Source organism: Tauraco erythrolophus, chromosome 17 (assembly GCF_009769465.1).
Source record: "Tauraco erythrolophus isolate bTauEry1 chromosome 17, bTauEry1.pri, whole genome shotgun sequence".
Lineage (NCBI taxonomy): Eukaryota > Metazoa > Chordata > Aves > Musophagiformes > Musophagidae > Tauraco > Tauraco erythrolophus.
The window spans coordinates 12268043-12328990 of NC_141481.1; the positions used below are offsets into that span (position 1 = coordinate 12268043).

At 61.7% G+C, this 60948-nt stretch overlaps 2 protein-coding genes across 4 annotated transcripts; one reads left to right on the forward strand and one right to left on the reverse strand.

Annotated features, from left to right (window-relative positions):
- The first annotated feature begins 40227 nt into the window (after positions 1-40227).
- RAI1 (retinoic acid induced 1) lies at positions 40228-47891 on the forward strand. The gene is made up of 4 exons (XM_086622492.1): positions 40228-45828; positions 47002-47095; positions 47387-47469; positions 47877-47891. The coding sequence occupies exons 1-4, from the start codon at positions 40228-40230 to the stop codon at positions 47889-47891; spliced, it is 5793 nt and encodes a 1930-aa protein (XP_086478618.1).
- A 3266-nt stretch (positions 47892-51157) lies between these two features.
- On the reverse strand, positions 51158-60497 carry SREBF1 (sterol regulatory element binding transcription factor 1). Of its 3 annotated transcripts, none has more exons than XM_086622015.1 (19): positions 60392-60497; positions 56978-57364; positions 56643-56812; positions 56428-56568; positions 56131-56349; positions 55930-56044; positions 55627-55838; positions 54988-55192; positions 54295-54479; positions 53756-54017; positions 53491-53657; positions 53253-53409; positions 53059-53185; positions 52873-52985; positions 52647-52779; positions 52279-52441; positions 51827-52012; positions 51630-51741; positions 51158-51381 (listed from the first exon to the last, which is right to left on the reverse strand). In XM_086622015.1, exons 1-19 carry the CDS (start codon positions 60495-60497, stop codon positions 51158-51160), a joined length of 3384 nt encoding a protein of 1127 aa, XP_086478141.1. The 3 variants fall into 3 exon arrangements, with proteins under 3 accessions (XP_086478141.1, XP_086478140.1, XP_086478139.1); XM_086622014.1 differs by having other exon boundaries at positions 52873-52982; positions 53059-53167; positions 53241-53409; XM_086622013.1 differs by having other exon boundaries at positions 53059-53167; positions 53241-53409.
- Between the last annotated feature and the right edge of the window lie 451 nt (positions 60498-60948).

The window sequence follows — 60948 nt, forward strand, 5'->3', positions numbered from 1 at the left end:
AGGGGATCTCTGAATGCAACCAACCGCACAGGATGGAGTAAAACAGGTCGGGTCTATTTACCTGAGCCCTTCTGCAAGGTGGTGTGATTGTTCCATTGGGAAGGGACCTGGACTTTGGAGAAGCAGGATGCTTGGACACCCAGACCCTGCTTTTGCAGCCGTTGCCTGCCCTGAGCTGCTGGGAACACCGTCCCCACTGCCCTGAAAAAGCGTCGGTTTGCTGTCTCTGATTTTGGATCCGCTGCGGACAGGAACAGCTGACCTGGTGCCATCACTGTGCTGGCAGGAGAGAGGAGGTGAGGCAGGGTAGCAGGTTTAGCTCATGCCGAGTGCCATCACGGTGCAGCACCCTTGATGTGGCTGTCGATGCCAGGAGCCCAGCCAGGGCGCAGACCCTGCTGCCGGGCACCTGCTGTCCTGGAAAGAGGAGATGGGGCCCGAATCGCTGGCGATGCAGCGAAGCATCCCCAAGCGATGGCTCAGACACGTGCACGGTGGTGGCCCAGGGTACTGTTTGCTTTGCCCCATGGCTTGGAGAGCGAAGTTATTCCCCGGGGACCCGTGTGCTGGCCACCCCATCTCCCTGCCATCCCCATCCCAGAAGCTCTGGCATCTCACGGTGGGGCTCTGGGCACGTGGCATGAAATCTTTTCACCTCGCTTTCCCCTGTGCAAAAAGGGGAGAAAAATCAGCGTGCGAGCTCTGCCGGGGAGCGGGGAGGGGATGGATTCACCTTGCTGAGAGGCGAGGGGAGTCGCTGGGGAAGAGGTGGTGGAATAAGCGCAGGGCGGATCAATCCTCAGTGACTTCGTTGTCGCTGATCACCGGTGTAAAAGCACCCAGGGAGTTGGGGTGCTTTGGGGTGACGTTGCGCGGAGGCAGCGCTGTCCGGCAGCCGGGTCTCTCCTCTCTCTGCTTCCCAAACACCTCCCGCAGCGGGCTCTGTGAATCAGCATTTCTGCAGTGGAAACGAGACAGCGGGGAAATGCGGGAGGCTGGTGGGACGCGGGGAGCCTGGCGGGGAGGAGGATGGGGGGGACCTCGTTAAAAAGGGGCAGCCTGTGAGTTGGGGGTGGTCTCGTGCCGGGGATCTGCAATCTGCTGCCTCTCGGTTTTCGCCCGTCACCGCCGTGCACCCCTCGTGCGCGGCGGCGAGGTAAACAGGCGCTGCGAGCCGTGCCTCTCCATCTCGCCCGTCCCCTCCCCGCCGCCGGCGACGAGGGGATGTGACAAGCTGACACCGGGAGAAAGCATGAAAGCGATGTGATCCGCTGCGGCTCCTGAGCCGAGAACCTGGGGAGATCCAGTTACAGCGACGGGGTTAGAACAAAAGAGATTTGCCTCCGGGATCAATTCTTCTCCATTTTCCGGGCTGCGCACGTGCGTGTGCGTGCACGCGCGTAACAGCCGCCGTCTCCGGCGGTTAGTGCCGCCGGCTCTGCAGCACAAGCAGCCCTGCCGAGCACCAGCCGGGCCCATCTCCGAAGGGCTCCGATGCTCCAAAATGCTTCTTTTTCCCAAAACAGGAGAGCAGGATGATCCCATGGGACGGGCCTAGAAATAGCAAGGCCAGGCCAGGCTCAGCAGTGCTTGAAAGCCAGGAGCAAAGCCAGGCGGTTGGTGGTTGCCGGAGCTCCAGCCTTTCCTTGGCCAAGGGCTGAGCTCCGGGTCTGGGGCCGAGAGCGCTTGTGGTCCCCGTGGTCCCCACGGATCGCTCCCTGCTCCCCAGGTGTTTCGAGGTGACACCTCGTCCCCTCCATCACAAGGCTGGCCAGCGAGCAAAAACCAAACTCCTTAAAAACCTGTTCTGCGACATAACGGCTGCGCCAGCACCGCGTTAACCGAGATGTCTTTACCCCGCCGCCGTGGCCAGGCTGGGGCCACAGCGAGCGTTTCGCACGTGCTGCAAGACCAGCTCAAGGAATTAGTGGGATCTCACACCCTGGGATGCTTATCTCTTGTGTTGGGGGTGATTTGGCTTATTTGGGGGGTTGTTTTTTTTGGCGTATTGCCTTCTCCCAAACGCCACTGGGGATGAGACGTGGAGTGCACAGATGTGCATCCTGAGCGTACCGCAACGAGGTTCCTGATTTAAGGACTGTGATTAACCTCTTTCCGACAGTTGCTAACCAGGTGCAGAATTTTAACGGGAAGAGGAGAAGGCTCGGTGAAAACAGCCAGCTTTCCTCTGTCACCTGGAAATGCACGCGGATGCCATTTTCTGCCTGGAAATCAGAGAGGGTTTTGGATTTATGAAGGGCACAGGGACACCCTGTTTGTATCAGCACTGCCTTGTCGCTGCTCTTCGGAGCCTGTCTCCTCCTTTTTGACTTGGGATCCTGCAAACAAGGCATCGACGCGGCGTGCATCCAGCGCAGGGCATGCCAGTGTGTGGGATGACGAGCGGCGGAGCGTGCCTGCTCGGGGCTGTGCGTTCAGGGGTGCTGATGAGAAACGAGGTAGAAAATCACTCTGGATTTCCTACCCTTCGTCCCATCAATCCGAGCTGGAAAAGCACCGTCCCTCACATAGCGTGTGAAACCACGGCCTCTCCCAGGTGTTCCTGCGTGGGAGACGTGCGGGAGCCATGATCTGCACCCGTGGGCGTGCATGTGGATTTGGCCAGTCCAGGTTTCTGTGGGATGTTGCAACCGTATCCTGGGCTGCATCCAAAGCAGTGTGGCCAGCAGGTCAAGGGAGGGGATTCTGCCCCTCTGCTCTGCTCTCGTGAGGCCCCCCCCCCAGTGCTGTGTTCAGCTCTGGGGTCCCCAACATCAAAAAGACATGGAGCTGTTGGAGTGGGTCCAGACGAGGCCACGAAGATGATCCAAGGGCTGGAGCACCTCTGCTCTGGAAACAGGCTGAGGGAGTTGGGGCTGTTCATCCTGGAGAAGAGAAGGCTCCGGGGAGACCTTCCAGCAGCTTTCCAGTGCCTAAAGGGGCTACAAGAAAGCTGGAGAGGGGCTTTGGACAAGGGCATGTAGTGATAGGACACGGGGCAATGGCTTTAAACTGAAAGAGGGCAGATTTAGATTAGATCTAAGGAAGAAATTTTTCACTCTGAGGATGGTGAGGCACTGGCACATGTTGCCCAGAGAAGTTGTGGCTGCCCCATCCCTGGAAGTGTTCAAGGCCAGGTTGGATGAGGCTTTGGGCAACCTGGCGTAGTGGACGGTGTCCCTGCCCATGGCGGGGGTTGGAAGTAGGTGATCTTTAAAGTCCCTTCCAACCCAAACCATTCTATGATTCTACATTGCTCTTTGGAAAGCCAGATATCAGGAGGAGAAAAGTGGTTTTCCATGATCAGGCATGAAAAGGAGGAGCCATTATGGCTTGTGTTTTGCTATCAAGGCTTAAACCATGAGCTGCCAAACTTGCACATTTTCAGGAGATCCGGCATCTTGGGGCTTGGGGCTCCTCTGCCCAGGACCATCACCAGCCTCCCAGGTCTGGTTTTCATGTGTGACACTCCGAGTGCCGTATCTCACCCATTCCCCCAAATACCACTCTGACATCGCAGTGAATTTTAGATCGACTTCGAAGTTACCCAGAGTGCTGTGGTGCGTGTGTGTGTGTGGGCATCTGCACCTCGTTTTTTGGAGCTGCAAAGGAGCCAGACTCTAGCTGGATGCTTTTAGGACCCCCCCTCGTCGTACCTCCTCCCCTTTCCATCTCCGCATCTCTTAACCGCAGCCAAATCCCTGGATTTTCCCCCAAAGAGGAGGCTGCAGGCTGTGTTTCATGCTGGGGCGTCCCCAGGCAGAGAGCAGTGGCCGTTGCGCTCCAAACACTTTGCAGAGTCAAGAGCTGTCGTGTCCCTTGGGGGAACAGCAGGGAGGGAGCGGAGTGGGGGACGGGGAAAGAGGGGAACCCCCAAAGTGGTCGAGTAAAGGGACTTGGGAAATGCGAGGAGACAGAAAAATTTATTAAAAACAATTAATAGCTGCTACAACCAAGGATTTAAACTGAAGCCAAAGCCTTAGGGAGGGAGGAAATGAAGTGGCTTACGATTGTTATTTTATTGCTTAATATTTTTTTTTTTTTTTAAATATGATATGCGAAATGCAAATAAGCGTTCTTACTGAGCAGGAGAGGGAGGGGATGGAAGACATGCCGGGAAAAGTGAGTGGGATCTAGGTTTTGCATCGTTCGCTGAATTACTGGCAGGTCTTTTGTAACATCTGTTAAAAATAAACAAACATTCATTTCCATTTCTCGCTGCCTGAGATGGCTTCTGCAAAAAAATTTCAACCTGTCCAGGAATTTGTCTTGAAAGTTGCCCTCCCTCTCCTCACGCCTCCTCTTCTCCAGGGAGATTTCCTTCCTGGACTTCCCAGGGGCTCCATTAGCCCCACATTAAAGCCTTTTTACTTTGCTCTAAAACTCTCCATCGAAGTAAAAGGAATTCTAATAAACCACTGGGAAGACTCTGCTATTCACTCTTTCCATGGAAACACAGCGCTGCCTCGGAGCAGAGCTCCTCTCGACAGAGCCTGGGTCACGGCAGGAGGAGACCAAGGAGGGATGGAGAGATGGTTTCCATTATAAGAGACCTTTTGAGAGAAATAATCGCTGCTCTCCCACCAAGGAAAGCCTTCGGGATGACGGGGGCCTCGGCACGCCATGGAGCGGGGCCGTATTCGGAGCGGGTGATGGTACCAAGTGGTGATGTGCTGGGCGCCGAGAAACTCATTAAAACATCTGATTAGCGGAAACTAAGGCACCCGGGACCGATTCCTCTCCCGTTATGGGAGGGATGAGTCCAGGAGGATGGATGGAGCCGGTTCTGTGGGCAGGGGCTACGTCGGGCACTTGGGGCTGGGAACGGGGCGTATGGCGATGGCCGGGGTCGCGGGAGGACATTGGTGCCTCCTCGCTTGGGCTGTGCCACACCGCACCGGCCAAACGTCACACCAGGCAAATATGTTTTCCAAGGCCAAAAGAAGCCCGTTTGCTGTGGGAGGGGGTTTCTGGCTGTTCCCTGGGTCCCAGGTGGGAACTGGTCTGAGGAGGTCAGTGCGGCAGCCCCTCTGCCGAAAGTGACCCCGAGAGAATTAATTTCGAGCCTCCTCGCAGGCACAATTGTCCCGAGCGTCGCCGCTCTGACACTGCGCTGCAAAATGAAGGATTTATTTATTTCTTTTTTTTTTTTTTAAGCACAAGGAAGCTCGTTAGAAATAGCCCGAAGGGCAAAGTTAGGAAATGAAAATCCATCGGATGCGCTCGGAGCCGGTGCATGGAGCTTGATGGGAATTGAGGCAGGGCTGCCTGCTCCCTGCTTACTCCCTGCCTGCTCCCTGCCCGCTCCCTGCCCGGTAGGAGCCGCGAGCACGGAGCGTGTGGCACCGGGTGTAGGTGTTGCCCCAGCCAGGGGACGAGAGCAGTAGATCCATTGGGATCGTCGGGAGTGGGTTGGGGGAAACTCAGCCAGCAAGAGCGATGAGAGGAAGAGGAATGAAGAAGAAGCAGCTCAGAGCATCCCACGTAGGTGCTGGGGAGGTCCCGGGGACCCCTGGCTGGCAGCGCATGGCAGGGCCAAGCGGAAGGGGAGACTGGTGAGGAAAAGCTCATTTTTCCCAGCACGAAGGAGGAGGAAGCCTTATCTTTATAGGTCGCAGTGGCGAGACACTGACGGAGCTGGAGCGTCTTTGTTTTAGCAGCTCCAGAAATGACATCGCAATGAGTCATTATTTTTTTAGCCCCCTCCCCGGGGCGGGAGGTGGGGGGGTTGCTTCCAGGGAAGCCTCTGACTTTGATCAGCAAGGTGAGCCCTGCTTTCCCGGCGGGGAAGGTGGGAAGAGGCTTTTCGCTGCCAGTGGTGCTGGATTTGCGGGAGCTGGGGGTGAGATCTGCGCCGCAGAGGCAGCCGGTGAACGCCGGCGATGGGCACGGGGCCGCATCCACACCCGTGGCCAGGCTCTGTGCCACGCACGGGGATGCTCCAGAGCTGGATTTCATCAAGAGGATGGAAACTTTCCCATCTGCACAACTGTGCAGCACCGTCCTCTATGAGCTTGGAGGCTTTAACAAGTGAAGTTAATTGCTGTGAGAGGTAATGGTTTCCCACCCAGCCTGAGGTAGACGCAGCCATGTCACGCAAATGGAGGTGACGTGGGTGCCAGCACCTCAGAAGTGCCAAGAAGCCAGGAAATCAACCTTTGTGAACCCGTAAATCATAGTCTCAGAACTATAAAGCTGCCGGAAAAATCACGGTGTTTAATAAACAAAGCATTTGGTGGTGATTTGATTTGCATATGGGGCTCTCAGGGGCTTGTGGTTTCAACCTTTTTCCTCACCAGGGTGAGGTCAGGGTTTAAGGAGAGCAGGGCCGAGGTTCTCCTGAAATCACAGGACTCCAGGAGGTGGGGATTTCAAACATACCAGCACTGAGAAATGACCCAGATGGACCAGATCACTGAATTTATGGGACTGTAGTGTAAAAATAACAAATTCTTTAGTCTTCTCTCAATCCCGGAGGAGAAGCTGGGGGTGATGTCCATTGGGTATATCCCTCCTTGGCTTTACTAGGGCGGCAGTCACAGCCCGTGGTGGCAAACAGTGGACGAGCTCTTCCCTGCAAAGAACGGGATGGGATCGGTGGTTATGGGGGATGAATACCGAGTCCCTGGGGAGCCGTGAGGTCCCGGCTCAGTTTACTGTCCTGCAGAGAGGCACGTGTGAAGTTGGAGGTGGCCGGGAGCGTGCTGTGGTGTGTTAGCTGTGCATGGCCAGGCTGGGGCTGGGCTGGAGATGAGGATGAAGATGAAGATGGGGAGAAAGGGGATGGAGAAGATGAGAGCGAGCGGTCTGCTTTGGCAGATGCTGGGTCGCCTTACGAGGTTTGGTCTGTTTTGCAGCTCAGTGCCTGCTATCTCGAGTAATTAACAGGGAAAAGAGAGGGCCTGGTTATCCATCCTTCAAGAGCAAGGGGTTGAATTGAAAGGCAGCACCTTGGAAGTGGATCAAATAGCTCTCCAGCCCCCCGCGTACGGCTCGGAAACTTGCTGCCGTGCTGCGTTATCAAGGTGAACAGCTTTAGTTCAATTAAAGAGAGGCTCGGAGCGGAGTCGCGGGAGGAGGCAGGGCTGGGCGTTCGCACCCTTCGGGCAGGAGCTGGCACGCACGGAGCTGCACGGCAGCCACCCCGGCCAGCCTGCACGGGCACCGCTGGCGGCAAGACGCAGGTGTCCCCGCTGCACCAGGGCCACCAAAGCCCTCCCTGGGCTTCCCTTCGTGAGGGGACCAGCTCCCCCTCTTCGCCTCTGCGCCGGATTTTATTTCCCCCTTGGAAGAAGCGGTGTGCAGGGAAGGATCGCTCTTTGTTACCGTCTCCCTTTCCCCCCGCTCCTCCTAAAATAACCCTTCCAAAAGCAATGGCTCCCAGTGACAAGCTACCGTCAGCTCACCGTGCGCCTAAATCCCCGCAGACACGCGGCGCTGCCAGCCCCGCGCGCCTGTATTTTTCCTGCCGGTTGCTGCCTGGGCTGCAGCTGGCTACGGCACGCAGAAAGCTGCAGGTGTGATTTGTTCATTTGCCTCCACCCCCCCGGCGCTGCCTCCCTCTTCGTTTCCTTCCCCGCTGCCGTTCGAGCCCACCTTGCTCATCCCACCCAACTCATCACGCGCGGCGAGACCCGCGTCCCACCCTGCCACCGACTCCGGCATCTCCGCGGTGCAGCACTGGCGGAGGGCTGGGAGCGCTGGGGCTGGCGTGTGTGTGTGCACGGAGGGGAGGGGGATTAATCTGATCCTACGAGGTTGGAAGAGGGGGGAAAAAATAAATAATCAAAACTAGAAAGAAGGCAGCAGCCTCCTCCTTTTCCCTCTCCCCTGCTCCAGAGGATTAAGCCTACAAAAAAAAAAAAAAAAAAAGGGAAAAAAAAAATGTCTGCAGCTTTCTGTTGACCCTGCATGATGGCATTTTTGCGCTCTGTGTGCTGCCTCTGCTGATTGCTATTCCTGGCACAAACACACACACACGCACACGCACACACACGCAGCCCCAGCACAGCTCACACGGCCACGGCGAGCCCACTCCAAAAATAAAAACCTCCAAAAAAACCCAAAACCTCCCCTTCAAAAAAAAAAAACCCAAAAAACCCCAAACCAAAAAACCAAAATCCCCAACAAGCAAACCCAAACCAAACAGCCACCTCTGCCCCTCGGCATCCCTGGCCACCCAGGTCTTGGCCAAGGAGAGCCAGCGGCACCCGCTTGCCGCTCGCCTTCTCCTCCATCCCACTTCTCACCTCGTCCCCAGCTTCACCGAGCACTTTCTGCCGGAGCCGCCCGCAGCCAGAGCCCTCCACCACTCCTACCGCTGGCATTACATTTTCAGGCTGGATGCTATAGGGCCGTTTCTAATTACCTTATATCCCCTAGTGGTCTATGAATAATGGTTAGTGAAGGAGCTCAGAAGGGCTGCTGAGAAGGGAAGCGAAAAAAAAAAAAAAAGAAAAAAAAAAAGGGGGAGAATTGTGCTATTTCTCACATTTTTTTTTCTAAGGATCTAATCTGGCTACTGTGCTCTGGAAGAGGAGGAGAGCGAGTCAGCAGGAGAGAGAGGAGAGAGCGAGGACCATCGCAGGTATTGTTGCAAGCTACATCTTTGTGCTTTTCCCCCCCCCTCCTTTTTTTTTCTGGCTTTTTTTTTTTTTTCCTTGAAGCCGCAGCAGAATCGGAGGCGGGAGGTGGGGGGGGGTGGTGTGTGTGTGTGTGCGGACGGCGCTTTTTCCGGATTTATTTTTCTCTTGTGCAACTCGTGTGCTGCTGCGATTGAACGGATGCGCGGTGCCGGAATCGTGGAGTTTGGGGAGGGGGGGGTGGATGTACATGTGTGTGTGTCTGTGTCTGTGTGTCCTGTTTGCAGCAGCAGTGGAGGAAAAGGCAGGGGAGTGGGGGGGGGGGGGCGGTTGTTTTGCTTTTCTGGAAGTAATAAAGAAATTTGCAACCGGTCCAAAAATCCTCCTGACTTGCCGATTGATGGGTGTCTGAACAAAGATCCAGCTGAGACTTGGAATATTTTGTGTGTGTGTGTGTTAAGGGATGATGGATTCATTTCGCTTGTCCTGTCTCCTACTTTTCCAAAGTTAAAATAATAACGGGTGGAGGGAAATCTCTCCCTCTGCGGAGGGAAATCTTCCAGGGGAGGCTTATTTAATTTAGGAGTTAACGACGTGCATGGTTTTATACTTATAAAAGTTGCGGCGGTGCCACGGTCGGGCGCCTGGCGATCCTTGCCGTTGTCTGCACGTGAGAACGCTGACTTGATGGATTTTCTTTCTTTTATTCGGTGGCTGGCGGGGCAGGGGAGAAAAAAAAAAATAAATAAAAAAAAAAAATGGATCTAGCAGATAACCCGAGGAGTCGCGGGGTTTGCACATCTGGCTGCGCCTTCGGAAAACCCCTCGGCGGGACTTTCACCTCCCGCTCCTTTTCTCCCACGGCAAAATTTGGTGTGTCCCCCCCCCCAATCCTCTGTTGACGTTAATAAACAAACAAACCGGGGAATAACGGAGGAGCCCGGTGAGGGGGCTCGAAGGCTGCTACCCAGGTTAGGGGGGGGGGTCCCCCCATGCTTTTGTTTTAAATAACGGAACGGCGATGATTGAAAACATATGAATAGGATGCAGTGCGGAGCGGGTGTGTTACGGAGGGGGGGGGGTGGGAAGAGCTGGAAAACTGCTTATCCGACAGAAGTGGAGCTTGAATGAGTGTGGCGAGATGAAAGGCGAGGGGTCCGTCCCTCGTCCCTTCCCGGGCTGCGGCGGGGGGGTGATTCCCAAAGGCAGAGGAATGATCTTGGGGTGGGGAAACTCGTTGAGGTGGGGGGGAAACCCGAACCCTGGAGTCGAGTATGTGATTATATCCCATCCAACTTTGCCGGCTGCAGCGTTAACAGAGCTAATTGTGCTGGAAAAGGATAAAATCAGAGGAAAATACGCCTGTGCGTGGAGCGGGGGGGGGATGCGTGGGGAGCAGAAGCGGATCCCGATACCCCGTCAGCCCCCGAAAAGCGCCGCTGAGGTGGGTGATGTGCAGGCGGTATCCAAAGGCAGTCAGATTGGGTTTATTTGGGCGGAAATGGAGATCAAGTGATTGCCCCCAGGGAGGGCTGTGATCCCCCCGGGAATGGCTCCGAAACCGCGCCGGTGCTGCCCTTCGCTGCCTGCCCTTCGCTGCCTGCCCTGCCTGGCCTCGCTTTTGTGTTTGTTTGCTTCCAAGGAGGGGGAGAAGGGAGCTGGGGAGAGCTTGGGGGGGTGTGAAGGCGGGGAGAAGCCGTGAGGGCGGAGAGCCGATTTAAATTGGACTTAATGGATTCCCAGGGCAGCTCTTTTAGATGAAAGTCAAAATAAGAGCCAAAGTGAATCTCAGCAGACCTGTCTGTTGCATTAGAGATGCAGCCTTCCTCTCCCTCCCTCCCTTTTTTCTTTAAAAGAGAGGGGGAAAAAAGTGTTATCCGTACAGAAGCCGGCGTGGAGTTTCTCGTTCCTATAATGAGAGCTCTAATTGAAGAACTTGGAGCCTCTTGGGAGAGTCTTTACTGATCGCTGCTTTTGTTATTCATGCCGCGCTCTGTTTTCTTGGGGTTTTTTTTGGGGGGGGCTGGCGCAAGTCTGGCTGTGCTGGGGTTGAGCTGCAATGCTGTGTCCCCCTAAGCCGGTTCCATGGGCTCCCGGCAGGTAAGACCCCCTGGTCCTCCTGGGGGGGCTGTGCCAGGCTCCCCTGGGGATGCTGGGTGGCTGGCGCTGGCTTTGCCGTGCTCGAGGAGGAGATGTGGGGCTAAACCCCGCTGGGAGCTGGCGAGGTGGGACGCTGCAGTCTGGCTCCTGGTGGCCCTGGTCCTCACCGGACCCCCTGGGTTGTGGGATGGATCCTGCCTGGCGGTGAGCGTGCAAAGCAGGGCTTGTGCTGCCTGCAATAGCAGCTGCAGGGTGTCGTGGGGTGCCACGGGGTGCCATGGGATGCCACGAGCCCACTTGGTGCAGAGGGCACAGTGCAGCCCTGTTGCCCCAGCTCTCGTGACCCATGGGGGTCCGGGGTGACCCACAGGGGTCCAGGGTGGCTCTCTGCAGCCAGAGTGTCACCCAGAGGGGATAGGTGTTGTGCCAAAGCCCCACAGATCCTCTGTCCGCCCAGGGTGCGGAGTGGGACACGGCCACCACCCTGGCAGGACCTGTGCCAGGCAGGAGGGGTGAGGTTCCCCCCTCTCTTGCCTTTTCCATTGTCCAGTGATTTGGGACGGGGTCAGGCAAAGGGGACACCTCCCCAGGGGGGTCTTGTCACCCTCGCTTCTCTTCCCTGGCACGCTTGGGTGGTCAGTGTCTCTGTGATCATGGGCAGGTGGTAGCTGTCCCCAGACCCCACATCCCCATGTGGTCCCACGGCGATGCCGCGCGGGGCAGCGGGGATGGTTTGGTGCAGCCAAAAGCTTCTGTGGGGCAGGTCCCTGTTGCCCCCGTGTCCCTCTCCCAGCCCTGGACACCTTTTGCAGATACTTGAGAGCTCTATGTGAATGAGAACAAGAGCCACAAGCCCTGGGGATGCTCTGGGTGGCATTTGGTGGCTGCAGGGCTGAGTCTGGCCGGGCAAGAGGATGTGGCGGCAGGACAGGGCTCTGCCAGCCCATCAGCTTAGCGCGGAGGCAAAGCAGTTAACCTGGACATCTGATCTCCCCGAGAATTGTGTATTGACCCTGACAGCGATGCATCGGGAGCGACAGACTCTCCATCATCGATCCCTCTCCTCCCATCACCAGGTGTCAACACCGACGGTCGTGGAGCTGGCTTTAATTTCAGACCTGCTGGGTCTAGCGTGTAACACTTAGCCGTGGTCCCAAGGTGCCGCTGGGCTTTGCAAACACCTCTGCGGGCAGGTTACCATCGCCGTTTTGTGGCAGGGATGGCACTTGCTGGGGGTGTCCAGCTGAGCCGGGGATGGAGCTCGTGGAGGACCTAGGAACCCTGGCTGCCAGGGCCATCGGGCAAGGTGGCTTCCCAAGGTGGCATCGCAGCCTTTGGTGGAGGATCCAGGGGGGCACCAGGAGCTCGATGCACCTAAGCTGGAGAGTCCTGGTCCTTCTGCAGCCTTTGCCGCGTGGTATCGTCTGGCCAGGATGCCTCTTGCTCTCTCCACCTCTGAAACAGCCGCAGCCAAATCCTCTGGGGACACAGTCACGTGCGTGTGCCACCCCACGGAGACCTGGTGGGGAGGGAGATGTTTTTCTTGGGTGCCTCAATTTTGGACAGGATGAAGACGTTGGCTGGCAAACCGCCTCTCCTCCTTCCCAGCATCTTGAGATTTCCGAGACGCGCGCAGCTGAGCCGAGACTGGAAAAGCTGCTTGTGGTTCAAGAGCATCTCCTCAAGAGAAGAGAGAGGAAGGCTTTTCAGTCCTCCCTTTCTTTTGGAGCTAACCGAGCTCTCCTCGCCAGTGCAGGGGCTCTTCCCACTCCCCCCTAGAAGGGAACGTTAAAAGCCGGGGGCAGCGGATATCTTGACACCCCGTCAATCCAAGCCTTTTCCAGCGGTGGTCTCCGAAGGCTGGCGCTCTGCTGCACAGAAGAAAACAAGTGAGAAGAGAGGGGGGAGGCGAGAACGAGCCTTTGCAGCCGACGATCGATAATTGTGGTGTCAGTCACTGCTGAGGAAGTTCCCGCATCCCCAGTGTCGCAGGCAAAGGGGTTGGAGCAGGGAGAAGGGGAGGCTGCGAGCTGGGCTCTGCCCCGTGCAGCATCGGGCCCGGGGCACGGAGTGATGATGGAGGGCGAGAGCCCAGCCCCGAGCAGGAGCCTCCCGCTGCGTTACTCACCACTTGATGTAGCTTGAACCTTTCAACTCCCTCCCCTTGGGGATGGAGCAGGCTGGGCAGGAGGTGTCGATGGAAAACACTCTGCTTTCTTCGGTTTGAGAAGGGTTGGGGTTTTTTCCCCTCTTCTTCTTTTTTTCCCTTCTCCACCCCACTCTATGTGCATTTTGGGCTCTGATATTTTCTGAAAAATATAAAAGAAACCCCCCAAAAAACCCAACCCAGCTCCCTCCTCGTGCGTGTCTCCGTCTTAGCAAAAGCCAAGGCAAAAGATCAAGGAATTCTTCCTTTTGTGCAGCTTTCAAGACCAAAGATGCACCGGTGAAAAGGGGAGGCTCAGAGTACCAGGCACACACAAGTGCTAAAGGAGAGGCTTCCCTTTTGTCTCCAAGGCGATCAGCCGGCGAAGGGATCCACAAATTAATTAAAAATTGCTCTGTCTTGATTGAGTTATTCCTGCTCGCATCCCACCTGCCTATCAAAAGACTGGAAATGGCAGGAGGAAATTCCTATTTCTTTCCCAAACAGCTCAGACACGTACTACGGACCGTCTTGCTTCTCTTTTATCCCAGGCAGCAAAGGAAATAAAAAAAGGAAAGGGCTGGCGCGGTATCCGAAGGGATCTCTCCCGGAGGATGCGTCCCTCTCCCGTGCTAACAAATGCTGCGGTATTTGGACAATTCGGAAGAAAAATGAACAGATTTACATGTCACGAATGGGCCAAATTGTGGTTGTAACTCCGTGAAGTTGATGGAGATCTGCTGGAGATTCATTTGGCCCAAGGTCTGGCGCTCGCTCCGCGGGGAATAGGCTGGATCTCTGCCGCGGTTGAAACAAGAGGTTTTCAAATGGGTTTGTTGTGGCTGCGCTATGCCCAAGCGGTAGAGCCGAGCGAAAATCCCAACTGGTTGTATCCCTTGTGCCAAAGCGCCGTAAATACGCCTCGATCCATCAAGTCGTGCGCGATCTCTATGGCGTTTACCACCGAGAACGTTTTACGGGGGTAGATTTATATGCGGGGGCTGTGCTCAAGTCTCCCCGTGTGCTTTGCTAAGAGGTTTGAACTCCATCCCAGCGTCCTGATGCGGGGAAGCCTCTCTCCCCTCCCGTTTACGGGATTTCCACCCAAACCAAGCCTACACTGGGACCAAGCTCAGAGCCTGAACCCAAGCAAGGCTGGATCCACGTTACCGGCTCGGCTTGTGCCCGTGCAGGGCTCGGGCTCTGTTCTGGCTTGGGGGGGCATCCTCAGGCAGTGCCTCCAAGCTGGATTCGGGGGGCTGGTTTGCTGCTTTGCAGTCAGACCTTGCTTCCTCTGCTTTATTGTTGTCTCTGCTCTTAGTCACCGCTTGATGCCTCACCAGGGGACACCGCTCCTGGCATTTATGGCAGCCACTAAAACTGGCTTGTGCTCCGGTGAGGAGGGATGCTGAGCATCGGGGAGGTTCTGGCCAGCTCTGTTATGGTCCTTGATGTCGTGTGGGGTGTGCAGGGGAGCTGCAGGGCAGGTCGGTCACTGGATGGATTCCCTGTGCTGGGGACACACATCCAGCTCCCATCTGGCTTGTGCCGGGAGCAGTGCTGGAAAGGAGCGGTGCTGGAAAGGACCAGCACCGGCCACCTTCTCAGGTGGAGACGTCCGGCATGTAAACAAAAATGAGATGCTCAATAAAGTAGGGAAGAATAATTAAAAATGTTCATGGCTGCTGGCTCGCAAAGGCGTGGGCACTCAGCGAACCAGCGAGGCATGGCCACATCCCCCCCCAGACACCACGTCCTTCAGCGTGGCTGTCGCTGGGTGAACCCCCGCACCGCCTCGTCCTGTAATAGCGTGTCCTTCACCATGCCTGTCGCTGTATGATCTATAGAACAGGGCTGGCCTGCTCGTACCATGCCGGCGACTGGATTCTCCGGAGGAGACTCTAGTCCTATCATAGCATGTCCTTCACCGTGACTGCTGCTGCGCAAGAGGCGCGGCGGCGCGGGGCTCTAATACCTTGTAATTCACTGTGACTGCTGTGGCAGGACCTGCACCGCGCTGGGCTGCCGCAGCCCTTCAGACCCTTTGGCTTTTGCATCTGTTTGCCGGCTTCTGAGCAAGGGCTAGGTGGGAGGGGACGCGTGGTGGGGGGACCTTGGAGGTCCCCCGGGCTCCTGGCGAGCGCGAGAAGGGTGCTGAGCATCCCTGGGGCATGGGCCCATCCTGCCTTCTGGGTGGTTTGCAGGCTGAGGTCCCCGTGGGGAGGGGATGCTGGGGGCCAGGCCCTGCCTGGGCAGGGGAGAAATCCCCATCTGAATGCACGAGGGTGAGGAACGACCCTTAGGTGCAGGAAAGCGTCGTCCTCTGGGTGATTATCGGGCAACATAATAAATGTCAGAAGCCCGGCATGCACAAAGAAGGGGACGTTTGGCTACCAAGTGTGTTTATTCCAGGAGCTGATTTACTTTGAAGACTTAAAGGGTTCCCCGATGCTTCCCTCTTTGCTGCTTAACCCTGTTCCTTTGCCAGTTAAATAGAAATGCAGCCGCCATCAATAAAGCCCTTCTGGAGGCTCCACCGTGGACATTTGCCGTGCCATTCTCCTCCCTGAGTGCTCCCGTACTTAGGTGCCACGCCGGACATCGCTCCCTTTCCCACTGATCTGGTTTAGCTCCTCCGTGGGCAGAAGGTGGCTGTACCCGTTGGCTTTTGCAGCCAGGATAAAGCGAGGGTCCCCACGAGGGGTGAGGGTTTGCCAGCCAGGTGATGGAGATCCCCAGCGCTCACCGCTTCCCCTCCATGCGCAGAGGAGCCGGGAGCCGCGGTGCCATGGCCGGGCACGGCACGGGGTGCGGGCAACCATGGCTCAGCCAGGAACCGGATTCAGGGCTGGTGCTTTGTGGTGCTGGGTTTTCTTTGCAGGGGAGGCGATGCAAAGCCGTGCTGGGAGGCTGGAGCCTGTAGGAAGAGCGAGGATGAAGGAGAATATCCTTGGAGGGCTCCTGGGCTGGGAGAAGGGTGAATTCAGCGGCGAGACGGACAAGGGGGCATATTTTTGGAGCCGGCGCCTCCCTGCAGCACGATGCTCAGCAACGAGTGCCGGAGGAGCCGTCAGCCTGCCGACGGGAGCCCGCGCTCCAGTTTTCCGAAAGACGGGGGTTGACATCTCCCGTTTCGCTCCTGTGCAGATTGGGAGCGATGCCGCTTCTGCTGCTTGGACTGGGGAAGGAGGAATTTGACCTGGTGCCTTTTCTTCCTCCCACTTCCCCCAGCAGCCTGGGCTACGTATCTGCAAAGAGCTGTGAGAAGAGCAGAGATCATTAGCTGGAAGGATCAGATGAGATAGTTTCTTAAAAGGATTGTCTGATTTCTCTATTGATCAGTCTGATTTAAAAGGGGGAGTTGGGTCAGGGGGCATAAATTATCATTGAAGGAGGGGTGAAGGCCTCAAAGGCTGCGCTGCACTTAGCTGCAGTGCCGAGGAATGTGTCTCCCAGTAGGGATGCACACAGCCGAGCGCCGTGGCTGCCGGCCAAGTTGGGTCTCCTTTACGCTGAACTGGGAACCGAGTCAAGGGAAGTGCATTTAAACTTGGTTAAAGAGCCTCTCTCCGCCAAACTGGTTTCTGCGGCCCTCGCCAGTATTGCAAGGTGGGAGGGGGAATGTTTGGAGTCATAGCGGGAAGAGGTGCAACGTATGGTCCCGCTTGTAGTTTGGGGTGCAGCAGGTCCGGGGAGCTGTGGGGTCCTGCTGTCTGCCAGCGACCTCCCTCCCTGGGGAGAGGATGCTCTCGCCCCGCAGGGACTCGCGACCTCTCCCTGGCTTTCCCCCGGCTCCCTGTGTGGTCTCCGGCGAGATGTTGAACCACGGGAGGTTTCTGCCTCCCTGGCTATAAAATGAAGCTAATCTGCAACCTGAGGTTGCTGCTTTCCCCGTTCTTGTGATCGCTGCCCAGGGCTCCCGCGTCTCCTGCCGCCGGAGTCACGGGACTCGCAGCCTTCGTTGCAGCACCCCCAGCCCCCCGGCTTATGGGAAGAGGAACGGAAAAATATTTAGAGAAAATAAGATGCCGTCCCCGTCGATTGCAGAGGGATCTGGGCCAGGGGAAGCACCATCAGCTGCATAGATCCTTGTGGCACCCGCACAGCTCCCTGGGCAGCCGGGGCTGTAGGAGGGTAATTACTGTTCACTGAAGGTAACGGCTCCGGTAGCACACGGTGGCACGAGCCGATCACCATGGGGTCGCTGGGCAGCAGCATGTTTGTATCTGTCGGGGTGCAGGGAGCCTCCATTTCCCCAGTGAGTCTTGTTGTTGCCGCATTCTGCTCCTGGAGCTCTGTCTTGGCCCTCACCACCCAAATGTGGCATCTCCCTGAGCCGAGCTCGGCACAAGGCGGTTGGTGTTTCTTGCTGTTTTGGTGCCCGGTGTGGGTTTTGGCTGGAGCCGGAGGGGCTTGAGCCTGGGGTATTGTGAGTGGGTGGGAACCGCAGCGCTGCAGGGTGCATGAAACCCAAGGCCAGCCCTGTGTGTCGTGCTCCTCCTTTCCTCATCCTCATCCTCATCCTCATCCTCATCCATCTTCATCCTCATCCTCATGACGGTGGAGCCTCCTGTGCCCGAGTCCATCTCTGCCTTCTCCTGGGGTTTGCATCTCACACCTCTAGCTGCGCTGACTGGGAGCGTACCATGGGGGTCTGTGACAGGGTCGTGCCACCCTGGCGGGGCAGGATTTGGAGCCAGGATGGGCTGGCTGGCGAGGAGAAGCTGCAGGAGCAGTCGTGGGATGCTGCAGCGTCCTCCGAAGGGGGTTTGCACCCTTTCCAGCCCCGATGGGATTTGTTCCCCTTTTTTTCTGGCTGTGCTAAAATAAAACGAGGCAAGAAATGTGGTTTCTGGGGCACCATCAGGGTGAATACAAGCAGAGACGTTCCCGAGGGCTGTGGGGAGGCCCGCAGTGCCCTGGCGAGCGCTGGGCTGCGGCATTTGCCCGGAGCAGCGCCATGGGGGAGACTGACACAGCTGCACCGCTGGCGTCCCCAAGCCGGGGATGTGTCCCAAAGGTGGGCTGTGAGCATCCACCCAGCCTTCCCCAGCACTGCCCCACGCACCAGCAGTGCCACTGGTGTGGCCGAGGCTGCTGCCCACCCTGGTGCTGCCCGTCCTCTCGCTCCTGCCAGTCCGCGTGTGCCATTCCCTGCATGGGGGCTGTCGGTGACGGTGGCACCGCAGTTTCCTGCAGCGTGCGGCTCGGGGCTGCGAGGAGGCGAGCCAAGTTGTGACGGTGGGTCAGCTCTGCCAGGCCAAAAACAGGGGGCTGGGACACCAGCTGGGGGCATGGCACGGTGCGGGCAGTGTCAGGTGGAGGGTTCAGACCCGACACAAGGTCGAGCCAGGGCGGCGGGGGCTCGCGGCCGCCCCACTCCTGCCAAGGAAGTGAGCGTCTCTTCCAAGCATCTGCACGGCGTTGGCCTCCCGGCATGGCTGCGGTGGTGGCCACTGGCGAGCGGCGGCTGAACCGGCGTTCTCCTGGAAATGTCAGTGGAATGCCAGCCCGCCGGTGAGCGCCAGGCCGCAGCGGGAGGCAGCAACTCGACTCGCTGGCATCGGCTACCATTTTAGAGGAAATGTGGAGCGGCGGGTAATTATTTCTCTTTCTTAATTGAAATTTCAGCCTCAGTGGTTTGCGAGAGCGGGCGGGAGCAGGAGCACAGGCGAGCGTGACGGCAGCACCGGGCTCGTCGCGGGCCGAGGGGGAGCGCGAGGACGCCGAGCCCACGGGGTGGCAAAGCATCTCACGGCTCCCGTGGGATCTGGCACCACCGGGAAGGGATTCCCACAGCCTGTGGCACGGCCCGCTCCCGGTTGCGAAACAAAAGCGACCTCAAAACCGCAGCGATTTTAATTTTTTTTTTAAGGGCAGAGGATGCTTTATTGTTTCTTTATCCCTCTATTTCTGTTTTGCTTCGGATGGAGGGCCAATTAAATGAAATTACGCGCTGCAGTCTGGCACCCCGCGCCGGCTCGGAGCAATCAGGTGTAACGCAGCATGGCTGATGAGAGCCAATCAAGATGTATAAATGAGGTGTTGACATTCAAACAGCAGGTACCCGCGCCGCCCAGCCGCAGCCGCGCTCGCGGCCTGGCGAGCCCGCGCCACCGATCCAGGCGTGGGGCTGTGACATGCGGCAGCAGGGCTGGTGCCCAACGGGGCAGCCGGGATCTGCTCCGGCTCCAAAGCGTTTCGTACTAAGCACGATGGCAGGGACATGCCAAGCAGCCCCGTGTCGCGGGCAGCAGGCATGAGGGCGGGTGGTGGGCATCGCCACTGGGGTCTCTTTGCTGGCAGCCCCCCTGCCCGGTGCTGATGCATCAGTGCGTCCCGTGGTCGAGGAGGTGCGGCAGTTGCCAAGCCCTCAGCGCCACTCTGGGGTGGGCAGTGAAGCAAAATGCTGTTGCTGTGGGGAAACTGAGGCACGGGGCAGCTCTTCTGGCTCTCAGGCTTCCCATAGCTTCCAGGTGCCCCCAGCGGGAGGTGGGGACCGGGGAGCCGGTGGTGACACAGCGGCGTGGCACAGATGGAAGGAGCTCGGAGGCCATCCGGGGAGGAGAAAGCAGCTCCACGGCGAAGAACCTCATCAGCGTTTCCTGTCTCACGGTGGAGAAATCGCATGTGGCGAGAGGCTCTAAAAATAGGCTCGGCAAACTTTTAACCACATTTGCAGATGTTAAAGGTAAAGCCAGAGCAAACCCGGGGGAGAAAACATCCCCGACCGTACCTCCCTGCCATTAACCCCCAGTGCTGCGGGCCTGGGCTCGGAGCCGGCACGGCTACGGGAGAGCCAGATCGGAGGGCAGCAACGCCCGGATGGGCAACGGGGCTGAGCCGTCGTCTCGCCGCACCGCTCTCCTCCGCGTCCCCGTGAAGCGTGCCGGGGAGGACATTAGGAGCAGGAGCACGTAGCGGCAGGCTCTGTCTAACAGTGCTGCCGCCTGACCCTGATTTGTAGCAGGGCTGAGCGGGGAGGTTTGCTGTAGCGTTACAGCTCTTCCTGTGGTAATAGCCGGCCAGGCGTCACCGGCACGGCGCTGCCGGCGGCACGGGGAGGCCACGGCCGCTGGGGCGGATGGGGTGGAAAGGAGAAGCTGCCGTAGCGGGGTCGCAGCACACTTGCTCGTGATAAGAGGGAGGGGGCACGTGGGGACGCGCGCTCCCGTGGCGCAAGCGGTGTTGCTGCTGGGTTTGCTTCTTCTCGCGGTGGCGGTGCTGGTGCCCAGCACGGTGGTGGGGAGATGGCTGGATGCTGACTGTCCCTGTCCGCACCAGCCCTGTGACCCCGTGTCTGGCGGCTTGTCCCGCAGGATGCAGCGGGTGTGTGTTGGCGGTGCTGCCGTCCCACCGGCGGCGCTGCCATCCCGTCGCCACCGGCCGCTGTGTCACATCGCCAGGGCTGGAGTCATCTGGGGACAGTGGCCAGGGGTGCCAGGTCCTCTTCTAACCAAGGTATCAACTCCCTGATGGCACCCATGGGACTTTTTTTCACCTCCCCAGTCTCCATCAGGACATGGGCGCCAGCCCTGTGCCTGCCACCGCGGTGGTCACGGCAAGGTCCCTGTGCGCCGTCCCTGGGTCATGGTGATGTCTGCGTGGGGACGGACACATCCCACTGCTGTTCATCACCAAGGACTTGCAGAGGCAAAACTGACCCTGGCAATGGAAGTACGAAACCCGGAGGGCCAAGCCGGGCCCTGGCATCGCGGCCCTTTTCCAAGGCATTCTGCCCACAAAAGATGGAAGAGGCTGCGCTGCCCACGAGCGTCACTCCCCAGTGCTGCGGTCCCCTGCGCCGGCCCTGCAAGCCCGAGTGGGAGCGAGCAAGAAATCTTTAGCCTCACAGACCTGGAATATTGACTCAGACCTTGGGAGAGATGGAAGAGCCAGAGAGAGGGAATGATTAAAGGAAAATGAGACTCCTTGGGTTATGGGAGCTACCTGCTGGCTGGTGTCTGCAGCTCGCAGGCCCTTGGCACCTCTCGCACGGGGCTTGGTGCCAGTGCGTGGGAGGGCGGCACGACTTTCTCTTTGGGACAGCGTCCCCGGGAGGTTTTTAACAGTTGCTGTTTGTGCGACGGCGAGGGGAATCCATCGCTTTCTGTCCACCATCGCCTGGCTTCGCTTCTCCTGCCTGCAACTGCGACATCCTCCCAGCTGGGTTCGGCGTGATGGTTAGAATCCTCATCAGCCTTTACCTGTGACCCTGGAGGGGAAAAACTGCCCCTCTTGAGTTTATTTAGCTAAAAAAAAACAAAAACAAAAACAAAAACAGCCCTTAAACAGGCACAAGCTATACAGGGCCTTGCGGCCGGATGGCTGAGTGCTGGGAGCAGCGCCGGTCCCCAAGGGCTCAGTGGGCGAGAGCTGGCCGCGCCGGGATCGGTGTTTTGGCAAAAGGCATCACCTTGCCAGTAGGAATAATAACCAGGACGGGGAGGGGGCCAGGGCAGGCAGACAAGCAAATCCGTTTTATCAGACGCCGCATATTTTGTGAAAGCACATTTCAGCTCTTCAGCCTTGGAAAGCTTTTCATACCCTTTAATTTTCTAATAAAAAGGAATTACGTTTGCTGAAAAGCCAGTAACAAGATTCACTGTCATTGTCTTTTGTACAGACCATAATTCCTGGCTTGGGCTCCTGCCTGCAGCCCCGTTGTGTGGTCCTAGGTGTGGGTCTGGCACACGGGCAGGAGGACATGGCGGGTCACGGCTGTGCCGGCAGCGGGCAGAGGAGATCTTTGCCGGCAGGAGCTCGTGGCAGGCGTCCGGGGATGCCGGGGATGAAGGCAGGCACCGCGTCCAGCTGCAGCCGCAGCAATGCCTCTTGGTGCCACACGCTGAACATGGCAGTGTCGAGGTGCACTGAGGTGGTTCCCACTGGCTCTGGGGCACCCAGACCCGCAGGGCCCTTCCCTAGCCCCTGCCGTGCCAGGAGGGCATTTCGTGACCCCCGTAGGATGGGGATAGGGGAGCGGTGCTTGCTGCACCCCACAGGCAACAGGAGCTGGATCGGGCCCTGCTGCTGCGCCTTCCCCTGCACCATCCTGCCCAGTTTGACACTGGTGAGGCAGTGGGGGTTCCCCATTCCCAGCAGCCTGACGGCAGCAGGAAGAACTGCAAGTCCTCCTGCTGTCCCACCCATTGCGTTCCCCATGGCAGGGTTTTACTCCCATGGGAAACTGGCTTTGTCCTGATGGGGAATCAGCACAGCACCATCCAGCACTGATCCTTCCTTTGGGCATAGTGAATCTATGCCACAGGGGGATGAGTCTTCCTCGCGTGCTGCTTGGATCAGACGGGGTAAGGCTGGAGCAGGGACCCAGTATCACCCAGCTGGGAAATTCTGGCACCTCCCAAGGGTCTGGATGTGCCAGAGTGTATGCTCCCCTCTGCACCTCGCGCTGGCTCCTCTCCGCGGGCACCAGCTCCCATGCAACGGCCCTTCCAGGACATCCCGCCCTGGCAGCGGCTGGCTGTGTTTGGTGCAGGATGTCTGTCCTGGTCCTGTCCCCCACGGGACGGGTGGTGGCGAAGGGTGAGCACTGGCACAGGATTGCTTCCCAATGGCTTCACCTTGGCGAGGGGACGCGGCTAGTGTGGCACGTGGGACGGCCCTTGAACCAAAAACTAGGGAATTTAGTTGCTCGGTCATTGGCCTTGTAAGGGCGAGCTCGAGAGCGGTGTGAGGCTGGTGGCTGGAGGGCACCTTTCCTGGGCTTTGGTGCGGATGGGGCAGGTTGTGGTTATACATCTGTTGGAGCAACTGGGCGTCTCTGCAGGCGACCGAGGACAGTGAGCCAGTGTCCCCCGGATCCACACCGGCACCACGGACCCGGTTGGTGAAGAGGGATGGCTGGGAAGCCGGTGCTTCCCGGTCACTCCCTGACCTCCTGGGTGTCCCTCCTGCAGGGTGTGGGATCCGGCACGCAACCTGAGGCTGCGACACCGAGATCCACCATCTCCTCCCAGCTCCCCGCAAGCCCCCGGCATATCCTGGCGGTGCTCGCGGCATCGGGAGCCCTTCACAGGCTCATTTGCCCCCCGCTTTCCTCCGGGAGCGCGTCTCTCTCCGAGAGCTCGAGCCGCAGCTCTGCCTTTGCCGCGCAGGATCCCGGCCAGCTGCCACGTGGCGCCGGAGCCACGATGCCGCAGCCGCCGGCGCTCCGTCTCCCTCCGAGTTGCTCATTTGAAGTTTCAGCTCGCCGGCTGTTTTCGCGCAGGGGGGACACAAAACCAGCCCACAAACACCAATAAATATCTTCTACATCCTCCCCCCACTCCAATTCTTGTTTTCATTCTCACTTCCCAGCTGGTTTTGGGGGGGAAACGGGTTTTCAAAGCTTTCCGTAAACGCGTGTAACAATAGGAAGCGTTGCCTTTTAGCCTGCGGCCGGCACAGTTTTAAATGAGGTCCCAGGTAGTCATGGTTACCTCTCCTCTTTGGTAAGAGATGACTTTTATTTCCTGCCTTTTGTATTTGCACATCTCAGATATACATTCTCCAAAACCGTAATTGGTATTCACGGATAGACGGGGACGCAGGAGCGAGCTGCCGCGAGAGGGGAAGAGCCAGATGGACGCAGGGGGTGTCAAGGTCTCCAAGCCCCCAGACATCAGGAAATCTTAATTTCAAGTCATTTTTCCTCCCCTGGCAAGGGTGGGGAGGCAGAACTGCCTCTCTGCAGCCTCAGGGCTTGTCCTCATCCCACCTCCCCTCCCAGAATCCTGGTTAGCCTGGATGCTGCGCCGGGATTCGGGATTCACCCCACCAGCAAGCAGCGGTCCTGGCAAGTCTCTCCTTGTGGAAGAGCTCCCCAGCATCCCGCATCCCTTCCCGAGCATCCCTCGGTCATGCCAAGCCGGGAGCAGGGCAGAGGGGCTGTGTCCTGTGCCCCCACTCACCCCAAACAGCATCCTGACCTCACGGGCTGGAGGGGACCAGCCCTGCACCCATTGATTTTTGGAGGTGAGGAGGGAAAACAGCTGGACGGGGCCGTACGCTCGCAGCGGGCACGGCCCGGGGAGCGGGCGCGGGAGGCAGAAGCGCTCGGCGATGATTGATGAAAGATCATAGCCTCATTCCACAGGATCATTGCTCAGAGTGTGGGCAAAGCTGCGCGTCCCAGGGGGACCATCGCCGGGCTGCGTGCGAGCCGGCGTTTCAGGGCAGAGGGGATGGAAAGCCACATATTTTATGCCTCTTTTTTTTTTTCTTTTTTTCTTCTTTCTCTCTCTCTCAAGCACCAGGAAAACAAAAACCCAAGCTGTCTAATCAGAGACAAGCAGATTCCACCCACTTCCTTGGAAAACTTGCATTTGTTAGGAAATCATCTAGCTGCATTTACAGCAAGCAGAGTGCCCCAGCGGTAGCTCGTGCCTTTCTGGCAGGATGATAACCAGCGCTGAACAATTATTGCGCTGGAGCGGGAGCAGCAGACATATTGGCTTTTCTCAGCCAGCAGGAAAGAATTTGCAAAACTAAGCAGGCGACTGGAGCAGCTCGGATTTGCAGCGCTGGATTGCGCCGTGCCGGGGATTCGCAGCTCGCCAGATTTGCTGGTGGCAGCATATCGGGGACTCGCACACCGCATGCACCTGGGCTCCTATTTACATTTATTTATTTTTTTTATTGTTTTTTGTTTTAGCGAGGGAAGGTTTTGTTGCTTGGAAAATGCCTCCAGTTGCCAGCTCCCCCCACAGACACTCAGCCCCACCACATATACGCCAGGGCCGGTGGGGAGAAGTTGTTTGCTTCTTTATTTTTTTTTTCCCCCTTATAATGAGAAAAATATGTTCTTGTCAAGGAGGTTGTCCTTAAAAAATACGGTGCTGGGAAGAAAGGCGGCCGGCTCTGTGACATTTACCTCTACGGGTAAATTTACGTTTACCTCTGTGATTGATGTGCAGCACCCGGGAGCCAGCCCTGTGCCCACAGCATCGCCAGGAGGAGCAGGATCAGTCCTGGGCTTCCCAGGGGAAACCCTCCCCAAACCCCAACTAAGGGCAAAGCTCCTTCGCTCGGTTTTAACTCCGGGCGGGGATGTATGGGATTGCTGGAGTGACTCCCATCCCGCAGAGGTTTTTGGTCCTTCCTCAGGCAAAGCTCCCCCTGATTGCAGGTCCCACATCCACCCTCGGCTGCTGCGCGGGCTGGGCATGGGGGAAGCAAAGAAATCACTTCTTTACAGCCTTGTCGGGTTGGGAGCCGGGGTCTGGCCCCATTTGCCGCTGCCCGCTCACAGCAATCCCCTTCCCAGCTGGAGCATTTCCAAACGGGATGCTCCGATGTAGAAAAGCGTCACAGCAGGGTTTCGGCGCGGATTCGCACCCCACTCCCACGGTGGGTGCTGCCTGGCAAGGACGGCGGGACAGAACCTGGCCCGGGATCTCCTACCTGGCCCCGCTCTGGATGCAAACTGCACATCAGTTGCAACAGCAGCTGATGGAGACTCCAGTATATTAGCAGCATTAATTAAGTTACAAAAATTATGCATGTTATCAGTTATGAGACGACCTTTCATAAACTCAGTTATTAAAGCAATAAAGCATGACCCGCTGGTCCTAACCAGTTTAATGGCTGGCTAAGAGTGCGGTTTTTCACATAATACTTTTAGCAGGTCATTAGCTGAGCAATAAGATAACACGGAGAGCCTCAGTGATGCGCGCGAATGGCAGACGCGCCGCTCCATGGGGGGGATGTGGGGCTGGGGGTCACCCGTCCTCCCGCGCCGCTTGCGCTGGTATGGCTGGTCTCGGCATACAGATGGTGCTGGTCTTGGCGTACGGATGGTGGTGGTCTTGGCGTACGGATGGTGCTGGTCTCGGCATACAGATGGTGCTGGTCTTGGCGTACGGATGGTGCTGGTCTTGGCGTACAGATGGTGCTGGTCTTGGCGTACGGATGGTGCTGGTCTTGGCGTACGGATGGTGCTGGTCTCAGCATATGGACGGTGCTGGTCTCTCCAAGCTGAAACCCCGATTTGGGGGTGCATAGGTTGGTCCCTGCATCCCTGCAGTGCCCACCGCAGCACCCGTGGGGACACGTCACACATCCAGGACCATCAGGACGAAGCCACCAAGCCCTGGCTGCTACGTCCTGCTCCCTCCACGCGCCGTTGCTGTCGCCGAGCGCATCCCAGCCGGGTGCTGATACCCTCCCTACCCGCAGCCGTGCCGTGGTACCAGCACCCCCAGCACCCCTGGAGCGCCTTTCCCTGTCCCCACCAGCCGTTTCCAAGCACTGACCCTCTCCATAAACAAAGGAGAGGGAGAGGGAGGGTGGCTGGCATGTTAATATACTCTCCCCCCCTCTTTTCCTCCCTTCATCCCTCTGGGAAAGGCCTTTGCAGATATAAGCAAACCTTGATTAAAAGCTGCCTGACAGGCAACGGCAGCAGCAAGCAGCAGGCAAGGAAGCTCTCCAAGTCCAAAGGGAGCTGCTTCTGCTGCTGCCGCTGCTGCCTCCATTCTCAGATGTCCCTGATCCTTTAATCAATCACAGCCGCGGAAGAGAAGAGCAAACACCCGTGCCGGGGCAGAGGTATGTGCCTGCATTCGTTCCAGCCGCAGCCGAGGCAGCGGGGTGGCCGCACGCCTTCGCTGGGAGACCCGGAGCCATCCACCAGCCTGGAGCTGCCCTTTCATCTCCCAGAGACAGCGGAGGCTGTGTCCCCCCTGCTCCCTCCGACGTCCCCACAGGACCCGGAACAGAGGATGGGACCCCATGGGGTGCAGGCAGAGAGATGGGTGCGGGCAGAGGGATGGGTGCGGGCAGCAGGATGGGTGCAGGCAGCAGGATGGGTGCGGGCAGCTTCTTGCCCATGTCTGCCCCATCCCCACGTGCTCCGGTGCAAAATGCGTCCCCAGGGGTGAGGATGCTGCCAGCTCCCATCCCATGGGCTGTGCTGCGCCGGCATGAGTGCCAGGGTAGCAGCGAGGGGGAAAAATGGGGTGTTTGTGGATGGGTACCCCACCAGGGAGCTGCTGGGATGAGGGTGGCTGTGGGGCACAAGTCTGGGTGTTGCATCAAACACGGGGCTGGCCAAAACCCAGCCGTCCTTCGACAGCAAACCGCAGCCGGGCACGTGGTGCTGCGCCCATGGCTTCCGGCTCGGCAGCCCCAGGGATGATCCAGGTGGGGAGCAGAGCCCGTCCTGGGCTGCACAGGGTGGGCAAGGGGTCTGCTCTTACCCCGAACCACTGGCGTGTGGAGAAACATCCACCCCCGGGATGATTTGTCACCAAGTCCTGCGTGTCACCACAGGGCTCGTTCCTCAGCGAGGCTGGAGATGGGGGCGGAGGGAAGGGAAGGGAAAAACGCGTCGTTTCCATAAAACCTGGCAAAATCCTCCCTTTCCTGCCGTGCTTCCCTTGGTCGCGTGCGGCGGCGGGGGCTCTGCCCGCGCGAGGCCGGCAGGGGCAGGCAGGGACCGCGATTTCCGCGCTTTTTTTTTTTTTTGCCGTCGCTTATTTTTAGCGCCGCGTCTTAATATATTGTGACAGTGCCCTGGGACGTTGTGCGCCTCCGGTCGTATGAGAAGGTGTCTGGGGCAGAGCCGCTTGGCACCGTGAACAAGTTTCAGCCAATCGCCGGCACGGCGTTGGCTAACGAGGCACCCGCCGCTAACGGGGGTCCCCGGGGTGGGGACTGGGAGAGTGGCAGGGCTGAACCGGTGTGCCGAATTTGTCAGGGTTCTGCGGGGAGGGACTTGGTCTTGGGGGAGTCCCGGGTTTTATTCTGGTTTTTAATAAGGCGGTTCTGGTGATGCCAGGCTCATCGGTGGCAGCGGCTGAGCCTGTGCCTGGCGGGAGCGGTGTCTTCGGTCGGGGCCGTGGCAGAGAGCGGGTGCCCGCACACACAGGACATCGAGGGTTCGGTGTTTCGAGCAGGGACCTCATGGGTATCGGCGGATGCCAGAGCTGCACTGACCTCAATCTCCTTTCCTCGAGCTGCTTTTTGGGAAGAGTCAGATGGTTTCCACACCAAGATGTGCCTCACGGTTGCGTTTTTGGACATCCAAGTGGTTTTTATGGCAAGGCAGAGAGGCAGCTGGCAGAGGCGCAGGGACATTGGGATCTTGCTGGGACCACGGTGGGATCCCACTGAGCCGGAGGTCACTGACACCGGCTCAGTCGTGGGTGCAAATCTGACGGTGAGCCGGGGAGAACCGGGCGCATCGCGGCGCTGGTTTTGGCACTGCCAGTCCCTGAGCCCATTAGTAACGGATCTTTGTGGAATAACCCTCCTCGTTAAGGCGAGTTACCCCGTGCCTCAAAGCTCCTTGATAGAGAAATTCCACTCGGCTCCGGCCAGGCCGTGCGTGTGTAAACGGGGCCACGCACAAGATTGAGATATCACGGGGCAGCTCAGCCCGGGACCCCTGGGAATCCCCAATCCTGGGGGGCAGCAGGGGGCTGTGGAGGGGCTGGAGGGTGCCAGCGGTGGGGGACGTGCCACAGCCACGTCCAGGGATCTGGCAGCCCCTGTGGGTCTTGGCAGGAGCCACGGAGGGACCAGGATGTCTCCGAGTGTCGGGGGCTCCAGCGTCCCAGCTCCAGCCCCACGTCCTCCCGACAGCATCGCGATGCGGCTCCTGCCCTCTGCACCGCGGCACCTCTCTTGGTTTTGGGGCAGCAGAGGGGAACCCCCTCTCATCCATCCTTCCGTCCCCAAGTTTATCAAGATGTTGCTGCGTGCCCAGTGCTGGTAGCGGAGGTGTGGGGGTCGCCCTCTGCTCCCTGCCTCATGCCCGACCTGAAGCCACACTGAGCTGGGATTAAATCCTCCTGATCACACACGTCTGGGGGGTTGAGATGCTCCACGCACATATTTGGGATGTTGGGATGCTCCAGGATTTGGGAGAAGCTGTAACAAGGTGCTGAAGCCATCCTGAGCTTTGGAGCCCATCAAGGGACATTGAGGGACACCAGGAGAAATTGAGGGGCACCAAGGGCCACCAAAGGACACCCAGGGACACTGAAGGACACCGAGAGACACCGAGGTCCCTCACCCAACACCGATGCCTGTGCTGGCTGCTCCTTTCCAGGAAGGAGAGCTCGGTCCCAGAGTGAACACCGCAGCACCAGCACTCCCTGCATCCAGCCACAGCACCCCCGTGTGCCGGGGCATCGGCACCTCTTTGTGCAAACACGGTGGCAGCTCCGGGGAAATAAGACCCACCTTTTTTTTTTTTTTTGGCAGCGTGTCGCTAATCAGCACATCCCGGCGCGCACCGCTGCGGGCGCGCGGCTCGCTGCTATTTAAGGAGCCTACTTGAAATACACCTGCAAGAGGGGAGAGGAGCGCCAGCAAGTAAATAACCCAGCAACCCGCCAGAATAAAAACACGGGCGGGGGCGTACGGGCAGAGCGAGAAGAGATGGAGCGATTTAAGGCCAAAAAATCCCAACAAAATAAAGAGGAAAATGAAGTGCGGTCCGGTGATTGAGGGGCTTGGGCCCAATCGCGCCCTGGTTTTCCGCAGGGATGCTCCCTGGTTGCTGTGCTCGGCGGGAGATCCTGGTGTGCTGGCTGTGGTGGAGGGGTCTCGCCCGCCTTCCCGGCGTGGGCAGGGGGATGGATGGAGCCCCCTCGCCCACCTCCCTGCTCGGTGTGTTTGCCACACGCTGCCGTTCGGCTCCCCCCTTTCCCCTCCTTTTCTGAAACATTATAAATCAAACGGCTTAAAATGTAAAGCATCAAAAATTCTAAAACCTTCATCTATTATTAACTGTGACAGTAAATTCCACCTCTGAATGTTTCACATAGCAACTGTTACCAGGACTCGGCATCCCAAGCTGATGTTCCAGCAACTTTCCATCACGCCGCTGCCGCTCCGGTGATGCTGAGACCGGCCCGGTGAGACGCGCTGCCGCTCCCGACACCTTTCCATGGGACTGGGGTGCCAGCAGAGAAACCCAGCTTGGATTTAGTGACCGCAGCCCGGCCCCGCTGCTGGGATAGGAAAGGAGCTCGGTGCCTGCGTGTTGGGGTGTGGGAGCCAGTGGTGGGGGTCCCCCATTACAGTCTCACCTCTATGATGGTCATGTAACCCCTAAACTTCATTACTTTCACCGTTTCATTATGGACCACCATAATTAACGAGGATGAGAGTGGGATGGTTAAAAGGAATGGATAGAGGGATGCTTTGCAGGGGATGGTTGTTGCTTTTCTACCATCGCTTTGCCCCAGCAGTGGTTGTGGTTGTGGCCCCGGGATGGTGACTCCCGCCTGGGCACGGGCAGTGGGTCTCACTGCTCTGAGCATCGGGCTCGTGGTGAACTTGTGGTGTGCCAGCTGCCTGCGGGGACCAGGAGCCGGGCGTTCGCCGCCGGTGCTTGTTTGCCTTCCCAACATGGCATCATGGATCCTCTCTGTGTTGTGCCCCGTGCCCGGAGGCCGGGATGGCTCTGGCTGCTGCCGGGTTGGGGTAGTTTGGGTTGGATTTGGCTGCGCGGCAGCACCAGGAGCCTGGTCGGACGCAGGAAGAGCCCTGGCTCTGCAGCCCTGTGGGATGCCGAGCCTGGTCCAGTGAGATCCCAGCCTGCATACCGGCATCCCCAGTGCCGAGCCATGACCGCAGCAATGCTCACACCCACATCCTCGAGCACCCACACCTCCCTGGAAGTGCCAACCAGACCATGCCCAGTGCCCCCACACCCTGGCACAGGCATCCCCACCTCGCCATCGCCCCAGCTGTGCTGCCTTCCCGCAAATCCTGGTGGCTGACCGCGTGCTGCTGGGATCTCTGCCGTGCCGTGCCGTGCTGTGCCGACTGCGGGGCTGGGCAGCAGCGGCTGCTCCGCCGCCTCCCCAGGGACAGGCAGCAATTTTCCTGCTCTGAAGAAGCTTGTGAAGGTTTGAGTGAATCTGGGAAGCAAATCTAATTGGCAACCTGGTAATTCCTCGGGGGGACGTGTACTTCGGTCATATCTAAGTACATTCCAGCCAGTGTTTAAGACACGCTGAATCCAAACTTGGACAGTCAAATACCAGCAGCTCTAAGCTCCTTATCTATTTCAGGCAGATTAACTCCTTAATCATCCCTTTTGGAAGTTCCCTGCCCCATATTCCCCTCTCCTCCCCTTTCTCCCCTCCCCAACCTGTTTTTTTCAGCCCAAACAAAAGGAAGGGGCAGATTTTCCGGGGTGTGAGAGGTTGGGATGGCGCCTGTGGTGATTGACGGAGTCAATAACCGGGAGCCAGGAGAAGGCCTTTGGAAATCTGCTTCCCCAGTTCACCTGCCCCGGTATTTATCTTCGGGATTTGAAGACGGAAAATGGACAATACCGAGATAAATTATCACACGACATCGAACTTCGATTTCTTTTTTCCAACTATTTTTTTTTTTTTCGTTTTTCCCAAGGGATTCCTGCTCAGCATCCCCCAGCAGAGATCCAGCTGGGAGTACCAGCCAGGATGTGCTGCTCCGCAGCCCCCGGCTCTGCTCATGGCAAGGGGCTCCTCATTTTCCCCCTCCCAGCAGGCAGAGGCGGCCGTGCCAAGCCGCCGGGACGCAGCCGGTGCTGGCCACTGTCACTCAGGGGAGTGTCGGAGCATTACGCTTCATTACCGAGCTGTCTGCTGCTGGCGGGAGATGACTTAGAGGGCAGAACCTGGCAGCGGCGCAGCCGGATTCGTCTCCGGCGGACAGACCTGTCTGCAGGCGGACGCCGAAGTGCAGCATCTATGGGGTGCTTGTCACCGGAGCGGGGTTTGCCATGCCAGTGGGGAGCCAGTGGTCGGTGCCGGTTTGGATGGTGTGATTTGGCACAGTGGAGTGGTTGCTCCGAAGGCAAAGGCAGGAGATGCTGCCAAAACGGACTGCGGGCAAAGGGGGGACGGGGTAATGCCCCCCGTAACCGTGAGTCCTGGCGAGGGGGTCTCAGCGAGGCTGGGACCACTGGTGATATTTAGTGATTCTCATCTAAAACATGGGCATAAACGTCCCGGTGGGGAGGGGACATGGCAAGGACACAGGCACTGGTGGCAAAGCCCCATCACCTCCTGGAGAGGAAGCGAGAGCATGGGAGTGGGACGGGGCGCAGCCGGGTGCCGGGGTCCGTCCTTTGCCCACGAGCAGCCATCCCATGGCAGCTGGTTTCAGCCGCTGCAACGTGAATCTGCTGAAAGTTTTCCCGGTGGATAAACTGGCTGTGGCCTGGGCAGAGGCCGACCCGCTGAAGGTGGAGGGGATGGAGCTGGCGGCACATTCAGGAGAGCTGGAAATGTCCTGGGGGTGACAGGCACCCGTCACCCTCCGGGGTCTCCAGGGCTGCTGGGGGTGGAGACACTCGCTGGAGGAGGAGATCTGGGACCTTGGCACGGGGCTGGGACACAAGCCCGCTCCGTCCCTGTGCTCCCAGTCTGGCATTTCCCAGCCCGGCAGTGCTGGCTGGGGATGGAAACCCCAACACCACGCACAAACTCAGACCGCCCCAGAGGGGAGGAAACTGAGGCACAGCTGGAGAGCAGTCCCATCCCAGCCGGGTTCCCCATGTGGGGTGCAGAATGGCTCCGAGCTGCAGTGCTGGGCAGGTGCCAGGTCCCGTTGCCAGATTTGGCATGGTTTTGCCGGGCCGGTGGGCGCAGTGTGGGGACCGTGAGCCATCCCCACCGCGTTCCCCAGGGAGCACAGCCTCATGTCTTCAACTGCATCCGCTTACAGCATCCCCGAGCAGCCGGCTCATGAGACAGCCACGTGTGGAGCGGATCCGGGACCGGGATATGGCACTGCACCGCTTGCTCGCTCGCGATGGGGCTGGCGGGTTGGCCGAAGGTCGCCGTGGCAGTGAGCGGCTGCGCCATGGCTGCTCCACGGCCGCGGTTGTGCCAGTCGGTTGCCCCCGGCACGGGCTCGGTTTGCCCGTCCTTGCTGCCATCTGCCCGTGCCAGCAGCTGCCGGCGGCTCTGCCGCGAGCTGCGGGTGCAGAGGCTGCGAGCGCCGTGTCCGTGTGGCACCACAGCCGTGTCCGTGCGGCACCGCAGCCATGTCCGTGTGGCACCACAGCCGTGTCCATGCGGCACCGCAGCCGTGTCCGTGCGGCACCGCAGCCGTGTCCGTGTGGCACCACAGCTGTGCCCGTGCGGCACCACAGCCGTGTCCGCGGCCACCTGACGGCCGTTTCCCCACCGGCACCTCGAGGCCAGAGTCGATCCCCGTGCTGGGAGCGGGAACACGTGGCGCCGCCTCCATGTTACGTCCAGCCGTGAATTTCGCTCCGGAGCGCAGGGCCAACGGAGAGGGAATTTGCCCAGGAAGGCTCAGGCTGAGCATCTGCTTTGCAGTGAGCCGCCAGCCTCTTTTTCAGCCTTTTTTTTCTCATCTTTTTTACTTTTTTCTTTTTTCCCTTTTTTCTCTTTTCCCTTTTTTCTCTTTTCCTTTTTCTTTTTTCCGTGTTTTCTCTTTTTTCTTTCTTTTTTCCTTTTTTTCTTTTTCTTTTTCTTTTTCTTTTTCTTTTTCTTTTTCTTTTTCTTTTTCTTTTTCTTTTTCTTTTTTCTTTTTCTTTTTCTTTTTCTTTTTTCTTTTTCTTTTTTTCTTGTTTTTTACTTTTTAGTTCTTTTTCCTTTCTTTTTTCTTTTCCCCTTTTTTTCGTTTTTTAATATTTTGTCTTTTTTCTTCTTTTTTCCCTTTTTTCTCCCCCCTTTTTTTTCTTTTTTTTTTTCCTTTTTTTTTCCTTCCTTTTCAAATCTTTTCCTGCCGACTGTCATTTTCCAGCAGCAAGGAAAAAAAACCCAGCAACTTGCTCTGACTCTCACAGCCTTCCCCAACCCAACTCTCTGCAAACCTCTCACCTGTAATGTCAAGGACCTTCCCAAACCCACCCCCCCTTTCCAAAATAAAGGTGGAAAAACCAAAGGAAAAGAAGACAGAGGTGGCAAAGGAGCCGGATTTCCATGAGAGGGGGGGATAATGAGGTTGGGGAGGCCACGGGCTTCCCCTGGCAAGTGACAGAGAAACCGGGGCCAGCAGAAACGTTGAGTCATGAGTTGCGGTTCGCAGGCGATGTTTTTTGTTTTTCTTTTTCCTAATAAAATTCCTCACTGGAAAGGAGCAGAGATTGGGGGGTGACAGGCAGGGATGAAGGACTGTGCGCCCCAAATGGGGTATTGAGTTGTTGATGGGGATGCACTCCATTGAGATGGGAATTCCTTGGGCAGGTCCCCCCAAAGGGGGGTTTGGAGGGGGTCCCCTGCCCAGGGAATTCCCCAGCAGCTGTTTGGGAGGAGCAAGATGATTTGGGGGGTGCTACAGGAGATGAAGACCCCATCCCTCCTCCTCTTCCTCACTCCCTGCATCCGCCACGCAATGGGCGGCGTAGCTCCAGCTCCATTTATCATCATCTGCGGGCAAGTGAAGTGTGCAGGGAACAGCTGCTCCGGTCGGCTGAGCGCCGAAAAAAGGAGGGGGGGGACACATGCGGTGTGTGGGTGGGAGGGGGAGATGCAGGGGGCCTGGGGTCTGCCCTCTGGGTACCCCCTGCTCCAAGTTGCTGCACTGGGATGGAGCGTTGGTGTCGGAAATGGTGGTGGTGATAGGGGGAAGGTGGAGACAAGGTGGTTTAATGGGGGTGCAGTGGAGGGGGGGGTGTATTAAAGGGGTTTGTTGGGGAGAGAGTGCATTGGGGGGTGCATCAGAGAGAGGGTGTTTTAATGGGGGTGCAATGGGGAGAGGATGTTTGTTGAAGAGGGGTACATTGGAGAGGATGCGTAAAGCGGCTGCATTGCAGAGAGGATGTTAAAGAGGGGTGCACTGGAGAGAGGGTGCATTAAGGGGTTCATTGGGGGGAGGGAGCAATAGGGTGCATTAAGGGGGTTCATTGGGGTGCATTGGACAGAGAGTGCATTGAAGGGGTTTATGGGAGGACAGTGCATTAAGAGGGGCGTTAGAGGGTGCATTGAGGGGGGGGGTGTTGCATTGCCAGTGGGTGCACCCCAGGTGGGGGTCCCAGCCCCACCGAGCCCACTGGGTGCCATCTCCCAGTGCCAGGCATCACAAGGGCGTCTGCAGGGTGCAGAGATAGTTGGACCACAGCAGCTCCACCACCTCCTGGAGGGTTTGACCCTGCCCCGGGCAAGCTCCAGGGGTCCCTTTGCACTGGAGGGGGGTGTCTGTCTGTCTGTCCATCCCCCTAGTTCCTCTCATTCCCAGCTTCTGGGGCAGGACGCCCTTTCCTGGGCTGTGTCCCGTCCCCCTCCCCTTTTCTCTCCTCCCTTATTAATCAAATTCTCCGGAGCAGTTTGCGGGATGGCAGCCGGCCAGAAAGGGTTTCTTTAAACTCCACCAGCTCACAATTAAACAAATCCGGCGCTGACGCTCCTTGATAGGCGCTTATTCCCCCACCAAGAGCCACCGGGGGGGACTGCAGGAGGGGGTCCATCCCTTTGCCCCCCCACCCCACCCTGGTGCCACCTCTACACCCCTGGGTGGGGGGGGCGAGGGCTGGGAGGGGGTTTGGTGCAGGAGCTTTGGGGTGAGGGAGAGAAGGGGGCCGTGGTACCAGCGCCGCCCCGATGGCGAAGCGTCCCCCCCGCGAGAGCACGATGCTATTTTTAGTTGCTGAGTCCTTGTTGACGGCGCAGCAGCGAAGGCGAGGGAGCAGCCGGAGCAGCAGCAGGGCTGGGGGCACTGGATCAGTCCCCGCGGGATGAGCAGCAGCTGGGAAGCGAGGCTGGGGTACGGGGCGGGGGGGGCCGGGGGATGCCCTCTGCCCCCAGGGCCAAGGCGTTGGGGGTCTTGGGTGCTTAGTGAGGCTCCCCGGCCATGGAAGGTCCTGGGTTGCCTTCGGAGGGCTCTGGATCGGGCCCCGCTGTGTTCCTGCCAGCCGAGGGGAAGGGGGAGGAAAGGGGAAGAAGCAGCGAAGGAAGGAGGGATGGTGGGGAGGAAAATAACACTGAACCCAGCCACGCAGCACAAATCCTCCTGAGCAGCAGGCAGGCTGCGAGGCACGGCACGGGCGGGCGTCTGCAGCGACGTGGCTGCGCTGGCCTGGCAGTGCCGTGTGGTGCCACGGCTTGGCTTCTGGCACCAGCTCCAGGCACCGCACCAGCCCCACACACCACACCAGCTCCACACACCACACCAGCTCCATGCACTGCATCAGCTCCATGCGCCGTGTCAGCCCCATGCACCACGTCAGCCCCATGCACCATGTCAGCCCCTGTGCACCACGTCCGCCCCGTGCACTGCGGCGTGGCCTCTTGCACCACAATATGGCCCCGGGTCATGCACCAGCTCTGGGAGGTGCAGCAAGTCCTGCATGTCCCCGAAGGGTGATGCCAGGACGGTGCTGGGAGCTGTGAGGCCGGCTGGGCTGTCCACGCGTCCCTGGGGACCGAGGGGACGAGATGCTCCAGGGTGACCGTAGCCAGAGGTGAGCGTGGCTCCTTGCCTTGCTGGATCAGGGTGACGCTGGCTCTGGGTACCTTGATGACCCCAAGTCCCATCCTACTCTGATGGATGCTCTGGGGACCCTTTTCCGGTGACCTGCGCCGTGAGCCCTGGCTGCAGCTGTGATGGCTTTGCTGGGCCACCGAGGGCGGGCGTCTGGCTGCAGCCGTGTGCCGAAGGCCCCGTATCGATTCCCGTCACGGGGGAGCCAGGCTGGTAACTCCTCTGGGGCCGGGAGATCACGTCTGGCAGGGATGTGCGCAGGGCCCCCGGGACGCGGCCACGGCTGCCTCCCCCTCCTGGGAAGGGCCGTAACCTTCCTGCTGTCGACAGCTTGATTTGATGCCATTAAAGCGTTTGCTCGGAAACAGCCTACATCAGGCAGCAACATCTGTTACGGCCCTTCTCCGGCAAAGCCGCGGCAGACCCGAGGGCAGAGCTGGCCTCCGGCTCCGCAGGCAGGTCCGGATGCTGCCGGTGATGAGAGTGTCCCTTCCCAGACCCAAATGGCAGTGTCGCAGCCCTGGCAGAGCCTGGTGCCCAGGTGGCCTGCAAGGAGATTGAGCCGTGGCTCCGGGTGGGATTTCAGATGGGGAAGCAACGGGCAGCCCCGGCTGGATCTCCTGCCTGGTAGGACTCATCCAGCCCCTCATAGTGGGACCTCTGTAAGAAGACACCCGGGGCTGCAGGACGAGCCCCAGGCCTGGCCAGGAACTGGAACGTGGCCATCCCCAGCTGGGGTTATCCTACAGGCATGGCCATGGCCTCATCCTGCCCAGGGGCTTCCTCCCACCCACGCACATGCACCCACTGCTTGTATGCACAGTGCTGCACACCCCATAGCGTGCAAACCCCACACGCATGTACACCCTGCATGCACGCACACCCTGCAAGTGTGCAAACCCTGCATGCATGCACACACTGCAAGCATGCAAACCCTGCATGCATGCACACCCTGCAAGCGTGCAAACCCTGCATGCATGCACACCCTGCAAGCGTGCAAACCCTGCATGCATGCACACCTTGCAAGTGTGCAAACCCTGCATGCATGCACACCCTGCAAGCGTGCAAACCCTGCATGCATGCACACCTTGCAAGTGTGCAAACCCTGCATGCATGCACACCTTGCAAGTGTGCAAACCCTGCATGCATGCACACCCTGCAAGCATGCAAACCCTGCATGCATGCACACCCTGCAAGCGTGCAAACCCCACATGCATGCACATGCCACACACGTGCACACCCTGCGCACATGCTCCCTCTGTGCATCCCCACCTCTGCGTGTCGCTGAGCAACCCATCCCCTCGCACCAGGTGCTTTTGCTCAGCCTGGCATCGTCCCAGCTGTTTGGAAAATTAATGATAATTAATTACTAACAATAATTAATAATAAAAGAGAAAAGGGAGGGGAGAAAGCTCCCCTTAAAGCACCAGCCCAGGGTCTTCTCAAGCCAATTTCATTTTTCAAACCTGCTTCCACGTGGCGCGTGAGGGGCCCTTTTCTCCCTTTAATTTTCTCGCCGCCGCCCGGGGCTGCCCCACAGGCCTGGCTTTGATTTTGCTGCCTTTGTTCCCGCAGCCCCGGCGCAGGACAGGGCAGCACCGCGTCGCCGTAGAGCTTTCACATCGGCCTCGCCGGATTTTTGGTTGACCTGTCTTTTCCGAGATTTCGGCTTTAACTGCACCCGATGCAGCTGCGATACGGGGGAGAGTGACGTTGCGAGCATCCAAAAAGGGGATGGGGGACACAGGGTGCCGGGCTGGCGTGGGTGGCACCGAGCCTGGCTCCTGCGGTGCCAGAGGGCACCGTGTGATCGGTGCATCCCTGAGCCGCCGGCGGTTATGGAAATATAACTAAATAAAGCCCTGTCTGTGTATGTAGATCCCGAAAAGGTGCTGAGAGGTCAGCGGTGACCACAGGGTGCTGAGAGGCAACGAGGCCGAGCTGGGACTGACCAAACCAGCGGTGCCATTTGTGCGGCTACGGCAGAGCCACCGACAAAGGGACTGTCCGGAGCCAGGCGCCGTTTGGCACGTTGTGGCGGTGGCATGGGGATGGTGGGGACACACACATGTGTCTCCCTTGGCTCAGGGCTCCCTGGCATTCCTCGCACCGTGCGGAGGTGTGCCGGGGAGCGCAGCTGGGCTCAGCTCTGCCGGTGGGTGCCAGGTGCCAGACACCACCAGCACCCTGTCCCCTCCCCTCGTTATGCTCATCGCCTTGATGAAGGCAGAGGGGACAGCACGGGCTGCACCAGGCTCACCGCCACGGTGTGTCACCAAGGGACCAGCACCAGGGAAGTCCCCGCGGAGCTGCAGACTCTCGAGGCTGCCCTAACCCAGCCTCCCAAATCTCCAACTGCTGCCGGAACCGGCTCGCCTTCCCCCCAACACCTCCATCGCACTGGTGCTGGGGACGGGCAGGATGCATCCCCCCCACCACCGAGGCCTTCGTTAGCCCCCGTGAGCTGCTCGGCTGCCTCCGAGATCCCTCCGATGCCCCAGGTGCTTCGCCACACCGAACTCGAACGGGACGAGGGAACGGGGAGGTTCGGTGACGACGGTGGCGAGGCGCTCGGCTAAGAGATGTGCGCTGGCGGGAGCAGACAGCTTCCAGATGGTATCGCGCCGGGCAGGGGGGGATTGGCTGGGCCCGGGAGGGCTGCGGGAGGCAGCAGCAGGCAGAGATGGGCAGATCCGGCAAAGTCAAAATGACTTTTTTTGCAGCAGAGCCTGCGGTTCTGGCCCTCCACGCTGCTGCTTCCAGTAATTAGTCCAATAATTAAAAAGAATGGCGATATTTGTTTGCTGGGGCAGGCGGCAGAGACGGGGAAGGTGCCCAGCAGTGGGGCTGGGGGGGCTGGCTGGGCACGCTGCAGCTAGGAGGAGGCAGCCAGACCCCGACCACCCTCCAGCTCACCAGCACCGTGCTGAGGAAGGGGGAAGGTGTAAAAGGATGGTGCGGGGCGGTGAAAGGTGGGGTGACGGAACACCCAACGATGTGATGTGGGGCGACACGATGCGATGCAGAGCGAGGCGAGGTGATGCAAAGCCAGCTGCTGCGATCGAGGGCAATACAGGGCGGTGCGATGCAAGGCAACGCGATGCAAGGTGACATGATGCAGGGCAATGCAAGGCGACACGATGCACGGAGACGAAATGCAAGGTGATGCGGTGCAGGGTGATTTGAGGCGATGCAGGGCAATGCAAGGCGATGCAATGGAAGCTGATGCAATGCAAGCTGATGCAATGCAAAGTGATGCAGTGCAAGGTGATGTGATGCAAGGTGATGTGATGCAAGGTGATGTGATGCAGGGCGAGGCGATGCAGGGCAATGCAAGGCAACACAATGCCTGGAGATGAAATGCAAGGTGATACGATGCAGGGTGACGTGAGGCAACACAGGGCAATGCAAGGCAACGCAATGCAAGCTGATGCGGTGCAAGGTGGTGCGATGCAGGGCAATGCATGGTGATGCAGGGTGATGCCATGCAGGGCAATGCAAGGTGATGCGATGCAAGGCAATGAGATGCAATGCAATGCAGGGCGATGCAATGCAGGGTGAGGCGATGCAGGGCGATGCAAGGTGACATGATGCAGGGAGGTGAAACACAAGGTGCCGCGATGCAGAGTGATGTGAGGCGACGCAGGGCAATGCAAGGCGATACAATGTAAGGTGATGGGGTGCAAGGTGATGCGATGCAAGGTGATGAGATGCAGGGCGATGCGATGCAGGGCGCCGCGGTGCAGGGCACCGTGAGGCGACGCAGGGTGACGCGAGGCAACGCAGCGCCAGGTGCCATGCTCCGGGGCGGCAGCGACAGGGCGACACAGCGCCAGCGGGGCGCTGGGCGGCAGGCAAGGCGAGGCACCGCGACGCCCCCGCGACGCACGCGACGTCGCCCCTCCGGGTGCGCGGCCGCGCTCCCCGGCCCGCCGCGGCGGCGATGCTTCATTTGAATTCTCGCCTCTCTCTCTTCGCAGATAACGAGCCCGCGCCATGCAGTCCTTTCGAGAAAGGTGTGGTTTCCATGGCAACCAGCAGAGCTACCAGCCGACTTCACAAGATACATCACGCCTGGAGAATTACAGGCATCAAAGTCAGGCAGGGCCGAATTGCGAGCGGCAGAGGCTGGTGGCGAAGGAGTACTACAGTCAGCAGCAACTGCCGTACTCGGGCTACGAGAACAGCGCCGTGGAGAAGTACCACCGGGGGAACAAGCAATTAGCGGGGCAGCAGCTGCAGGGCAGGCCGGCCTTCGCCAGCTACGCCGTGCAGGAGAACAGCCCCTACCCGGCCCGTTATTCGGGGGACGAGAGCTTGCAGGCGTGGGGCGGCCAGCCACAGGCGCTGCCCGGCGGCGTGGCCAAGTATGAGGACAGCCTGATGAAGAAGACGACGGCGGCGTTGGCGGGCGGGCGGCCGTACCATGAGCCAGCGGCCGCTTCGCTGCCCTTCCGGACTCACTTTCAGCAGCAGCAGCAGCAGCAGCAGCAGCAGCAGCCGCCCGCGCTCCCCTACCCCAAGCTTCAGCGGCAGAAGCTGCCCAACGATGTCTCCTCACCCATGCCCTTCTCGCAGAGCCCCCACTTCGGGCAGCACTCCCAGTCCTTCCCCGCCTCCTCCACCTACTCCTCGGTGCCAGGGGGCAGCCAGCCGGCGCACTCCTACAAGAGCTGCACGGCACCCTCGGGGCAGCCACCGCTGGAGCGGCCCCTGGGCAGTGCCGCCAGCCTGGCCCCCGGTCCCCGCGTGCCCAACCTGCACGGCTACCAGCCCAACCGCATCGGCTACGAGCAGCCCCCGCAGCCGCCGCCGCAGCCGCCGCAGCCACCGCCGCCACAGGCCCCACAGCCGCCACAGCCCCCGCAGCCGCCACAGCCCTTGCAGGGGCGGCATCATGCCCCGGAGACCCTCCACTACCAAAACCTGGCCAAGTACCAACATTACAACCAGCCGGGCCAGACCTACTGCCAGGGCGACGCACCGCCTGTCCGGACGCCGGAGCAGTACTACCAGACCTTCAGCCCCAGCGCCAGCCACTCGCCAGCTCGCTCCGTCGGCAGGTCCCCATCCTACAGCTCCACTCCCTCCCCACTGATGCCCAACCTGGAGAACTTCCAGTACAGCCAGCAGCCGCTGAGTGCTGGCGCCTTCCCCGCCGGCATCGCCGACCACAGCCATTTCATGCCGCTGCTGAACCCTTCTCCCACTGACGGGACAAGCCCCGACGCTCAATCCGGGAACTGCAAAAACTTGCAGAAGGAGAAACTGCCCGAAAACCTGCTGTCAGACCTGAGCCTGCAGAGCCTGACGGCGCTGACCTCCCAGGTGGAGAACATCTCCAACACCGTCCAGCAGCTGCTGCTCTCCAAAGCGACCGTGCCCCAGAAAAAGGGCATTAAGACCCCGGCGAGGACCCCTGAGCAGCTCAAGGGGCAGCACTGCAGCCCCGAGAGCAGCACGTACTCGGCAGAGCAGGTGGGGACGCCCCTGTCTGACCCACTGAGCACCCCCCAGTCCGTCCACACCGAGACACAGGACGCCGACTATCTCAGCGGCTCGGAGGACCAGCTGGAGAGGAGTTTCCTGTACTGCAACCAGAACCGCAGCCCTGCCCGCGTCAACAGCAACTCCAAGGCCAAGCCCGAATCCGTGTCCACCTGCTCCGTGACCTCCCCAGATGATATGTCCACCAAATCGGACGATTCCTTCCAGAGCATCCATGCTAGCCTGCCACTGGAGACCTTCACCAAGTACGTGACCAACGAACGAGACTGTCCCCGGCTGCTCCTCAGCGCCCTGTCCCAGGAGGAGCTGGCTTCCGAGATCATCGTCCTGCAGGACGCCATCAGCGAGAAGGCGGACAAAGCCTGGGCCAACTCGCCCATGCTGAGCAAGGAGGTCACCAAATCCCCCTTCCAGCTGGAGAACCACCGTCCCTGCCTGGACTCCATGGTGAAGGGTGCCTGGCCCAGCCAGGGTGACTCCAGCACGCTCACCGAGCCCCTCAAGCTGGACAAAGCTTCTGGGGCCAGCGCTGGGAAGGACTTTGGCGAGGAGGTGTACGAGGGTCCCCAGGTGGAGTTCACAGCTGCTGAGACCAAGGACGCGCTGAAGGATGCAGCCCCGCTGACCTTCAACTCCAAGCCCAGCATCCCAACGGCCACGTCGAGCGCAGGGGCTGCCGGCTACAGCTGCTACTCGAACACCACCGCCAACTCGGTGGGGTCCGAGAACGCCATGGAGCACTTCGAGTGGCCGGAGGAGAGCCTGGGCGAGGCGTGCCTGCGGTGGAAGGAGCTGGGCTCGGGTCTGCAAGCCACCGACCTCGCCAAGGGCTTGTTCCCCAGCAAATTGGTGGGCTCCTGCAAGGAGAAAAAAAATGCCTGCGGCTTGGATCTGTGCGACGGCGAGCAGGCAGCCAAGAGCGAGCCAGCCCGGGACTTCGGCCAGCAGGCGATGGAGGAGGAGGAGGAGGAGACGCTGACCTACGACGAAGCGGCAAAGGCGGACAGCGAGAGGTGGCTGCAGGACACCCGGCACTGCTGCTCGGCCGGGGACTTCAGCGAGATCCCCATCATCTCCTCGCCGGAGCTGAAGGAGTCGGACCTGGAGGCAGAGGAGTACTCCTCGCTCTGCGAGCTGGCCGCCTCGGAGCAGAAGTCGGTGACGTACGACGCCTCGCCACCCAAGCCCCCGGAGATGCCCGCCGTGCTGTCCTCCAGCGAGGTGCCCGTGTCTGCTGAGGAGACCGTCAGCGTGGTGGAAAAGGAGAGCTCGGCTCCCGCCGCACGCCTCTCCGGCCAGTCTGTCATCCTGCTGGGCCCCGCCGTGGGCACGGAGACCAAGGTGAAGAGCTGGTTCAAGTCCTCCCTGCCCCACATCCAGCCCGAGGAGGAGAGCGGCGGAGGGGAGACGTCCCACCTGGAGGTGGCCGACGCCGAATCCACCCCGTCAGTTGCGGTGAAGCAGCAACTCACTCCCGAAAACTCTCTGGGGAAGACGGAGCCTGTCTCGCGGGGCAAGAGCCTCCGCAACAAGAGGGTCCACTGCCGGCTGCCGGAGGGGGACAGCCCCGGCAGCGCCGTGCTGAGCCCCTTCGATGACCTGCTGGCCGCCGGCAGCGTGGCCAGCACCTGCCTCGGGCCAGACGGCCAAGCAGAGATACCGAGCAAGAACGCCCACAGTCAGACGCCCCGGTTTCCAGCCGAGGGTCTGCCGGCACGCATGTGCACCCGCTCCTTCGCCGCCCTCGCCGAGCCCCGCGCCCTGGCCCCGCTGGAGGGGCTGAAGGCCCCCGCGCACCAGGACAAACTGGGGGGGAAGAAGCCCACCTGCGGCGTTAAGCAGCGGGTGGCTTTCAAAGCCAGGAAGCGCAGCGGCCGGCCGGCCCCCAAGGTGGTCCAAAACGCTGGTGATGCCGCCCTCCTGGTGCCTGGCTTGGTGGTGGCCGAGGAGGCAGCAGGGCCGATGCCGCCGGAGGGGGACACGGTGGAGGTGGGGGAGAGGGACCAGCGGTCGATGATCTTGCGCTCCCGGACGAAGACGCAGGAGGTTTTCTACACCAAGAGGCGGCGGGGCAAGCGGGCAGCCGACGTCCGGCTGAAGAACTGCAAGGCGCCCAAGAAGCTCATCTCCAACAACCACCTCCCGCCCGCCTTCAAGCTGGCAGCCCCGGGCAGCCCCCACAAGGAGGGCAAGGTGGGCGCCCGGATGAAGCTGCCCAAAACGGGGCCAGGCATAGGCGGCAAGATGTCAGAGCGGCCCCTGCACTCACTGAAGAGGAAGTCCACCTTCATCTCCCCCATCCCTGCCAAGAAGAGGAACCTGGTCCTGCGGAGCAACAGCAGCGGCGTGAAAGAGGAGAAGCCGGAGGGCACCCCCAGCCTCTTCAAGAAGATGCCCGTGGCCAAGAAGGTGAAGGCCAAGCTGCCTCCCAAGAGCTCTGGCGAAGCCCTCCCGAAGCCCCCCCCGCCAAAGGAGGCCCCCGACGTCTGCATCAAGATCACCTCCCGGGCGGCCTTCCAGGAGGCCACCAAGACCAAAGTGCTGCCTCCCCGCAAGGGCCGTGGCCTCAAGCTGGAGGCCATCGTCCAGAAGATCACCTCGCCCAACCTGAAGAAGTTCGCCTGCAAACCAGCGGCGGCCACGGCAGCGGCGGCAGCCACCTACGGCACCTCCCTGAGCCCGGCGGGGGCGGAGAGGGAGCGGGCGGTGAAGCACGGCGGGGTGGCCCCGGTGGTGGGCGACGTGCGGCTGCCCAAGCCAGTGGCGGCACAGAAGGTGCCCGCCGCGCCGACGGCCGAGCAGCTCTGCCGAAACCCCAATGGCCGAGCGCCGAAGGGGAAGCTGGGCGGCGGGAAGAAGCTCTCTGCCGAGGGCTGCCAAGGCGAAGCCTGTGCCCCGGTGCCAGGGGCCCAGCCCGGCTCTGCCGTGACAGCCAAGAGCCTGGGGCTGCTGCCCAAGAAGAGGAACCGCAAGGGCAAAGTGGCGGCGCTGGGCATGGCCAAGGCACCCTTGGGCGCCACACCGCTGCCGCTGCCCCGGGAGCGCGCGGGCGGCGGGGAGGAGGCTCCACGGGAGGGCAAGAAACCAAAGAGCGAGGAGAAGGAGGCGGGATGCGGCGAGGGACCCCCTGAGGGACGCCCCGCCGCCGGGCCGGCACGGGGTCCGAAGCCGCGGGCCAACCACTCCAACTACAACGGCTACTCCAAGCGGCAGCGGAAGCGGCTGGCCCACGGCAAGGCCAAGGCGATGCCGGCGCGGTGCAAGAGCCGCGGCAAGCGGCGCCGGCAAGCCCAGCAAGCCCCGCTGCTGCACCCCGCCGAGCCCGAGATCCGGCTGAAGTACATCTCCTGCAAGCGGCTGCGGGCGGACAGCCGGGCCCCTGCCTTCGCTCCCTACATCCGCGTGGAGCGGCGCGGCGAGTTCACCACCGCCTGCACCGTCGTCAACTCGCCCGGCGAGGAGGCCAGGCTGCAGCGGGGACCGGCCGGGCCGGCGCCTCGACCGCGGGCAGCCCTGCCCGCCTCCTCCACCATGCACATGGGGCCGGTGGTGTCGAAGGCGCTGAGCGCCGCATGCCTGGTCTGCTGCCTGTGCCGCAGCCCCGCCAACTACAAGGACCTGGGGGACCTCTGCGGGCCATACTACCCCGAGGACTGCCTGCCCAAGAAGAAGTCGCGGCTGAAGGAGAAGGCGCGGGTGGAAGGGCCGGGCGAGGACGCCGTCCCACCCGCCGCAGCCGAGCGGGCACCTCGAGGGACGGAGGGCGGCTGCGGTGCCGGCGGCAAGGCGGCGCGGCCGGAGGGTGCCGCCGAGGCGGCCAAGCAGAGCGCGCTGCGCTCCAGCCCGCGGGGGGTGTTCCGTAGGCTGCAGAGCTGCTACTGCTGTGACGAGAGGACAGAGGGCGAGGAGGTGGCCGAAAAGCCCCGGCGGCACGAATGTCACAAAGCCGAGTCCCCGCCGCAGGAGCCGGCGGGCGACACGCAGGAGCACTGGCTGCACGAAGCCTGTGCCGTATGGACCGCTGGGGTTTTCCTGGTGGCGGGGAAGCTCTACGGGCTGCAGGAGGCCGTCAAGGCGGCTGCCGACCTGGTAAGAGCTTGGCTGCCCGCCCGGCACGGCACAGCACCCCGGGGCGGCATCTCTCACTGGCCTCCTTCCGCTGGAGCCGTTCCCGTGGTTGCGCCTCCGTCCGGGATGAAAATTAGCAGGGTTGGCCCACGAGCATCCGGGCACGACGGGTCTCCCTGGGCAAGCGGGGCGGGTGTTTAGGCGCCGTGAAACCCGCTGGCTTCCCGTGAGATTTCTGCTGCCGCGTCTCTAATGGCACTTAAAAAAATCCCCTTTTAGGCGTAGAAGCGTATGCGTGGTGGTGTGCGTTAGCAGCGTGGCACGTCCCCTCTGTGGGACCGTGAGGATGCTGAGCCCGGCGGGTCACATCCCCTGGCCCAGCTGTGCGTTGCATGGAGTGGCTCGGAGCAGGACATACGCAGCCTGGTGAAGGCAGGAGGGGAGACAGAAATGGGGGCGATGTGGCCTGATGCCGCAGCGATGGACAGCAGAGGAAGGGCAGCTGGAGGGAAGGGACAGCCCTGCCCGGCTCCTTTCCCAGAGTGAGAGGAGCGTGAGCACCTCGAGCGAGGAAAACAGGGAGGATGCTGCTGGGAGATCACCACGGGGGTTTTGTGCCTGGGAGAGGGAGAGGACAGCCACCCGGCAGAGGCCAGGCAGGGGGTCTCCAGCAAGCCCCTGGGTGGCAGACCTGGGCTGACTGCATTCCCAGGCGTGTGTGCTCGTCGCGCAGCTGTGTGGAGGCTGTTGCCCTCTCCCTGCCCGCACTGCATCCCTGCAGCACTCACTGGGGACGGGTCAGGAGATGGGGAACACTGCGGGCTGCCACCACCGCTGGCACCGAGCCACAGCATGGCGCCGGCCATGTCCCTTTGCCTCCGCACCTCCTGCTCCATGGAGGGTGGCTGCACACTCGGTAGCATCCAGGGGAGGGGTACGGCAGGTAGAAACCGTGCACGTGGTCGGCAGACGGCCAAGCGAGAGACACGGCATCACCCGCAACGCACCGGCATGGGAAGAAGGATGCTGCGTGGGGGGAGGCAGCGTGGGGGTGGAGAGGCACGGGGACGCCGGCACGTTGCCCTCGTGGCCAGGGCCGTCGGGGTGCTTTGCTCCTGCGCTGGGCTCTGACGGGGTCTCTCTGTCTCTCTGCATCTCTCCTTCCCCGTTCCGAATTCCCGGGTGTGTTTAAAGAAGTGCTCGAGCTGCCAGCAAGCGGGAGCCACGGTGGGCTGCTGCCAGAAGGGGTGTCCCCACACCTACCACTACGCGTGTGCCATCGACACAGGTGAGCTCGGCCGCGGGGACAGGGGTGTGGGGATCCCCAGCACCCTCCGACCCGCTGGCTGCAGGGCTGGCCGCTCCGCACCCAAGACCAGGGTGGGCTCGCGGCTCCCTGCCTGCCGGGATGGCGATGCCCTCTGCGCTGGCAGTGCCAGCTGGTGTCCCGGGTTTAGCCGGCCTCAGCTGAACCCTGCATCCAAACACGGCGACTGGTCCGGATGGTGGCAGGAAGCCGTGGGCCAGCAAGGATGCGGTGTCCTCGCTTCCCTGACATGGCCTTCTCCTCTCCATGCAGGTTGCTTATTAACTGAAGAGAGCTTCTCTCTGAAATGTCCCAAACATAAGGTAAGCCCAGAGCCCCCCACGCGCCCCCGCAATGCAACCCCTGGGATAGGAGGACCTGCCTTCACGTCCCCCCCAGGGACACCCTGCACCGTGGCATACCCACCCTGGGTGCCCAGCCCCACGTGGCACGGGGCATCACGGTGGGGCATCACATCCCTGGGGGATACCAGCACCCCAGGAGCCCTCCATTGAAGGGGCCAGCCAGTGGGCACCAGGTCTGGGACCCCTCCAGCCAGGCTACAGGGGGTTTTATCCCCCTTCCCCGCGTGCTGAGTGGGTGGGGGGTGATAATTGACCCTGTGCTAAAAGCGCTGCGTCTCGGGTGGGCGCCCGGTTATTCATGGGTGGGTGCTGATGAAGACCGGACCCCAGGGGACCCCCACCCCCATCCCCAAGAGCGGGACCACCGCTGACACCCTCCTCCCCTATTCTCCCCGCAGAGGCAGCCGGTGTAGCGCCCCGCGGGCACCCGCCCCGCCGCCAGCGAGGGACCGGCGGACGAGGCAGCGCCCCGGGAGCGAAGCGGGGCCGGGCCGGGCCGTACCGGGAGCCGCCCCGCTGCAGGTGGGCGCAGCGCTGCCGCCCCGGGCCCGGCCCCCCCAGCACCCCCCCGAGCCCGTTCCGGGCGGGCGGAGCCAGCGCCGGGTTTTCCCACCCCCGTCGGGCCCCGGCAAAACCCGGCCTGGCCGAGCGGGAGGCGGAACGGGATCCCCCGGCCCGGGATCGCTGCACTGGGGGGAGGGAAGGGGAGGGGGGGGGGGATCGGGGAGGGAGGGGGCCGTGTACAAGGGGGTCCCGGCGATGTTGTCTTACTGTGGGGCCGCCGGACCCCCCGCGGGTCCCGGCTCTCCATATCTCACACTGATCTGATCTGAGATGTTGCCTTCAGCAAACCTCACGGTGTCTGTCTGTATATAAGTTCGGAGGAGAAAAGGAAAAAAAAAAAAAAAAGACAAAAAAAAGGAGAAAAAAAAAAAAGGAGTCAAAAAAAAAAAAAGACAAACAACGGCCTGCTGTTTGAAACACCACTCTGCTTTTTCCGTTTCGTTCTTCCATCTCCTGTCTGCTCCCCACCCTGCCTGTCCCAGGGTGCCAGCCCCTGTGCCGGGCGGCCAGGCCCCCTCTGGGGCGAGGGGTGCTCGGCTGGGCTGGTGGGTGCCCAGTGGGCTACCCCAGCCCTGCTCCCTCCCTCCGAACCCCGGTCCATCGCACCCACTGCCCTCCCGCTCCATGGGGTGCTGGCGCTGCTGGGCCGGGGACACCTGGTCCTGCTCTCCGGGACCCCAAAAACTCACCCTCCTCCCTCTGCTCGGCCTCGCCAGCACCTCCTCTGCGGCTCCTCTTGCTGGGGACAGGCTTCACTCCCTGCACTTGTGCAAACCCCTTGGCTCTGGGTGCAAACTGTAGGCTCTGGTGCAAACCCCAGGGTTTTATCCTGGTGCAAGAGGGTGCAAGCAGCCCAGAAATGGCTTCCAGCTGGCAGCAGGGTCCTCACCAGAGGAAGAGGAGGAGGCACTTGCTTCCTCCTTCTGCATGGCCCTAGGTGCCCCACACTGCCCTGGATGCTGAGTTGGCTCGGATGCGTTGGCATTCGCGTCCCTTCCCAGTTGCCTTGGTGGAGGCTGGGGGGGGGGGCTGCCCATCACCAGGATCGCCCCCCCACCCATGTCCCCCCAGGGTGCCCTGCATGATCTCCCCAATCTCTGCACCCCGCACACCCCAGCCTTGCACCCACCCACACCACAGGTAGCAAATAACCAACCCAGGGGGAATCAGCCCCAAATCCCATCCTAAAAACCAGAGCCACCAGCTGCCCCTACCCGCAAAGCATCCTGCAAAGGAGGGGGCACAGCGCTGGCCCCGTCCGTTCCCCCTCCTCGACCCCACAGACCCAGCACCCCGTGTCCCCACCGGCTTTCGTGTCCCCTCCGTCCCACCCAGCCCCTCACCCTCAAGGTTTGCTGGCCACGAAATGTCTGTTGTTTCAGCAGCCTGCCTCGGACACGGGAAAACGAAAAACACACATTTAAAAAAAAAAAAAGGGGGGGAGAGGGAAGAGAAAGAATAATAAAAATAATTAATTTAAAGAAAAAAAAAAAATCCCAGTGTCCCTGGCAGTGTTGCCTGAAATCTGGCTATTTTTAGTGACATCTTGTACATATGACTGTAAAATGGTAAACCGTGTGTATTATATATTGCCTCATTATATAGTGTATATATATGTATACATATACATATATATAATATATATGAAGACTGTAAATGTTAAGACTAGTGTTCTTATTAGTATATTGCTTCACACTGAAGATTGTGTGTAACAAGCTGTTTCTAAAAGATGTTTATTTTCCTTAAGAGTAAAAAACAGGTCATTGCATTCAGAGCGTCAATAAAGATACAACGATTGTTTTGGAAGTACGTGGCGCCCCGCTCGTGCCCTCTCTTTCTCCTGGGGTGGGGGGGGGCACTGCCAGGGGTCCCCAGGGCCATGCCAGCCCCTGGCTGGCCCTTTGTCCCCAGATGCCACCCGCCCCGGGGTTCTCGCTGGTGGGCTGGGCTGGAGGGGATGCTGTGGTGGGGCTGGGGTTTCAGGGAGGGAATGGGGGGCAGCACCCCCAGCTCATTTTGGTGTAAGGAGAGTGTGTTTGGAGTCCTTTGGCACCCAGTGTCCCCCATCCCTCCCCGGATCCCCCAGATCTCATGCAGCCTTCCCCTGTGGGGGGAAGCCAGGGATGCCCAGCCAAAGGGGATGCCCAGCCAGGGAGCGGGGGAGGGGTCCCTTACCCCAGCCAGGCTTTGTGTGCCCCCCATGTTCGGTGTCTGTCCCCACCCCCCTAGTCCAGCACACACCAGTATAAATAATCAGCTTTAATTGTCTGTACAAAACTCTCCAACTATGAAAATACCGTTTAAAAAGGCAAGATGGGGGGGGAGGTTGGGGGCTATGTACAATGCGGGGATGCAGCAAGGGGATGGGGGCCCCCACCAGCCCCCCGGGAGCCCCGTGCCACCCTGCTATCCCTTCTCCGAAAGCGCTCAGACCTGGCCATGCCTGGGGGGAGGAGAGGGTGTCAGCTTCAAACTGGGGGGACTGGTCAGTGCTGGGTGGGGGAGTCCTCTCTTGCCTATCGTGGGCACAGTGGGGCAGGGTGCCCTTACCACCAGTGTGGGGCCAAACCTCCCCCCCCTGCAATGGGAGCAATGCCGAGGCACCCCAAGCTCCCACTGCGGCAGCAGGACCCACGGGGGGTCGGGGAGGGACAGCAGGAGAGGTGGGGGGGAGGACTGACCCCCACCCTGTGCCAGGGCTCTGGGTGGCACTGGGTGGCACTGGGGCCAGGCTGGCCAAGCATCCCAGCGCCGTGCAATACTGTGACGGTGTCACTAGAGGTCCCCACGTCCCATCACCGAAGCGGGCTGGGCACAGGGACACGGCCACCGCATGTCTGAGCCCACCCAGGGTGCCCCACGCGTGGCTGTCCCACGCCGGGAGCCTCCGCACCCACCGCCGGTCGCACCGGGCATCACCCTGCTCCTCCCCAGCCTCCCACCCCCTCACCTTAAAAACTGCTCCCTAAACCGTCCCGCAGAAGGGGCTCACGTCCCAAGGGAAACTGAGGCACGCGCCTCCCCACCATCCCCATTCCCCGCATCCTAGAGCCAGGGAGGCTGGCAAGGGGGCTTGGCAGCGTGCCCACCACCCCCAACCCCCAACCTCCCCTGACTAGCCCGACGTGACGGTGGTGCCGCTGCCCAGCTTGATGATCATCTGCTGGCAGTCGTGCAGCGTCCGTTTGTCACCCAGCTTCTCCAGGGTGCGGGCGGCCTCCGCCAGCATGCCCACGCGCTGGCCGGGCCCCGACAGGAAGCTGGGTGGGAGGTAGCAGCAGGCCAGGAGCAGGGCCTCGGCGTGCTCCCGCGGCGTGGGGTGGTTCTCGGGCTCGCCAGCTGCAAGGCGGAGGAGGAGAGCGGGCATCAGCTCCAAGGGTGCCCCTAGAAGCCACCAACCCTCCCTTGGGTGCTCCAGTGCTGCGACAGGGCTGTTCGCCCACCCCAAACTGTGGGCAGGAAGCCCCCTGTGACCCATCACCCAGTCGTGGTTGGGTGCTGTAGGTGGGGAGCGGCGTGTCCCTGGGGGTTGCAGTGCCCAGGGCGGGTGTAGTGCCAGGGGAGGGGTCTCCTACCCCATATCCGACCTGTTTTGCTGCCCTGCACCCCTCTCCTCCGCAGGCTGCGGTCCAGCAGCTGGTGGGTCCTGGTGGGGCTGGCTCGAGCCATGAGCCTGGCAGTGGCCTCGTGCAGGAATACCTGGATGGGGAAGGGGGGCGGACAGTGAGCGTGGCGGGGTGCGAGGGACGAGGGGACTCCCTGGGACGAGGGGCTCGGGGCTCACCCGGCGCATGGCGGGGCGGAGGGTCTGCGCCAGGCGCCGCAGGCTGCTGAGGTCCTGCTGGAAGCCGCGGAGCTCGAGGGCGGACGCCTGGTAGAGGCAGCTGCGCTGCTGGCTGGCACTCATCTGCTGCTGCCACAGGTTGGTGCGGGTGACCAGGAGCAGGTCGCACAGCAGGAGCTGGACCACCTGGGGAGGAGGGTGAGGGGAGGTGGGTGAGCGGACGGACGGACGGACGGACGGGGGGTGTGGGGGTGGCCGAGGAGGTCCCTGCGGGCAGGCGCTGCTGCGCGGGACCCCCGCCGGGCTGCATGGCAGGGGCATTGCACTCCCAGTCTGACACATGCAATGCAACTACAATGCACCCCTGCGAGGGCCGGGGGCACCTCCCGCGAGGGCCGGGCACACCCCCTCCAGGGGTGGGTGGCCACCGTGCCCCCCCCAGCCCGGCTCACCTTGTCGATGGTGCCCTTGGGGGGGCTGCCAAGCTCCAGGCTCTCCCGCAGGCAGCTGCTGGCCTTCTCGCAGTGGCTCAGGCTCGCCTGGCTCCCGTCCTGCTTGCCCAGCATGGCCCGCACGGCCCTGAAGCAGTGCAGGGCAGCACGGGGCAGGGGCTTCCTGCAAGGATTTGAGGGGGGGCACATGGTCACTGCATGCCCCTCGCTGGGCACAGCTGTGCCCTGCCTCCAGCAGACACCAGGCGGCACGGCCGCAGTGCTCAGTGTGTTAGCGTTAGCTGTGCCAACGCAAAAAGGACGGGATGTGTGCGACGAGCTGTCGCCCTGTGTCCCCCCGCCCCGTCCCTGATGCCCCCGGCACTCACTCAGAGCTCTGCAGTGCCCGGGGCATGGTCTCCACCAGCGGGTAGAGGCGCTCAGCCCCTTCTTCGTCTCCCTGCAGCCAGTGAATAACTGTGCCAATGATGGACGCCCACCACTTGGACACGGGGTCGGTGCCTGTGGGGCGGGAGGGACACAGGAGCGGGGTGTCCACCATGCCCACAGCCCCCTCCCATGAAGCATCCCTAGTGGGGGACACACCGGCCTCACCTGTGACGGCTGCCAAGCCAGAGCTGATGGAGGGCGCAGGGCCGGGCGCGCCGCTGGCATCGGAGCAGCCGTTGAGCAGCTGGAGATACTCGAGTGCATTGGAGAACCGTCTGCTGGGAGAGCGGCCATGAGCGGGGCTGGCGCCGCACCGGGTGCAGGGAGCGGGGTGCCCACCCTGGCACTTACCCCTCTCCCTGGGCAGTGGGGCGGCCGGGCTCCGGCACAGCCACGCAGCAAAGCGCCTTCTCCAGGAGATGCTCGCGGAAGAGCTGGGTCACCTGCGCCAGCGGGTCCACTGTGGCACAGTGGGGCGGTGAGCTGGCATGCCACCACCCTGGAACGGGGGGCTGAGGGTGCCGGGGGCTTACCTGGGTTGCCAGCGGAGCTGTAGATGGTCTCCCTCGGGACGCCCTTGACGGCCCAGTCCCCATCGACGAAGAAGCGGTGGCCCAAGGGGTGGCAGAGCCACTGCATGGCAGGTGGCACGGCCCCGCCGTGGGACAGCGCCACGCGCCGGGCGCTGCAGAGGAAGGGGCGCTGCGGGGAGAGCGGGGGGTCAGGGGGACACACGCGACCCCCCGCGTGCCATGGTAGAGAGGGGGGACGCCCCGTACTCACAGCCAAGAAGTGGAAGCAGCGGTGCAGGCTGGCCTTGACCCGCAGGGCGGCCGCAACGTAGATCTCGGCCAGCGTGGCCACGGAGACGGCATCGCCAGCGCACTCGGCCAGGTTGACGGCGCTCAGCGCCAGGTTGATGGCCAGCAGGTGCCCCCCGCCCTGCTTCCCTGCGGGCACAGGGGGCTCAGGACTGGGGGGGCACAGATGACGGGGAGGGGGGGGTCCTGCCCCCCCAGCCCGCATCCCCCGCAGCGCGGCACCGTACCGGCGAGGTGGAGCTGGTGCAGGCGGTGGTAGGTCGTGGCGGCGTCGCGGGCGCTCTGGCGGACGTGGGCGGGGGGCGGTGGGTCGGGGCGCAGCCCCCCGGCGCGGGCGGCCAGCCAGCGGCCCACCCAGAGGCGCTGGAGCAGGTGCCGCAGGAGGCTCCAGAGCAGGCTGCACGCCAGGTCCCCGTGGGAGGCGGGCAGCGGCCGCCCCAGCGCCGCCAGCGCCGTGCGCAGGTGCTGGGCCCCCTGGGCGAAGTCCCCCTGCGCCCCCCGGGGAGAGGGGGGGGTCAGCGCGGGGGGCGGGGCCAGAGGGAGGGGGCGGGGCCAGGTGCGATAGGTGGGTTGGGCTTAGAGGGGTGGGCGGGGCTAGCCCAGGTGGGAGGGGTAGGGTGGGGCTGGGTGGGCGGGGCTAATGCCAGGAGAAAGGGCGGGGCGCTGTGAAGTGGGCGTGGCTAACCCGGAGAGCTGCTGGTGGGGCGTGGCCAGGGTGGGTGGGGCAGGTGACATAATGCAGGGTGGGGCAGGGGGCGGGGCTTACCCGGTCAAGGTCAAGGTCAGCCTGCCGGCGGTGCCGCCAGAAGAGGACGGAGGGCTCGGAGTGGGGGCGGGTGACGGGCTCCCCGCAGACGAAGAGCCGCACCACCGCCCACAGCACCAGCGCCGTGTTCAGGGCCCAGAAGGCCAACGTGGGCCACAGCCACTGCGACCACCCCCACGGCTCCTCTGCGTGGGGAGGGGGTCAGCACCACCCTGCCACCTCTGCCTCGTGCCCACCCCAGGGCCTCCAGCCCGGTGGCCTTCACCCCGTGCCCACCCCAACACCCTCCATCCCAACGGCCTCTGTCCCACGTCCACCCCAACCATCTCCCATCAGACCCACCTCAAGACCCCCCTCCTGCTGGCCTTCACCCCATGCCCCCCATGACCACCTCCACTTTGATGGTCTCCACTCCAAGAGCTTTCATCCTGATGGCCTTCACCCCATATCCACCCCAACAGCCTTGACCCAGGTAGCCCCTACCACACCCCCACCCCAACATCCTGCACCCTGATGGTCTTCACCTCAAAGCCTCCAGCCCATGCCCGCCTCACCAGCCTTCATCCCAATGGCCTTTGCCCCATGCCCACCCTGACAGCCTCCACCCCACACCAATCCGGACAGCCTCCATCCCAGTGGCGTCCATCCCAATGGTCTCCACCCCAAGACCCCCTACCCCATGCCAGAACTTACCCACAGTGCCAGATTCAGCCATGATGCTCCTGCTGGGGCCGGCAGTGCCCAGGCCCCCCACAGGGGCCGGGGCACTGGAGCCCCGGAGGAGAGAGGCCAGGGGGTTGAAAGAGAGGCAGAGGAAGACGAAGGCGCAGAGGGCCATGCGGGAGCGGTCCAGCATGCCCTGGCTGCTGGGCGAGGGCGGCGGGCGCTCCTGCTTCACCTGTGCAGGCAGAGCTGCTGTGAGCCTAGGGGCACGGGCGTGGGCATGGGCGTGATGTGGGACAGGCATGGGATATAGGGCACGGGCGTGGGCATGGGCATGATGTGGTGATGTGGGACAGGCATGGGATACAGGGCACGGGCATGAGGAATGGGTACAGGCACGGGGTGTGGTGATGGGGCACAGGCATGGGATATAGGGCACGGGCACAGAGTGCAGTGTATAGGCATAGGGCACAGAGCATATTTTGGGGTACAGAGCAGGGGGCATGGGGCGCAGCAGCCCACTGCACCCCAGAATGCCCCATAGCCCTCCCTCCAGCCCCAAATTGGGTGAGGACCAGCCTCAGGGAGCAAGGCCAGAGCTCCCGACTCGTTTCCCCTTCGCTCCTGGCAGCCCGGGGCGATGCAGCGGATCCCCCGCAGCCCCCCCACCTTGCCATGGTCGCAGAGGGGGCTGTCAGGCTCCGAGTCGCTGCTGCTGTTGCTGCTGCCCCCGCTGAGCGAGAGCGGGCTGCTGTGGGACGGCGAGCCCACGTCCGAGGGCGGTGGCGTCAGCATCTCCATCACCTCCGCCTTCGCCACCTCCGTGGGGGCCTCCACCTTGGCCCCCCTGCTGCAGGAGGCCACCAGGTCCTTCAGGGACTCTGCAGGGAGCAAAGCAGGCTGAGGGGTGCTGGGGGGGTACGGCAGCCCCGGGGCTGAGCCCCCCACCCTGAGACCTGCCCTTCCACTCACGGTTCTTCTGCATGGCCATCTTCAGGGCAAGGTTCTCCTGCTTCAGCTTCTGGTTGCTCTGCTGCAGGAAGCGGATGTACTCGATCGCCTTCCTCAGGATCGCCGACTTGTTGAGCTGCCGGAGGGCAGGGACGGCTCAGCCCAAATGCCAGGCAAAGTCCCCCCTTGCCTGTCCCTGACCCACCGCCCCTAGGCTCCCACCTTGGCCTCAGTGCCCACCACCAGGTCCTTGAGCTCCACGATCTTGTCGTTGATGGAGGAGCGGTAGCGTTTCTCGATGGCGTTGTGCGCCGAGCGCTTCTCCCCTCTGCTCTGCACCAGTGCCGGCTTCCCGCTGGGCGCCAGCCGGTTGATGGGCAACTTCTCGGCATCCACCACCAGCGGCACCGTGGCCAGGATGGTCCCTCCACTCACCAGCGCCTGCAGGGATGTGGGGTGGTGTCAGCGGGGGTTCCCGAGCATCCCCCCAACCCAGAGCTCCCCGATAGTGGGACCTACCGGCACCTGCAGTGGAGTGGCAGAGCCGCTGGCGCTGGTGGCCAGAGAGGTGATGCTGGAGGTCTTGGCGCTGCCAGCGTCCGTCTTGACGGCTGTCAGCAGCAGGGAGTCAGCCTTGATGAAATGGGGCTGCAGCAGGACCTGGGAGACATGGGGGGTCAGCAGGGCTGGGGGTGGAGGCACTGGGATCCCCCCACCCCCGGCCCTGGGCTTACCGGCACCTGCTGGATCTGGGGCGTGACAGGCTGGGCAGTGGGGGTGGCGGGGGCCAGGAGCTGCTGGGGTGCCACGCTCTGCACGGGGCTGGGCACTGCCACAGGCTGGCCTGGCTGCGGGGTGGGCAGGGGGCTGGGCAGGGCCTGCCCCGCACCCCCAGGCTGCACAGCTGGGCGCAGAGCAGAGGACAGCGTTACCGGACCCCTCGGCATCAGCCCACCCTGCCACCCCCATCCCGCCAGGACACATCCCCCTCCCCAGCAAGAACCCCCTGCAACAAGCCCCCTCCCCACCTGGAGAGCCCCGTATCCCCCACACCCCCTCAAATCCTCACCGGAGAAGCTGTGCTGGTTCTGGTAGCCCACCAAGGGCTGGGGGCTGAACTGGCCGGGAGATGCGGGGATGAAGCTGGGGGCCAGCATCACGCCAGGCTGGGGCTGGCTGCTGGGCACGGCCACTGGCTCTTCCTTGACACCCGGGGCTGGCACTGGAAGGAGAGGGGCTGGGGGCTGCGGGGTGAAGGCTGCCATCCCAGGGGGCCCCGCGTAGACACTGCTGGTGGAGGGGGCGGCAGGGGATGGTTTGCTGGGCCCCAGGTAGGTGCCGAGGGTCCCTGGGGCTGGAGGGAGCCCCGGGGGCCCAGCACTGTCGGGGGCACCAAATGGCAAGTCGAACAGCCCCGAGAAGTCATTGTCCGGCGTGTTGATCAGCTGGAGCATGTCTGCAAAACAGCCCCCCCCGTGCCGTGCCATCAGTGGCTGCCCCAGCCCCGCACCTCCCGAGGGTCCCCTAAAGCCCCCGGGGGTCCCTGGGCTGGCCCCACGCTGCCCACTCCACAGCTCAGCCCCCATAACCCAGGGGCAAAATTCCTCAAGAGCCCAGGAATCTGCTGTGCCCTGCTCCTCGCAGCCTCCCAGCCATCCTTCCAGTGGGGAAACTGAGGCACGGTGCTCACAATGGGGGTGCCAGGGTCTGGCCACCAGCACTCAGGGGTTTCCAGCCCATTCTGGGCATGGCAGGGTGGATCTCAGCCTGTTTCTGAGGGCGAGGGGGGCAGAGACAGGCTTGCGCCACCTCATTCATTTATCATCCTATACTGGAAATGCCGACAACCCCCAAAACAGCTCCTGTACCAGGGTCGGGGGTTGCTCGGGCTGGGACAGAGGGGTGGCACAGCCAGGACATGCTGGACCCCTGTGCCAGGCGCACCAGCCCCGGCACCTCCCAGGAGGGCAGCTGGGCAAGCGCAGGGTTAAATAGCACTGGGCTGGGGGGCTCTGCCCGGCTCCGTGGGACCAGGGGTGCCCCGGGATGTCCCCACAGATGCGCCCCGACACCCACACATCGGGGTGTCCGGGGATGCTCCCACGGTGGTACCCCCAGGCACACCCCCTGGCATGCCCCCCCAAGGTGCACAGCCCCCCCATGGGGTGCAGCACCCCGAGAGCGGCCGCGGTGGTGACCCCTCCAGGCGGGGAGGAGGAGGAGGATGGCGAGGAGGGGGTTACCTTCAAAGGTGCACTCCATGCCGGTGGTCCCGGGAGCGGCCCGCAGCCCCCGCTCAGCCCCGCACCGGGCCGTGGCAGGGCACTGGGCTATTTGAGAGCCATGTTCTCGCCTCCCCCCCGCCAGCCCTCCCCGCCGCTGCCAGCGCCAGGCCTGGAGCGCGGCCGCCCGTGGGGTGATGCGACTCCGCCAATCGCCGCCCGCTGCCCCCAGCCAAGGTGAGCCCGGGCGCGGGTTATTACCGGGCACCCGCCGGAACCCGCCGGCGGTCACTCGGGGTCAGCCGCCCTTAACCCCTGCACCCCGTCGCACCCCCACCCCACCCCAAGTCCAGCCAGCCCGGCACGATGCTCCTCACTCAATGCCCAGTGGCAGGAGGAGACACCCGAAAGGGACCGGGGTCTTTGCGCAGCCCCGCTTCACCCCTGCAAAGACATCCAGCCCTTGGCACCCCTCTTTGTGCCCATGGGTTCCCTTCTGGGGGGCTCCCAGCCTCACCCCCCAGCTCAAGAGACCCCCATAGTCTTAGGGACAAGAGAGCAAAGTCTGGGGGTGCAGAGGCAGGGTGCTCGCTCCTGGCCCCCCCTTCCTGCTGCGCAGCCTCGGGGGTGGGCACAGTTCATCCAGTCACCCGGCACCTACCAGATATTTCTACCCTGTGGCACCCACTGCCACCCATGCCATCAGCACGATGTGGGCACTCGGCAGTGCCACGGCTGCACCCACCCCCCTGCTTCAGGCTATGGAAGCCCGTGGGGCAGAGCCACACAGCTGTGGGTCCTGGCAGGCACAGGGCACCCACACCCCTGGATGTGCATCCCACAGCCACCCTGGGGTGGGCACAGGAACGGGGGACAACCTGTGGTCACCCAGGGACTGGTGGCAAATCCACAGCCCATGCAGTGTGTGGTGGACACTGTGGTCCAGATGGCCGTGGTGCAAAGGAGAGCCGCAAAACCTGTGGTGGGCACCACTCAGCCCTGGCACAGGTCCCAAGGGGACACTGGCACAGCTCCAGAGCACCACTCCTGCCTCCACCTTACCATCCTTCCCTGCCCGTGCCAAAACCTCGCCAGAGGAGGCAGGTGGCACCTGGATCTGCCCCGACGGGCGTTGGGATGAGCCTTCCAGCCCTGGGATGCCACCTCCATCCCAGGCGCCGGAGGAGATATGGCTCCTGGCATCGTCGGATGGCTCAACCAGCCCTGTGCCTGCCTCGCTGCACGCTCCACCGGCTCTGCCGGTCCGCGCCATCCAGCGCTCCATCCGGCAGAGCCGGTGGAGCATGTGGTGAGGCGGGCACGGGGCTGGCCGAGGGCCGAGAAATCCAATTTTTGGCTAAAGCCACGATAATGACGCACCCACCACTGGTAAGATCTTGGTGGAGGGAAGTGGGTCCCCTTGGGCAGCGGGTCCCCTCGGTGGCATCCCCGTCCCACGGATCCCCAGCTCGGTGGGGAGGTGGGTGCTGCTGGATCTCAGCCCCGGGGATGCTCCGCTCAGCCCCGGGGCCGGCGTAGAGCCTCCCCCCCCCCCCCCCCGCCCCCGTACCCCATCCCGGTTGGGTGACTCGGGGAATCCAGGCGTCCTGGAGGGAACGACCGGGAGTAACCCCGCCGGTGACGTCACGGAGGGGCGGGGCTACAAGCGACACGATGCTGCGGGCGCGGGTGGTGGAGGGTGGGGGGGCCCGTCGGGGCTGTCCCGGCACCGGCACCTCCAGCCCGGGGGTCCCGGTGTCCTGGCCCCCCACCCCACCCCCCGGGACTCGGCTCCTACCCGAGACCCCCGCCATGGACCGGCCCCCGGTAACGGAGCCAGCCCCGCACCAACTCCGCGCTCCAGCAGCTCGGTGTCCCCCCCACGCCGGGCCCGGCAATGAGCCCGGTATCCCCGGCTGCGCCCCGGTGCGCCGACCGTGCACCGAGCCCGCTCCCTTCAGCCCAGCCGTGCCCAGAGCCCGGTCCTCTAACCCTCTAACTCCGGCCATGCACGGAGTCCGGGTATGCACCGAACCCGCTCCCCCGGTCATGTCCCGGTCTCCGGTTCCCTGACCGTGCACCGAGCCTGGTCTCCGCAGCCCCGGCCATTCACCGAGCCCAGCCCCGGCCATGCAACGAGCCCCGGTATCGCACCGAGCCCAGCCCCCCGGCCATGCACCGAGCCCCGGTTATGCCCCCAGCCCGGTCCCGGCCGTGCACCGAGCCCGGCCCCGCTCGCCGCTGCCCGGGTCGGGACGCACCGTCGATGTCGCTGAGCAGGGCCGTGTCGATGTCGCTGGCCCCGGAGAGACCGAGGGACGGGGCCAGCCCCTCCAGGGCCGCGTCGTCGAAGGTGAGGGCGCTCATCCCGGCGGCGGCGGCGGCTCCCGGGCTGCGGCGGCTCTAGGAGCGGCGGGGCCGCCCGCCCGCCATGGCCGCGCTGGCCCGGGCACAGGGAGGAAGGGGACGAGCCGCCAACTTGCTCCCGCGAACCGTGCCCAGACCTGCTACCGGGCAGGGGAGGGGGGGAGGGAGGGCACGGAGGCGGGACTCGCCGCCGCGTCCCGCCCCGCCGCCGCCTCCCCGCCCCGCTCCGCTGGCACCGGGACCTGCGGCCCCGCTGCACCGCGCCGGGACCCCGGTAGCAGCGGGGAGGGACCTGCCGGAGCGGGGAGCAAGGCAGGCTGCAGCCCTGAGCAGGGCAGAAGTCCCCTGGGGAAGCCACCGATCCCTGGGGAAGCCACCGATCCCTGGGGACAAGCACCGATCCCTGGGGCCAGGCACTAACCCCTGGGGCCAGGCACCAAATACCTGGGCT

What these genes read in the sequence shown, in the direction of transcription:
- RAI1 (XM_086622492.1), top strand. Translation starts at nt 40,228, where the DNA reads ATGCAGTCCTTTCGAGAAAGGTGTGGTTTCCATGGCAACCAGCAGAGC. An exon ending in TCAAGGCGGCTGCCGACCTG is followed by an intron (nt 45,829 to 47,001) that starts GTAAGAGCTTGG and finishes GTGTGTTTAAAG; the next exon opens with AAGTGCTCGAGCTGCCAGCA. An exon ending in CGCGTGTGCCATCGACACAG is followed by an intron (nt 47,096 to 47,386) that starts GTGAGCTCGGCC and finishes CTCTCCATGCAG; the next exon opens with GTTGCTTATTAACTGAAGAG.
- SREBF1 (XM_086622015.1), bottom strand. Translation starts at nt 60,497, where the DNA reads ATGAGCGCCCTCACCTTCGACGACGCGGCCCTGGAGGGGCTGGCCCCG. An exon ending in CCTGCTCAGCGACATCGACG is followed by an intron (nt 57,365 to 60,391) that starts GTGCGTCCCGAC and finishes GCTGTTTTGCAG; the next exon opens with ACATGCTCCAGCTGATCAAC. An exon ending in CTGACCTTGACCTTGACCGG is followed by an intron (nt 54,018 to 54,294) that starts GTAAGCCCCGCC and finishes CGGGGGGCGCAG; the next exon opens with GGGGACTTCGCCCAGGGGGC.